This window comes from Hevea brasiliensis, chromosome 5 (assembly GCF_030052815.1).
Source record: "Hevea brasiliensis isolate MT/VB/25A 57/8 chromosome 5, ASM3005281v1, whole genome shotgun sequence".
In the NCBI taxonomy this organism is placed as follows: domain Eukaryota; kingdom Viridiplantae; phylum Streptophyta; class Magnoliopsida; order Malpighiales; family Euphorbiaceae; genus Hevea; species Hevea brasiliensis.
The window spans coordinates 61838894-61910982 of record NC_079497.1 but is presented as its reverse complement, the minus strand read 5'-3'; positions in this window follow the sequence as shown (position 1 = coordinate 61910982).

Genomic DNA, 72089 nt, shown 5'->3' with positions numbered 1-72089 from the left:
CCAAGTGTGACACCCCTTACCCGACTACAGTGTAGCCGAGCAAGTTATGCCACTCAGTGTGCCGGAGCACTCTATTTTATCTGATTTCATTACAGTCCTTGATTTATTTATTCAAAAACTTTATTGAAAATTTAGGCTATTTTTACTTTTATCAAAATCTAACTAAGTTGGAAATTTCAAAAATTTTAACGATAATCCGACAAAGTGTCAGCTGTAATTTGGACTAACAGTTTTTCTGAACCGGCCAAAGACAATTTCAATATATACTCAATTTCTCAAACTTAATAGTCTCAAAAAATTTCAAACATAATGTATCTCAATACAGTATTCAGATTTCTCAGAAATCTCATTGGATTTTCAATATTTCAATATTCACAAGTATAATCTCATTATAACTCAAATTCAATTCACATACTAAAATACTTACTTTGAATAGCTTCCATAATTCATAGGTTAATTACATGAGTTTATTTTGTACAAGATATACAAATAATTTACAATGTGCTAGGAATGAACAATATACATAACATGTATAAAATGAGCCCTATCTACATGCATTCTTTGAGGAGGTGACAATCTTGAACTCTTTTGACATACGCAAATCTGACTCCAAAAATCTCGATGACAGTCTACTGGTTTTACCTTTAGTACCTGCGCGAGGAAGCAATTCCATCGCGCTGAGCATTTCTGCTTAGTGGTGCAATAATATAACCAGAAATAATATATACAAGTAAAGAAAGAAATAAATGATAATTCAGATACTCAAGAATCAATTTAATTTGGTATGGTATTTCCAGTATCAACGATCTTATATACTAGTTTGTTCCTCTTTGGAAGTGCTTAGTTTATAACTTTTCAGTAATACTAGCGGGTATATAATTTATTCTATCTGTATTGTATTTCAAGTGCATGCGATTACGCAATTTATATTTTTGTTATGTTTCTTTTGCTAATCTCTTTTGCTTATTCATTCAATACTTAATTTAATTATACTGGATTTTCATTATACTTAACTTAACTTAGTTGCCTGAATTGAATAATACTTTAATTGACTGCCCAAGTAACCTATACTAGATGACTGGACTGGATAACGGGTCGTTGGCACTGGACACCGCGGTGCCTCGGGTTGTCATACCATGGGATGCAGAACGTCAACCACGTATGCAGTCAGTATGGCTAAAGAGCCATGATATCACATAATCGGCATAAAAGCCATGAATACGGGCATAAAAGCCATGGATACGGGCATAAAGCCATGAATACAGGCATAAAGCCTTTCCTTTCGCAGTATTGCTAAAACAATACCCTATTGGCATGCCAAACTATCCAAACCAATCTTGTTAGGTATACTAGGGCATTTGATATTTTAAAATGTTAATATATTTTGCTTTATGACTTCATTTTTTTCATGATAAATTTCAATCATAATTCATACATTCATTTGATCATTTATATGATCACAATTCACATCAATTATTCTTTTATACCATTGTACTCAAAATACTTCTCCTCTTTACAATAATGAGAACTAATGTCTCATTCATACATTAATATGGTTTATTTGTCCATTCATTATGTTATTCATATTGATCGCAATTCTAAACAATTGTTCACATGTACCATTGTATTCAAAACATTTTTCCTTTCTCATTTATACATTCAAGAATCTACTTATGTAATTACAAATTTTATATTTCAAGTTGAGTTTCTAATATTTTATGAATTCCATTTGTGATGGGCATATATGCCCTAACTATCTATTCACATCAATTAGGTGACTTATTTTTCATGTTTCAAGTAATCCATGAATATTTCATGGATTTCAAATTTATGGCCTAAATTTCTTTTTAACAATTTTGACTAGGATGCATAGTCCATATTTGTCATACAATTCTAAGCATTTAAGCTTAGAATTGGTTCTAGGTCTTCATCTTAATTCACTAATCATTTTGATTACTATTCACCATACTAGTCAACCAAAATGTTGACCTTTTTATACTTAATGGATATATTAATTCTAATTACACCAAGATCCCACATTTTGAGTTTTACATTTACTAGTATTAATTGCCAATTGCAATTTAAAGTCCCCTAGATGCATTTCTAATTTCAAATTTTGAATTTCAAGTTTTGGTGTCACTATTCACCTCATTGGTCAACAAAAATGTTGACTTTTATATAGACAATAGGTACATTGGTTTTAACACTCCCGATGTACCACATTTTGCATTTAAAACTTGTTGGAATCAATTACCAAATCCATTTCCAAGCTTATTTCAAGTTTTCATGTCACTATTCACTTCATTAGTCAACTAAAATGTTGACTTTTGCATAGAAAATATGTACATTGACTTTGGCACTTCCAACATACTACATTTTTCATTTAAAACTTGTTGGTTTTAGTCACTTTCTCAAAGTTTAGGTCATTTTGGCAAAATTGCCAATTTTCGGTTTTGGTACTCCGAAGTTGCACTGTTTCATTGGTCGATTTACTGTTGGAATTTAATAAAACTTCCTTCATAAAAAATGTTCCTTATTTTGTCTAGTTGAATTTATTTTTTTGAATCACTCCATTTGGAGTTTTGTAGCTCAAGTTATGGCCAAAATAAGTTTACTATTCACGTGCCTTTGTTCATCTTTGAGATTTTGGAGTCCGCAGATTTTTGGTCCAACTTTGGTCAGTAATTTGATCAAGTTAAGTTCATAATTTGGTCTAACTTTCTTCTTATGAAATGTTCTACCATACCTTAGGTTTCCATCGGTTCAAGAATCGCCTAAATCCGAGTTTTCTAGAGAGAGTTATAGTCCTCCAAACATTGCTGCTCAAATGAAAATCTGCAGAGTTGCGAGTTTGAGCGATGCTCGTGACTGCCATTTGGGTTAGGTTCTGGTCATAATTTGGGATAGATTTCTTCATGAAATTTGTTTGTCTATGTCTTAAATTGTTGCTATAAAAATTTCAGGTCAATTGACCAAATCTACAGTGAGTTATGGCCAAATGAACAGTTACTATTCATTTGGTCATTTCTGCAGGGGCTGTTGCAGGGTGTCCGGATTGGGGCCAAGTTTTGGTCCACTTGCTTTGGTCTTTTGGGCATGGTTTCTTCAGAAAAAATGTGTCATTATAAGCCTAGTTTCATTTCCAATTTTCCAAACACCAATTGGACCTACATAGCCAAAGTTATGGCTGTGCAAGTGGACTGAATTTTCAGTCCCTCTGCTGCACTAACAAGGCAGCCTACATTTTCACTTGGCTATACTATTTTTCAGTCCAATTCATGGTCAACATACCTAAAATGGTCACTAATTGACCCTTATAATGTTCTTTCACAATTCCATAAGCTAAATCCAAGTTTCACTTCTCAAAACCCTAATGTCCAATTTAAATTATCCATAAACCTCAATTAGCACACTAATTCAACATCCATGCATATTCATACCTTAAACATCATTTCTATCCATTCTAAATTTATTAAAACAATCAACCTCATCCTTCCTTAGGGCTGCCAAAAATTAAAGATGCCCTAACACATATAACTTACTTCAAACTCTTACAATTTCTTAACTTAAAATGATGCTTTAACAAGGATTAAAGGAGTATGAGTGAAAGGATAGCACTAACCTCACTTTAACCTCTTGTAGGGCAGATTTCTTCAAGCTAAAACTTCACTTTCCTTCTTCTTCTTGGCTGCCAAAAGCTTCCCCAAGTGATATGATCAAGGTTTAATGAAAGGGGTTAGGATTTAGTAGTGGAAACAAGAGAGAAATGAAGCTTAAAGGAGCTTTAATGGTGGAACCTCTTCTCTCTCTCTCTCTCAACGTTTTTTTAGGCTGCCCAAGGTTGAAGATGCAGATTGATTTTTCATATTTTTGGTCTCTTTTATCTCTTTTAATAAGTTTAACAAATTGTGATTGGTGGAGGAAATTTAAATGACATCATATGATGTCATAATTAGCATTTTCTTTCATTTTCTTTTCTTCTCTTCTCTACTCATTTTCAATTCAATTTCTAGTAATGTTTATTCATATTTTATGTCATATTAATTATTTACTCAACTGGACAAGTCGGCCAAAAATCACCTCGGAAGGCGAAATGACCAAAATGCCCTCCATTTGGCTTAACGGGTCAAAATTGTCTGTACCGATTGGAAAATTTATCTAAATATTTTCTTGGCATTCTAATGCCATAGGAACCTCAATGACCCTTCTCTAGAGTCCCAAAAATTATTTTATAATTTTTGCCCCGGGTCTAGGGCTCCTCGTTGCGAGAACAGCAACTTACCTCTGGTTACCCATCGCTTGGGCACCGGCTCATTTGACTTAGTTGCATTTTATTTCTAAAATTTTTTTCTAAATTTTTTTATTAATATTTGAGTTAATTTTGGTTCTTGACTTTAGTTTAAATATTTTTCCGGACGTTCTAGCTGTCCGGACCGACACCGGTCACCGGAACAGTAGACTGTATGGAGTTGCTACCGGGAGGGTGTTACAACTCTTCCCCTCTTATTTAAATTTCGTCCTCGAAATTTATCCAATGTAAATAGACAAGGAGCTATTACCTCTTTATTTCTTTACCTTTCCGTGTTATCCTACTTCACTTTCTCCTTAATCTCAATCCTATCCTCAAACAATTATGTACTCATGCTTTTTCATCTTAAATACAGTCTCCTTCTCATCTCCATTCGCTATCTCATTGTCTCTTCACTCTCTTATTCCATACCTTAACCTAAAATAAATAGGAAATACAGATCTGCAATAGTGTCACCTCGACTCTTATGAATGCAATGCATGATATGCAATCTATCTAGGTCCAGAAACGCCTAAACCGCGCTCTGATACCACTAAATGTGACACCCCTTACCCGACTACAGTGTAGCCGAGCAAGTTATGCCACTCAGTGTGCCGGAGCACTCTATTTTATTTGATTTCATTACAGTCCTTGATTTATTTATTCAAAAACTTTATTGAAAATTTAGGCTATTTTTACTTTTATCAAAATCTAACTAAGTTGGAAATTTCAAAAATTTTAACGATAATCCGACAAAGTGTCGGCTGTAATTTGGACTAACAGTTCTTCTGAACCTGCCAAAGACAATTTCAATATATACTCAATTTCTCAAACTTAATAGTCTCAAAAATTTTCAAACATAATGTATCTCAATACAGTATTCAGATTTCTCAGAAATCTCATTAGATTTTCAATATTTCAATATTCACAAGTATAATCTCATTATAACTCAAATTCAATTCACATACTAAAATACTTACTTTGAATAGCTTCCATAATTCATAGGTTAATTACATGAGTTTATTTTGTACAAGATATACAAATAATTTACAATGTGCTAGGAATGAACAATATACATAACATGTATAAAATGAGCCCTATCTACATGCATTGCTGAGGAGGTGACAATCTTGAACTCTTCTGACACTTCGCAAACTGGACTCCAAAAATCTCAATGACCATCTGGTTTTACCTTGATGCACTGCGAGGAAGCAATTCCATCGCGCTAAGCATTTCTGCTTAGTGGTGCAATAATATAACCAGACATAATATATACAAGTAAAGAAAGAAATAAATGATAATTCAAATACTCAAGAATCAATTTAATTTAGTATGGTATTTCCAGTATCAACGATCTTATATACTAGTTTGTTCCTCTTTGGAAGTGCTTAGTTTATAACTTTTCAGTAATACTAGCTGGTATATAATTTATTCTATCTGTATTGTATTTCAAGTCTGTATGGTTCTGCAATTTATATTTTTGTTATGTTTCTTTTGCTAATCTCTTTTGCTTATTCATTCAATACTTAATTTAATTGTACTGGATTTTCATTATACTTAACTTAACTTAGTCTGAATTGAATAATACTTTAATTGACTGCCCAAGTAACCTATACTAGACGACTGGACTGGATAACGGGTCGTTGGCACTGGACACCGCGGTGCCTCGGGCCGTCATACCATGGGACGCAGAACGTCAATCACGTATGCAGTCAGTATGGCTAAAGAGGCATGATATCACATAATCGGCATAAAAGCCATGAATACGGGCATAAAAGCCATGGATACGGGCATAAAGCCATGAATACAGGCATAAAGCCTTTGCTTTCGCAGTACTGCTAAAACAATACCCTATTGGCATGCCAAACTATCCAAACCAATCTTGTTAGGTATACTAGGGCATTTGATATTTTAAAATGTTAATATATTGTGCTTTATGACTTCATTTTTTTCATGATAAATTTCAATCATAATTCATACATTCATTTGATCATTTATATGATCACAATTCACATCAATTATTCTTTTATACCATTGTACTCAAAATACTTCTCTTCTTTACAATAATGAGAACTAATGTCTCATTCATACATTAATATGGTTTATTTGTCCATTCATTATGTTATTCATATTGATCGCAATTCTAAACAATTGTTCACATGTACCATTGTATTCAAAACATTTTTTCTTTCTCATTTATACATTCAAGAATCTACTTATGTAATTACAAATTTTATATTTCAAGTTGAGTTTCTAATATTTTATGAATTCCATTTGTGATGGGCATATATGCCCTAACTATCTATTCACATCAATTAGGTGACTTATTTTTCATGTTTCAAGTAATCCATGAATATTTCATGGATTTCAAATTTATGGCCTAAATTTCTTTTTAACAATTTTGACTAGGATGCATAGTCCATATTTGTCATACAATTCTAAGCATTTAAGCTTAGAATTGGTTCTAGGTCTTCATCTTAATTCACTAATCATTTTGATTACTATTCACCATACTAGTCAACCAAAATGTTGACCTTTTTATACTTAATGGATATATTAATTCTAATTACACCAAGATCCCACATTTTGAGTTTTACATTTACTAGTATTAATTGCCAATTGCAATTTAAAGTCCCCTAAATGCATTTCTAATTTCAAATTTTGAATTTCAAGTTTTGGTGTCACTATTCACCTCATTGGTCAATAAAAATGTTGACTTTTGTATAGACAATAGGTACATTGGTTTTAACACTCCCGATGTACCACATTTTGCATTTAAAACTTGTTGGAATCAATTACCAAATCTATTTCCAAGCTTATTTCAAGTTTTCATGTCACTATTCACTTCATTAGTCAACTAAAATGTTGACTTTTGCATAGAAAATATGTACATTGACTTTGGCACTTCCAAAATACTACATTTTTCATTTAAAACTTGTTGGTTTTGCTCACTTTCTCAAAGCTTAGGTCATTTTGGCAAAATTGCCAATTTTCGGTTTTGGTGCTCCGAAGTTGTACTGTTTCATTGGTCGATTTACTGTTGGAATTTGACAAAACTTCCTTCATAAAAAATGTTCCTTATTTTGTCTAGTTGAATTTCTTTTTTTGAATCACTCCATTTGGAGTTTTGTAGCTCAAGTTATGGCCAAAATAAGTTTACTGTTCACGCAATCGCTCATGCTGAGATTTTGGGTCTGGCAGATTTTTGGTCCAACTTTGGTCAGTAATTTGATCAAGTTAAGTTCATAATTTGGTCTAACTTTCTTCTTATGAAATGTTCTACCATAGCTTAGGTTTCCATCGGTTCAAGAATCGCCTAAATCCGAGTTTTCTAGAGAGAGTTATAGTCCTCCAAACATTGCTGGTCAAATGAAAATCTGCAGAGTTGCAGGTTTGAACAGTAATTGTGACTGCCATTTGGGTTAGGTTCTGGTCATAATTTGGGGTAGGTTTCTTCATGAAAGTTGTTTGTCTATGTCTTAAATTGTTGCTGTAAAAATTTCAGGTCAATTGACCAAATCTACAGTGAGTTATGGCCAAATGAACAGTTACTGTTCATTTGGTCATTTCTGCAGGGGCTGTTGCAGGGTGTCCGAATTGGGGCCAAGTTTTGGTCCACCTGCTTTGGTCTTTTGGGCATGGTTTCTTCAGCAAAAATGTGTCATTATAAGCCTAATTTCATGTCCAATTTTCCAAACACCAATTGGACCTACACAGCCAAAGTTATGGCTGTGCAAGTGGACTGAATTTTCAGTCCCTCTGCTGCACTAACAAGGCAGCCTACACATTCACTTGGCTATACTATTTTTCAGTCCAATTCATGGTCAACATACCTAAAATGGTCACTAATTGACCCTTATAATGTTCTTTCACAATTCTATAAGCTAAATCCAAGTTTCACTTCTCAAAACCCTAATGTCCAATTTAAATTATCCATAAACCTCAATTAGCACACTAATTCAACATCCATGCATATTCATACCTTAAACATCATTTCTATCCATTCTAAATTCATTAAAACAATCAACCTCTTCCTTCCTTAGGGCTGCCAAAAATTAAAGATGCCCTAACACATATAACTTACTTCAAACTCTTACAATTTCTTAACTTAAAATGATGCTTTAACAAGGATCAAAGGAGTGTGAGTGAAAGGATAGCACTAACCTCACTTTAACCTCTTGTAGGGCAGATTTCTTCAAGCTAAAACTTCACTTTCCTTCTTCTTCTTGGCTGCCAAAAGCCTTCCCAAGTGATATGGTCAAGGTTTAATGAAAGGGGTTAGGGTTTAGTAGTGGAAACAAGAGAGAAATGAAGCTTAAAGGAGCTTTAATGGTGGAACCTCTTCTCTCTCTCTCTCTCAACGTTTTTTTAGGCTGCCCAAGGTTGAAGATGCAGATTGATTTTTCATATTTTTGGTCTCTTTTATCTCTTTTAATAAGTTTAACAAATTGTGATTGGTGGAGGAAATTTAAATGACATCATATGATGTCATAATTAGCATTTTCTTTCATTTTCTTTTCTTCTCTTCTCTACTCATTTTCAATTCAATTTCTAGTAATGTTTATTCATATTTTATGTCATATTAATTATTTACTCAACTGGACAAGTCGGCCAAAAATCACCTCGGAAGGCGAAATGACCAAAATGCCCTCCATTTGGCTTAACGGGTCAAAATTGTCTGTACCGATTGGAAAATTTATCTAAATATTTTCTTGGCATTCTAATGCCATAGGAACCTCAATGACCCTTCTCTAGAGTCCCAAAAATTATTTTATAATTTTTGCCCCGGGTCTAGGGCTCCTCGTTGCGAGAACCGCAACTTACCTCTGGTTACCCATCGCTTGAGCACCGGCTCATTTGACTTAGTTGCATTTTATTTCTAAAATTTTTTTCTAAATTTTTTTATTAATATTTGAGTTAATTTTGGTTCTTGACTTTAGTTTAAATATTTTCCCGGACATTCTAGCTGTCCAGACCGACACCGGTCACTGGAACAGTAGACTGTACGGAGTTGCTACCGGGAGGGTGTTACACCAAGTCTTAAGCATGTTAAGATTTGGGGTTGTTCAGCTTATATCAAAAAGCTGAACACTGATAAATTGGAGACCAGATCAGAAAAAGGTCGATTTGTTGGATATCCAAAAGATACTTTTCCGTATTATATTTATTTGCCTACTTCACAAAAGGTTGTGATAAGTAGAGATGCCACATTTCTTGAACAACAGTTTGTTCAAGAAGGAGGCATAGGGAGGCAAATAGAGTTAGAATTGCAAATTCTGACCAACCAACAGATCAGATGGATATAGATCCATCTAGTCAACCTATACCCGTTGATGAAATATCTACAGCTGTTCCTCGTAGAACAACCAGGGGATCTCACCCACCAGTGAGATATGGTTTTCTTCATGAAGAAGAACAAGAGTTGTCTACTCATGAAGAAGTAGATCATGGAGATGATCCACTTACTTATGAAGAAGCTATATCAGATATAGACTCTTCAAAATGGATTGATGCTATGAAATTTGAGATTTATTCCATATATAAGAATCGAGTTTGGGATCTTGTTGACCCACCTGAAGGTATTGTAGCTATAGGGAACAAATGGGTTTTCAAGAAGAAAATTGGTTCTGATGGAAAGGTAGAGACCTATAAGGCAAGGCTAGTAGCGAAAGGGTTTCGCCAAAGGCAAGGAATCGACTATGAGGAGACTTTCTCGCCTGTTGCCATGCTTAAATCAATTAGGATTTTATTAGCAATATCTGCATACTATGATTATGAGATTTGGCAGATGGATGTCAAAACAGCTTTTCTCAATGGATACATTGAAGAAAACATTTTCATGGAACAACCTAGGGGTTTTGAGTCCCAAGATGGTTCCAAGGTATGCAAGCTAAAGTGATCCATTTATGGGTTGAAACAAGCTTCGAGGAGTTGGAACATCCGTTTTGATGAAGCCATTAAATCCTTTGGTTTTATCAAAAATGAGGATGAGCCATGTGTATATAAGAAGGTTAGTGACAGTGCTATCACTTTCCTTGTCTTATATGTGGATGACATACTGTTGATGGGTAATGACATAGGTATGTTGACAACTATAAAGGTATGGTTGTCAAATACATTCTCCATGAAAGACTTAGGGGAAGCAACCTATATTCTTGGGATTCGCATCTATAGAGATAGAGCGAAAAGAATAATTGGTTTATCTCAAAGTCTATACTTGGAAAAGGTTTTAAAGAGGTTTAACATGCTTGATTCCAAGAGAGGATTGTTACCAGTGAGACATGGTATCCACCTTTCTAAAGAGATGTCTCCAAAGACACCTGAAGAAAGAGATAAGATGGCCAGGATTCCATATGCTTCGGCTATTGGAAGTTTAATGTATGCAATGTTGTGTACTAGGCCGGATATCGCATATGCTGTTAGTTTGACTAGCAGGTATCAATCCAATCTAGGTTTAGAACACTAGATAGCTGTCAAGAATATCCTTAAGTACTTGAGAAGAACTAAGGATTTGTTCTTGATTTATGGAGGTGGAGACGTACAATTGGATGGTTATACTGATTCTGATTTCTAATCAGATATCGATGATAGAAAGTATACTTCTGGATATGTGTTCATTTGTAATGGTGGTACAGTCAGTTGGAAGAGTTCCAAACAGAGCACGACTACAGATTCCATTACAGAGGCTGAGTATGTTGCTGCATCAGATACTGCAAAGGAAGCTGTTTGGATAAAGAAGTTCGTGACAGAACTTACAGTAGTTCCTTCCATTGAGTCAGCAGTTCCACTACACTGTGACAATAATGGAGCAGTCATACAGGCTAAGGAACCAAGGTCTCACCAAAAATCCAAACACATAGAAAGGCGCTACCACATTATCAGAGAAATAGTTGGGCGAGGCGATACAGCCATGCAGAAAAATAACATCAGCTAAAAAATTCAGCTGATCCACTCACTAAGCTTTTGTCATAAGTTCAGTTAGACCGACATCTTGAGAAGATGGGTTTAAGATATTGTAATGAATGGCTCTAGTGCTAGTGGGAGATTGTTAGTAGTATGCCCTAGAGCATATCATTTAGTATGTATCTTGTACATATTTTTATTAATAAAAGGCATTTTCACTTTTCCGTTTACATAATATATTTATGTGTAATAGAAAAAGGACCATTGATATTTTGTTAGAAATATTATTCTTAAGTTGTTAAGAATATGAGTGACAATATTTCTAGCACAAAGAATCATAAATAGGTTCGCAATCGAGGATACTTCATAATAAGGACATGACTTATCCAGAAAGATTGTATTCATGTTTGTTCCCAAGTTATTTATATGAGATATAAATAAGATGGAGTGGTGAGTCTCATGCCATATAACAAACATGATAGGCACTTATAAAAGATAAGTAGGCCGAACCAGTGACACTTATGACAAGCACATGGAGTTTACTCTTGCCAATGTTTTGTCATAAATCATATCAGTGCATATAATCTTTAGACCTGAGATAGCACAGTTATCTTATATATAGGTAGTTTGAGTTTGATACTGCTTTCATACTTGTACTATTTATGGCTATATGGGCATGTGTTGGCTCCTACTAGTTATATATGGAGGTAGGTGTTGATCAAGATGGAATCTGTTCCTCTAAGTAAATAGAGATAAAATCCTATGTTCATTTAATTGTTCTTGATGTTTCAAGTTCCTGGCCAGGACAGATAGATTTATTCAGAAAAGAGTTTCTGATGAGAAAATCTTTTTAATCAAGAACTAGAATTAAAAGAGAACATAATATTCATAGCAAATGCAGTTTGACATAAACCATGACTCTAGCTTAAGTTGGGATTTTGTAACAGAGAGATTCTAGTGCATGGTAACATATGATTATAGGTTCATTTAAGGTAAACCTTATTACTAATTGGGTGGCCATGGCATGCTATGCTAGGTGTTAACCATGGTCTATGAGGTTCATAAAATGATTTAGAGAAATCATTTATGGTAAGAAAGAGTTCTGATGATATTAAGAGTTGATATCATATCTCATTCCCAATTAGTGATGAGCCTAGTAAGTCACACACATACACAAGTTATCACCTATTTAAATATGATTTATTTAATTAATTAAAGAGTTTAATTGATTAATTAAATAGGTTTGGTTTGCAATTAAATTGCAAAGTCCCTAGCATGACTTGAAACCAAATATAGATTATTGGATGTGTAGTATAAATTAAATTTATATTTGAAGTGTTTAAATATGAATTTAATTAATGAGAAATTAATTAATAGAGATTAATTAATTAATTCATATTTGATATAAATTAATTAGAAGAAGAAAAATAATTATTTTGGGTTAAGAACTCAAAATTAAGACACAGGGGCATTTTGGTCATTTCACAGTGTGACACGTGGCACCATGAGATGGTGACACATGGGATTACACATAAGCTTGCCAAATGTTTTTTAATCATGTAAGATGATTAAAATCAAGATTAAATATAGGTTTGACACTTGGCACAATGTGATTGGGTCACTTAAACCTAGAGCTAATCAAAGGGTGACATGTGGCAAGGGTTTAATGTATTAACCTAGCTATTTAAGTGTGGTTATGAAAAGAAAAAATAACCAGCAGCCACTCCTCTCCTTTGTCACGCCACTTTGAGGCTTTTCATCTATTCTTCTTCATCTCTCATCAATTTAAAGAGATTAGCCATCAATCTCTTGAATTAAGAACACTAGACATTGTTTCTAGTGTCCTATTTACATCTCTAATCTCTTAAAAGGCAGAACTTGAAAAAGGCTTTAGAAGTTGTTCAAGGGCTGCCATAGGTGTTCTTGGTATGGACAAGCTAGAGGGACAACATCTGGTGTCCTGAAGACGAATCTCAAAGGCGCAGACACGCTGCAGTGCATCAAGAGGTTAGTGTAATCGTTCTTGATTTAATCTAGGGTTCTAAAATTAATCTAATTAATTTTAAAATCTTAAATGGCAAATACAGATCCAAAAAACATATTAAAAGAGTTTTAATATGTTGTTTATCATTGAAATCAAATAGATAAAAATAAATCTTGCATGATGCATGTGACCCTAGGTGAAAATTTTTGAATTCAATGGTATAAACTTGTGTTTTTCATGCTTCTGTTCCTTCAATTGGTATCAGAGCCACTATATTTGCCATTTAGATTGTTGATTATATGATTTAATTGTGTGATTTGATCATGAGATGATTGATCCATTGCTGGTTGCAATGGATGTGTGGCAGCACACAAGGTGAAGCCACCATTGGTGGCGGCAACAATGGTTCTTCAAGGTGGCGCAAGGTTTGCTTTTTAATTTACAATTGTTGTATAATCTAAAAGCTCATCCTATGTCTAATTAAATTGTGTAATTAGAATTTTAATCACACAATTAAATTATGATTCAAATTAGAATTTTAAAAATTGTTTGAATGTGATTCAAATCTGAATTTTAAAAGTTGTTTGAATGTGATTCAAATCTGAATTTTTAAAGTTGTTTGAATCATATTTAAATCTGTTTTTTTAAAATTATTTGAATAAAATTCAGATCTGATTTTTTAAAAAATGTTTGAATATGATTCAAATCTGATTTTTTAAAAAATGTTTGAATGTGATTCAAATATGAATTTTTAAAGTTGTTTGAATGTGATTGAAATATGAATTTTTAAATTTATTTGAATGAGATTCAAATCTGAATTTTTAAATTTATTTGATTGTTAAATAATGATATGCATGATGGATGATCATGGGCTATAAAAGACCAATGTGATTGGATTTATTTCTTTTATGTTTCTTTGGGATTGTAAATTAATTAATTTATTTTAATTTATTTTGGGCATTTATTATTAAGTTTGTAATAATTTTTGGGTTGTAATTTCATTTATTTAAGTTCTTGTAAATTCGCCTTGGTATGCCAAGGATTACTATGTAATATTGGATTGCAAGAAGTTCAAGGAGGTCAAGAGCATTGGTGGGACCAATGGGAGGAATTCAAGATCAAGTATTGATTATGTACTCCTTCAGCAACTCTTGTAAAATGAATGAATGAATTGAACATTATAGTTTTAAATTGTGTCTGTGCACAATACTTTTTATATTCACTGCTTTTACTAGAAAATTTATTTGGAGAAATGAGTTATGAATAATTTTTTTTTATTTTGGCTTTGAGAATCTTATTTGCAAATTATTGTGTTGCCTACTTTGCAAATGGAAATTTTGAGATAAAATGTGATTTGGGAATGGTATGAAATATTGTGATTTGGAATTGTTTTGATTCACACTTGGCATGACACTGTTATTATATTCCTCCCTCTTTGACTTATCAGTCTGGGGTGAGTGTGATTATATTCCTCCCTCTTTGACTTGCCAGTCTGAGGTGAGTGTGGATGAGTACTCATTATTTAGCTAGCTTCCTCTCTCATTGATTTCGATTATTGGGGTGAGTGTGTCTTGTCATGGTGTACAACACAGCATGTGCGGAAAAATTGTGTCATGGCCTAAATTGTCTTATTGATTGGCAACACTATATTATTCAGTTATTTGACCAAATGGTGTTATTGATTGGCAAAACTGTATTATTCAGTTATTTGATCAAATGGTGTTATTGATTGGCAAAATTGTGTTATTCATTTATTTGATCAAATTTATGTTATATGAACTTTGTAAATTGTGAATTATTTGATCTGTGAATTGTCAATAAAAGATTTATATATCGCATTTCAAATTGTTATTGTGCACCACTGAGTAAATTTTACTCGTGATACTTTTTCATTGTCGCTGCAGTGCATGATCGACAGGCGCAGACTAGGCTGCTAATGCTATATTGAGAGTTCATCAGGTATATTCAGTATACCATATTTTGCATTTTGTATTGTAATGTATGTTCACTGTATGTATATAGTGTTCTTGGTTTTGAGCGGTTGTAAATTAAAATTGTACATTGAAGTTATAAAAGAAATTGTAAATTATTTTGGTTTGTAAATATTGTGTTATATTTCTTTTATCTCAGCCTTTGAAAATACTGGAAAAAATTATTATGGATTTGAGTTGACAAATGTTGAGAAACATATTGGGTTGATTAAATGTTGGAGTTTGAGATTGAGAAATATATTTAAAGTGCTTTTTATAGGTATTTGAAGAACTGTTTTATTCAAAATACAGATGGCACTCCGCCAAAATTTTTATAGAAATTACTAATAATTCAAATGTGTTAGCTGTTTCACTTCAGTTCAAAAAAAAAAATTTTAATACCTGTAAATAGTGCTCACCACTGTAAAAAGAAGTAAGAAAAGTTTTAAAATCCTTTGTAGTGTATTTAATGGGTTATCAGTAGACGAAGTTGGTAATTCATTAGGTATACTATGGGATCATGTTATGCCTTACAGAGGGGTAGGGTGTGACATGTTTTAGTGGTATCAGAACTAGTTTTTAAATTCTGTTTTCACCTATAATTGGAATATTCTTTCTTCATAGTATAACTGCTCAATGTCATTGTTTGATATACATAGTATGCACTAACGGGAGGAAATCTCCTTGTGTTATTTATTCAGGAGGTCTAAGATCCTCGAATTGACAATGGAAGAGGGTGATCGTTCAGTCGATCAATCGATAGAGGCTGAGGTACAAGGGGATGCCCCAGCCCTACACAATGTCAATGGATCAGCTGCACCAGCCCCCTCAGTACCGCAGTTTTCTATTCAGTTCGCTCAGCAGATGGCTGCAATGTTTCAACAGATGGCTAGTAACGTGCCTACTCAAGTCCCACTACAGACACCCGTGGTACAACTACAGTCTTCTGCTAAGTAGTATGATAAATTGATGACATATGGGGCTATTGAGTTCAAGGGGACAGTAGATCCTCTAGAGGCAGAACAGTGGATAGAGAGAATAAATAGGGTGTTCAAGAAACTGCACTGCACAGAGGAGCTCAGATTTAAATATTTAGTGTCTCTGCTACAGGGGGATGCATATGACGGGTGAAAACCATTCCCCATAGTCTGGTAGAACCTTCAGTACTAACATGAAATGATTTTCTATGGCAGTTCATACAAAAATATGTCCTTGATGCTTATGTGGACCAGAAGCTGCAAGAGTTCCTACGTCTAAAATAGGGGAGTAGATCGGTGGCTGAATATGAAAGGGAATTTTCCAGCCTGAGCCATTATGCAGTAAGTCTACTTTCTACCGGTAAGAGGTTTGAAACCGGCTTGAAGCCTAGTATCAGATTACAAGTGGTCGGATTCAAACATAATAACTTCTCTGAGCTTATTTATCAAGCACTAGAATTAGAAAGAATTGAATCTGAAGCGGCCCCTGAGAAAAAGAAATCAGAGAAGACAGAAAAAGAGGGAAAATCAGTAGAACAAAGTTCCAGTGGTCCTACTGGAAAGAGGAAAAACTTTGGGAAACACAACGGAAGTGGTAAGAAGTCCGGTAGAGATAGATATTCTGGACAGAAACCACCTCGATCCGATTAGCAAACTCAACAGAAACCCAGAAATGCACTGTCAGATCGACTTCGTGAAACTTGTGATAAACCACATAGTGGGGTATGTTATAGAGCCATAGGAGCATGTTTTAATTGTGGAGAGACTGGTCATTTTGCTAGGGATTGTGTAAATTCATGTCGTTCTAGATCATTTACTACACCAAAGGGATCAACCCAAGTTTCTACCCCAAAGAGTTTACCATCAGTTAGTAGAGGCAGAGGTAGAGGTAGGGGTAGTACACTTAGAAGTCAGAGTACTGTGAATCAGCCAGAACAGGGTGATGCTTCAGCTAGAGTATACGCTACACAACAGAGGGAAGAGGCTGAGACTTTTGACATCATTGCTGGTACTCTCTAAACTAGTAACTAATATATATATGTATTGTTTAACTTAGGCTCTGCATACTTTTATGTTAGTGTTAGAACTATATGTTCTGTTGTTATTCCTTTACAAGGGAATAAATTTTGATGCATTAGTGATTAGTCCTTTAAGATAAAGATTGTGATAATAAGTGAAATTAGTTTTGAAAGAGTTTATCGGCAAAAGGTATTTTCTAATACACCATAAATTGTAAAGCTAAACGGCAAGCCTACTTAATATAAGGCAAGAGGACGTAAAAGTAAGTTACAGTAATAGAATTGCTCTAGATGAGGGCAAGGATATTATTATTAGTAATTATTAATGGATATTGTAATCAGAATAAGTTTCGGATATTAGTGAATTCAAAAAGGATAAAAGGATAGGAAAGTTTAATCTATTGGAATGCATCGTAGTAACTATGCAATGTTCTTGATGTTTATACTATAAGCTGCAGATTACAGTATTGACTTGAGATTATTGTGTAGAGCTACGTACTACTCGATAGTACACCAAGATGAGAATAGTTGCCAACGGCATCTGTTTTGGTATAGTTATGCTAGGACATAATTTAATTGTTGGAAATAAGTTTGAAAATCCTACTTAGGGATTTAAAACTCAAAAGTTAGAAAATCGAAAGGCTATAGTTTAGTACAAAAGGTGTTAGTAGTATGCCCTAGAGCATATCATTTTGTGACACCCCTTACCCGTCTATAGTATATCCGAGTAAGATATGTCACATAGTGTACCGGAACACTCTATTTTATCTCAATCATTTTTATTCTTCCTTATTTTATTTTTATCATAGTTTTGAATACAATTTGTGAAATATAATTCATTTAAGTCATTTATTAAAATTATAATTTATTTGAGGTTCAGAAAATTTTATAGAAAATCCGGCAGAATACCGGCTAAAAATGGAGAAAACAGTTCTTCGGAACCTGTGAAAAACACTTTCAATAATCATTTCCAATCAATCCCAAACTCCAATATCAAAATCTCAATATGTTTTTCAACAACATTTCCATTTCTCAATCATTCATCTCATGTAATAATCATGTAAAAGTCATAAATAAATATTCACTTTTCCATTCACAAACATAATTTCCATTATTTACATGAACATCAAAATACATTACATAAGTTTCAATTACATAAAAGAAAATAAAAGTTAGTTACAAAATACCAAAATGAAACCTAGTGTCCTACCAATGCACTGAAGATGGTGAGGTGACACGGACACTATGTAGAGCTGCAGGAGGTCTCACCCAGTCTGCGGTCTACTAAGCTCTCAGCCAGTATCTCCAGAACCTACGCGTGGCAAAAGCAACGCGCTAAGCAATAATGCTTAGTGGTGCCAATAATAAAATAAAAGGAAATAACAGAAATAAATATGCATTGAATGTATCGATGTCTTACTTGATTTGTACTTGTTATATTCATTATTTCGTTAAATTTATCCACTTTCATTCTTTTGGTTGCCCAAGTAACCTATCTGGACGACTGGACTGGATAAACGGGTAAACTGGCACTGGGTATCTAGTACCTCGGGCCGTCACACTATCGGTCACATATGCATCTCCCGGTGTACAACATAACAGCTAATAAGCTGTAATGACAATAGGCACAAGGCCAAATATCAACACAATGTCAGAATGGCTAAAAGCCATGAAATCACAGAATGGCATAATGCCATGTGCAGTACTGCTAACTGAACCCTATTGGCATGCCAAACTATCCAAACCAATCTTGTTAGGTATACTAGGGCATTTGATACTTTTGAATTTTGTAATTTTTGAATTTCAAGCTTTGGTGTTACTATTCACTTCATTAGTCAACAAAAATGTTGACTTTTGCATAGAAAATAGGTACATTGGTTTTAACACTCCCAACATACCACATTTTGCATTCAAAACTTGTTGGCATTAATCACCAATACAATTTCTAAGCTTAACACTAATGGAGCAGAATTTTCAGTTTTTATACCCTAAATTTACTGTTTCATTAGTTACTGTTGCAGTGGGAATTTGAGAAAATGATAAACATGAAAGTTGTTCCTTATTTTGTCTAGTTGAATTTATTTTTTTGAATCATTCCTTTTGGAGTTTTGTAGCTCAAGTTATGGTCCAAAAACCACAACTGGCCGGATTGAAAAATTTCAGAATTGACCATATCTACAGTGCAGTGAACAGTGACTGCAACTGCCTTGTTGAATAAGTTCTAGTCATAATTTGGGGTAGGTTTCTTCATGAAAGTTGTTGGTCTATATCGTAACTTGTTGCTGTAAATATTTCAGGTCAATTGGGCCATTCTACAATGAGTTATGGCCAAATGAACAATCACTATTCATTTGGTCATTCTGCAGAATCTGGTTGCAGGACATCAGGATTGGGGCAAGTTTTTGGTCCACCTGCTTTGGTCTTTTAGGCATGGTTTCTTCACCAAAATTGTGCCATTATATGTCTAGTTTCATGTCCAATTGGCCAAACACCAATTGAATCTACACAGCCAAAGTTATGGCTATCCAAACAGGCTGGACTCACAGCCACACCTGCTGCTCTCACTAGGCAGCTACACTAATCCTAAATCCTATCACTAAACACACTTCAATTCTTGTTTACCAATACCCAAATGGTCACTAATTGACCATTAAAATGTTCCTACACCATTATAGGAGCTAAACTCCAATTTTCTCAAAACCCTAAATTTTCAATTTCCCTACTTTTCCATTAACCTACAATTCAATGTGCTAAATATTAAGTTCATATCAAGGGCAGCTTATATACTCATTTAATCCAAAAAAATCATCAAAACTCTAATAAATCCATGGCTTCCAAAAATATAAAGTGAGTACATCAAAGGTTTTCATTTGAATTTCTTATAAATTTCAAGTTAAATCAACTTTCTAGTCATGAATTTAAACTTTCTAGTCATGAATTAAAGAGAGAGGAAAGTATTGGACACTAACCTTATTAAAGCTCCCACTTGAGCTTGTCAATCTTCAAGATTTCTCCCTCTAATGGCTGTCTAAATATGATTTAGGGTGTGAGGATAAATTTTAGTGAAGTGAGGATTAGGTTTTATGGTGTAAAGGGTGAGGTTTTAGCAAGAAAAAGAGGAAGTTTTAATGGAGATAGTGAGGGAAGAGAGGCTGCCGGAAATTGAAGGAGATGAGCAGAAATTTTTTTCAATTTTTAACTCTTTTTTGTGCTTTTTAATTGATTTAAAGGTGCTTGTTAGATGTTGATTGGTGGAGCTCTTTTAAAGACATCATATGATGTCATAATTAAGTATTTTCCTTCATTTTCTTTTCTTCTTTTCTCTACTCATTTTCAATTCAATTTTTAGCAATATTTATTCAGATTTTATGTTATAATAATTATTTACTTAACTGGACAAGTCGGCCAAAAATCACCTCTGAAGGCGAAATGACCAAAATGCCCTCCGTTTGGCTTATGGACCAAAATTATGCATGGATTGAAAAATTTTTCTAAATATTTTCTTGGCATTCTAATGCCATAGGGACCTCAATGACCCTTCTCTGGAGTCCCCAAAATTATTTTATGAATTTTCCCCTAGGTTTAGGGCTCCTAGTTGCGAGAACCGCAACTTCCTATTTGTTTACCCATCGCTTGGGCACCGACTCATTTGACTTAGTTGTATTTTATTTCTAAAATTTTTACTGAATTTTTCTTATTAATATTTGAGTTAATTATGGTTCCTCACTTTAGTTTAAATATTTTTTCGGACGTTCTAGTTGTCCGAACCGACACTGGCCACCGGAACAGTAGAATGTACGGAGTTGCTACAAGGAGGGTGTTACAACTCTTCTCCTCTAATTTAAATTTCGTCCTCGAAGTTTACCTGATGCAAACAGTTGAGGGAACTGTTGCCTCATCATCTCTTCATTTTCCCATATTGCCTCTTCGGTATTGTGGTGCCTCCAAAGCACTTTCACCAGTGGAATATGCTTATTCCTCAACTCTTTCACTTCCCGAGCCAGGATCCGTATGGGTTCTTCTTCATATGTCAAATCTGGTTGTACTTCAATTTCTTCCATGGAGATGACATGTGAAGGATCTGAGCGATATCTTCTTAGCTTAGATACGTGGAACACATTGTGGATCTTGTCCAGCTCTGGTGGTAAAGCTATCCTATAGGCCACTGGACCCACACGTTCAATGACTTCATATGGGCCAATGAACCTAGGGCTTAACTTACCTTTTCTTCCAAACCTCAATACCTTTTTCCACGGTGACACCTTGAGGAACACTTTGTCGCCAATCGTATATTCTATTTCTTTTCTCTTCAACTCGGCATAGGATTTCTGTCTGTCCGAGGCAACCTTCAGATTGGCTTTGATTAGTTTTACTTTCTCCTCAGTCAGTTTCACCAGGTCTGGCCCTACCAGTTTGTCTTCGCCCAATTCAGTCCAGCACACCGGAGTTCTACATTTCCTCCCATATAGTGCTTCATACGGGGCCATTTGGATGCTAGCTTGGTAGCTATTGTTGTATGCAAATTCTGCCAGTGGAAGGTATCTATCCCAACTTCCCTCTAACTCAATGACACAACTCCTCAGCATATCCTCAAGGACCTAACATATATTTCATGTTATTATTATCATTTTAGTTCAATATTTGTATTAATTCCATTGGTTTCGATTGTTTACCTGGATTACTCTTTCTGATTGCCCATCCGTCTGAGAATGGAAAGCTGTGCTGAAGTGGAGTTGTGTACCCAAGGATTCATGCAACTTCTTCCAAAATCTCGATGTAAACCTTGGGTCTCGATCAGATATGATGGAAAGTGGAATTCCATGTAGTCTAACTATCTCACTAATATACAATTCTGCTAACTTCTCCAGTGAGTAGTCAGTCCTAAATGGCAAAAAGTGTGCTGACTTCATCAATCTATCTACTATCACCCATACTGCATCATGTTTCTTCTGGGTGAGAGGTAGACCACTTACAAAATCAATGGTGACCCGATCCCATTTCCATTCAGGTATGCGTATAGGCTGTAGCAATCCCGATGGAACTTGATGTTCTGCCTTGACTTGCTGACATGTCAAGCATTTAGTCACATAGTCAGCTATGTCCTTCTTCATACCAGGCCACCAATATTGAAGCTTCAGATCATGATACATCTTTGTACTTCCTGGGTGCATAGCATATACACTGGTGTGTGCCTCTTTTAGAATACTGGCCTTCAATTCCCCATCACCTGGTACACACAGTCTTCCTTTGTAGTACAGACACCCATCTGCTTTCACCTCATAGTCAGTTGCTTTTCCCTCTGAGATTTTGCTCATAATAGCCATTAACTTTTCATCTGCCTTTTGCCCATCTAAAATCTGCTGTAGCAGGTTTGGCCTCACTTGCAACTCAGCCAAAATAGCTCCATCTCGAACCAAAGATAGACGGGCATTCAATGATCTCAAAGCTGTGATGGACTTTCTGCTCAAAGCATCAGCAACTACATTTGCCTTCCCAGGATGGTAGTCAATTACACAATCATAGTCCTTCAGGAACTCAATCCATCGTCTCTGTCTAAGGTTGAGCTCCTTCTGGGTTGGCAAGTATTTTAGGCTTTTGTGGTCCATGTAAATGTAGCACTTTTCACCATATAAGTAATGCCTCCATATCTTCAGTGCGAAGATAATTGCTGCAAGCTCTAGATCATGGGTAGGGTAATTCTGTTCATGTGGCCTTAGCTGCCTGGAAGCATAAGCGACCACCTTCCCCTCTTGCATCAATACACACCCTAACCCATTGTGAGAGGCATCACTGTAAACCACGAAGTCCTTTCTTGACACTGGCTGTGTTAACACTGGTGCTTCTGTCAACATAGCCTTCAACTTCTCAAAACTGGTCTGACACTTGTCATTCCAGTCAAATTTGACATTCTTGTGTAACAACTTGGTCATTGGAGCAGCTATTAAGGAAAATCCCTTCACAAATCTTCTGTAATACCCAGCTAGCCCCAAGAAACTTCTGACCTCAGTTGTATTTCTAGGAGGCTTCCATTCCATCACTGCTTCTATTTTCTTGGGATCCACGCTAATCCCATCAGCTGACACTATGTGTCCAAGGAATGCAATCTCATTCAACCAGAAGTCACACTTGGACAACTTAGCATACAGCTTCTTTTCTCTCAGGGTTTGCAGAACAATCCTCAAATGCTCATGATGTTCTTCCCTGGTCTTGGAATACACCAAAATATCATCAATAAAGACCACTACGAACCGATCTAGGTATGGATGGAAGATATGGTTCATAAGGTCCATGAATGCTACTGGTGCATTTGTTAGGCCAAAGGGCATCACTAGGAACTCATGATGCCCATATCAGGTCCTGAATGCAGTCTTTGGCACATCCGCATCCTTCACCCTCAACTGATGATACCTTGATCTGAGATCAATTTTAGAAAATACTCCTGCTTCCTTCAACTGATCAAACAAATCATTAATTCAAGGCAATGGATACTTATTCTTCACTGTCACTTTATTCAACTGCCGGTAATCAATGCATAACCTCAAAGTCCTATCTTTCTTCTTTACAAACAGCACTGGAGCTCCCCATGGTGACACACTGGGGCGTATGAACCCCTTATCAAGCAACTCTTGCAACTGAGTTTTCAACTCCCTTAATTCAGTGGGTGCCATCCTATAAGAAGCAATGGAAATGGGTGCTGTACCCGGCAGTGTCTCAATAGCAAATTCAACTTCCCTTTCTGGTGGCAAACCAGGCAATTCTTCAGGAAACACATCTGGGAAGTCCTTTACTGTGGATATGTCACACAGATCTGGCTTAGCCTACCTAGTATCCACCACATGTGCTAGGTAGGCTTCACAGCCTTTTCTCATCAGTTTTCTTATAGCTATGGCTGAGATAACATTGGACAGGAAATATGTCCTTTCACCCACAACAGTGATCTCATTACCCTCAGAAGTTTTTAGAGAAATTCTCTTCAATTTGCAATCAACTATTGCCTGATGATGTGAAAACCAATCCATTCCCAAAATCACGTCAAACTCGTGGAAGGGTAACTCAATTAGATCTGTCAAGAATTCATACCCCTGAATCCTTAATGGGCAACCCTTGTACACTTTGTTCACCACTACACTGTGGCCCAATGGATTAGTGACCAGAATGTCTTGGTCACTTTCCCCTACTAATATCCCCCTTTCTATAGGTAAGTTTATGCAGATGTATGAATGAGTGGATCCTGGATCCACCAATGCATGCACAGATGTATTGTAGAGGGAGTACGTACCCCTGATGAAGTCCGGGGCATCTTGCTCCTCCTGAGCTCTCATGGCATAAGCTCTGGCAGGTGGTCTACCCTCACACCTCTCTGCTGGCTCAGATGCAGGCCTCTGTGATGGTCCCACTGCCTCAGATTTGCCAGATTTTCTACCCCTTTGTGGTGCAGGAGCAGGTCTGTCTGCTTGTGTTGGAGCAGCTGTAATAGTTCTGTGTGGACAGTTCCTCAACTGATGCTCTGTCGACCCACACCTTAAGTAGGCACTAGTCACTCTCCAATAGTCCCCCTTATGCCACTTCAGACAATGTGGACATGCAGAAAATGCTGGGGCTGGTCCCCTGAACCCCATCCCTGGAGAGCTGCCCACTGATGGTGTGGACTGACCTCTCCTAAGGGTAAACTATGGCCTGGGCCCCTGAGACTAACCCTGACCTTGTGGCTGACCTGAACTCTGTGCAGGTGGACCCTTGAACTTCTTCCCAGGTGCAGGAGATAAACTAGATTGACCCGGGCCCCTCTTCTGCTGTCTCTCTCTTCTAGTCTGCTCACTTATTCTTACTTTTTCAACTTTTATTGCAGCTTCCACTAACTTGGTGAAGTTTGTGATTCCCAAGGCAGTGATCATGATCTTTATATTGTCATTTAATCCCTCTTCAAACCTCTTACACATTTCGGCCTCATTAGGGACTATCTCCCTTCCATAGCGGCTTAATCGGACAAATTCCTTTTCATACTCAGCCACTGTCAGCTATCTCTGCCTCAGATTAATGAACTCTCTTCTTCTCTCTTCCAGGTATACACTACCCACATATTTCTTCTTAAATTCAGAGAGGAAGAAGTCCCAAGTTATTACTTCTGGTTGCACTTCACTGGACACAGTATCCCACCATTCACATGCATCATCTTGCAACAGAGATACAACAGCTTCTAGATTTTGCTCTAGAGTGCAGTGGAGTTGTTTTAAAACTCTGCCTGTTCTATTCAACCAATTTTCGGCTGCAACAGAATCATCTTCTCTCTTGCCAAAAAAGTCCACTACTCCAAAATTTCTCAATTTTTCCAGGTGTGATTTCTGCTGTGGAGGTGATGGTGGTGGTGGTGCTGGCATTACCCCAACCATTTGTTTGAAGAATTCGGCCATTTTCTAAAACATGGCCTGTGGAGGCTGAGCAGGCTCTGCTTGAGATGGCGGAGTAGATTCTCCCCTACCCCCAGTCTCAACTGCCGCAGGTGGAGCATGACTCTCCACTTCCACCTCAACTGCCCTCTGAGATATAGGGTCCATATCCTATTCAAAATAAGAAAGACAAACAGATCTGCATTAGTGTCACCTCGACTTTTACAAATGTAATGCATGGTATGGACTCAATCTAGGCCCAAAAATGCCTAAACCGTGCTCTGATACCACTAAATGTGACACCCCTTACCGTCTACAGTATATCCGAGTAAGATATGTCACACAGTGTACCGGAACACTCTATTTTATCTCAATCATTTTTATTATTCCTTATTTTATTTTTATCATAGTTTTGAATAAATTTTGTGAAATATAATTCATTTAAGTCATTTATTAAAATTATAATTTATTTGAGGTTCCGAAAATTTTATAGAAAATCCGGCAGAATACCGGCTAAAAATGGAGAAAACAGTTCTTCGGAACCTGTAAAAAACACTTCCAATAATCATTTCCAATCAATCCCAAACTCCAATATCAAAATCTCAATATATTTTTCAACAACATTTCCATTTTTCAATCATTCATCTCATGTAATAATCATGTAAAAGTCATAAATAAATATTCACTTTTCCATTCACAAACATAATTTCCATTATTTACATGAACATCAAAATACATTACATAAGTTTCAATTACATAAAAGAAAATAAAAGTTAGTTACAAAATACCAAAATGAAACCTAGTGTCCTATCAATGCACTGAAGATGGTGAGGTGACACGGACACTATGTAGAGCTGCAGGAGGTCTCACCCAGTCTGTGGTCTACTGGGCTCTGGCCGAGATCTCCGTAACCTACGTGTGGGAAAAGCAACGCGCTAAGCAATAATGCTTAGTGGTGCCAATAATAAAATAAAAGGAAATAACAGAAATAAATATGCATTGAATGTATCGATGTCTTACTTGATTTATACTTGTTATATTCATTATTTCGTTAAATTTATCCACTTCCATTCTTTTGGCTGCCCAAGTAACCTATCTGGATGACTGGACTGGATAAATGGGTAAACTGGCACTGGGTATCTAGTACCTCGGGCCGTCACACCATCGGTCACATGTGCATCTCCCGGTGTGCAACATAACAGCTAATAAGCTGTAATGACAATAGGCACAAGGCCAAATATCAATACAATGTCAGAATGGCTAAAAGCCATGAAATCACAGAATGGCATAATGCCATGTGCAGTACTGCTAACTGAACCCTATTGGCATGCCAAACTATCCAAACCAATCTTGTTAGGTATACTAGGGCATTTGATACTTTTGAATTTTGTAATTTTTGAATTTCAAGCTTTGGTGTTACTATTCACTTCATTAGTCAACAAAAATGTTGACTTTTGCATAGAAAATAGGTACATTGGTTTTAACACTCCCAACATACCATATTTTGCATTCAAAACTTGTTGGCATTAATCACCAATACAATTTCTAAGCTTAACACTAATGGAGCAGAATTTTCAGTTTTTATACCCTAATTTACTGTTCCATTAGTTACTGTTGCAGTGGGAATTTCAGAAAATGATAAACATGAAAGTTGTTCCTTATTTTGTCTAGTTGAATTTATTTTTTTGAATCACTCCATTTGGAGTTTTGTAGCTCAAGTTATGGTCCAAAAACCACAACTGGCCGGATTGAAAAATTTCAGAACTGACCATATCTACAGTGCAGTGAACAGTGACTGCAACTGCCTTGTTGAATAAGTTCTGGTCATAATTTGGGGTAGGTTTCTTCACGAAAGTTTTTGGTCTATATCTTAACTTGTTTCTGTAAAAAGTTCAGGTCAATTGGGCCATTCTACAATGAGTTATGGCCAAATGAACAATCACTGTTCATTTGGTCATTCTGTAGAATCTGGTTGCAGGACATCCGGATTAGGGCAAGTTTGTGGTCCACTTGCTTTGGTCTTTTGGGCATGGTTTCTTCACTAAAATTGTGCCATTATGTGTCTAGTTTCATGTCCAATTGGCCAAACACCAATTGAATCTACACATCCAAAGTTATGGCTGTCCAAACAGGCTGGACTCACAGCCACACCTGCTGCTCTCACTAGGCAGCTACACTAATCCTAAATCCTATCACTAAACACACTTCAATTCTTGTTTACCAATACCCAAATGGTCACTAATTGACCATTAAAATGTTCCTACACCATTATAAGAGCTAAACTCCAATTTGCTGAAAACCCTAAATTTTCAATTTCTCTACTTTTCCATTAACCTACAATTCAATGTGCTAAATATTAAGTTCATATCAAGGGCAGCTTATATACTCATTTAATCCAAAGAAATCATCAAAACTCTAATAAATCCATGGTTTCCAAAAATATAAAGTGAGTACATCAAAGGTTTTCATTTGAATTTCTTACAAATTTCAAGTTAAATCAACTTTCTAGTCATGAATTTAAACTTTCTAGTCATGAATTTAAAGAGAGAGGAAAGTATTGGACACTAACCTTATTAAAGCTCCCACTTGAGCTTGTCAATCTTCAAGATTTCTCCCTCTAATGGCTGTCTAAATATGATTTAGGGTGTGAGGATAAATTTTAGTGAAGTGAGGATTAGGTTTTATGTTGTAAAGGGTAAGGTTTTAGCAAAAAAAAGAGGAAGTTTTAATGGAGATAGTGAGGGAAGAGAGGCTGCCAGAAATTGAAGGAGATGAGCAAAAATTTTTTTTCAATTTTTAACTCTTTTTTGCGCTTTTGATTGATTTAAAGGTGTTTGTTAGATGTTGATTGGTGGAGCTCTTTTAAAGACATCATATGATGTCATAATTAAGTATTTTCCTTCATTTTCTTTTCTTCTTTTCTCTACTCATTTTCAATTCAATTTTTAGCAATATTTATTAACATTTTATGTTATAATAATTATTTACTTAACTGGACAAGTCAGCTAAAAATCACCTCTGAAGGCGAAATGACCAAAATGCCCTCCGTTTGGCTTAACAGACCAAAATTGTCTGTACCGAGTGAAAAATTTTTCTAAATATTTTCTTGGCATTCTAATGCCATAGGAACCTCAATGACCCTTCTCTGGAGTCCCCAAAATTATTTTATGAATTTTCCCCTAGGTTTAGGGCTCCTAGTTGCGATAACCACAACTTCCTACTAGTTTACCCATCGCTTGGGCACCGACTCATTTGACTTAGTTATATTTTATTTCTAAAATTTTTACTAAATTTTTCTTATTAATATTTGAGTTAATTATGGTTCCTCACTTTAGTTTAAATATTTTTCCGGATGTTCTAGCTGTCCGAACCGACACTGGCCACCGGAACAGTAGAATGTACGGAGTTGCTACAGGGAGGGTGTTACACATTTAGTATGTATCTTGTACATATTTTTATTAATAAAAGGCATTTTCACTTTTCCATTTACATAATATATTTATATGTAGTAGAAAAGGTCCATTGATATTTTGTTAGAAATATTATTCTTAAGTTGTTAAGAATATGAGTGACAGTATTTCTGGCACAAAGTATCATAAATAGGTTCACAATCGAGGATACTTCATAATAAGGACATGACTTATCCAGAAAGATTTTATTCATGTTTGTTCCCAAGTTATTTATATGAGATATAAATAAGATGGAATGGTGAGTCTCATGCCATATAACAAACATGATAGGCACTTATACATGATAAGTAGGCCGAACTAGTGACAAATGATAAGCACATGGAGTTTACTCTTGTCAATGTTTTGTCATAAATCATATCAGTGCATATAATCTTTAGACCTGAGATAGCACAGTTATCTTGTATATAGGTAGTTTGAGTTTGATACTGCTTTCATACTTGTACTGTGTATGGGTATATGGGCATGTGTTGGCTCCTACTAGTTTTATATGGAGGTAGGTGTTGATCAAGATGGAATCTGTTCCTCTAAATAAATAGAGATAATATCCTATGTTCATTTAATTGTTCTTGATGTTTCAAATTCCTGGCCTGGACAGATAGATTTATTCAGAAAAGAGTTTCTGATGAGAAAATCTTTTTAATCAAGAACTAGAATTAAAAGAGAACATAATATTCATAGCAAATGGGGTTTGACATAAACCATGACTCCAGCTTGAGTTGGGATTTTGTAATAGAGAGATTCTAGTGCATGGTAACATATGATTATAGGTTCGTCTAAGGTAAACCTTATTACTGATTGGGTGACCATGGCATGCTATGCTAGGTGTTAACCATGGTCTATGAGGTGCATAAAATGATTTAGAGAAATCATTTATGGTAAGAAAGAGATCTGATGATATTAAGAGTTGATATCATATCTCATTGTCAATTAGTGATGTGCCTAGTAAGTCACACACATACACAAGTTATCACCTATTTAAATACGATGTAATTAATTAATTAAAGAGTTTAATTGATTAATTAAATAGGTTTGGTTTGCAATTAGATTGAGCCGATATGGGAGGGAGATAGTCCCTACAGAGGCTGAGAGGTGCAGAAGGTTTGAAAAAGGGCTTAATGACAATATCAAAGTCATGATCACGACATTAGAAATCACAGATTTTGCTAAATTAGTAGATGCTGCATCAAAAGTGGAAAGGGTCCGAATCAATGAGCAAACTAGAAGGGAAAGACAGCAGAAGAGGGGTCCGGGTCAGTCCAGTACATTTTATACTCCTAGTAAGAAGAGTAAGGGTCCTCCTGCTCAGAGCTTAGAACCACCACAGGGTCAGGGTAAGTCTTAGGGGCCCAGACCACAGTTCACACCTAGGAGAGGCCAGTCCAAACCATCAGTGGGCAGCTCTCCAGGGACGGTGTTTAGGGGACCAGCCCTAGCATCTTCTGCCTGTCCGTACTGCCATAAGTGGCATAAGGGAGACTATTGGTGAGTGACCGATGCATGCTTACGGTGTAGATCTACAGAACATCAGATCAAGAATTATCCAATGAGGACTACTACAGTTGCTCCAACACAAGCTGACAGACCTGCTCCTACACCACAAAGGGGTAGGAAGCCCGGTAAATCTGAGGCAGCTGGTCCATCACTGAGGCTTGCATCCGAGTCAGTTGAGAGGTCAGAGATTATAGTATCTACCAGGGCCTATTCCATCAGAGCTCAGGAGGAGCAAGATGCCCCGGATGTCATCAGGGGTACGTTTTCCCTCTACAACACTTCTGTGCATGCATTGGTGGATCCAGGATTCACTCGTTCCTACATTTACATCAAACTACCCATAGAGAGGGGAGTTCCAGTAGAGGAGAGTGATCAAGACATTCTAGTCACAAATCCACTAGGCCACAGTGTGGTAGTGAATAAGGTGTATAAAGGTTACTCGTTGAGGATTCAAGGGTATGAATTCTCGGCAGACCTAATTGAATTGCCCTTCCACAAGTTTGATGTGATTTTGGGAATGGACTGGTTATTACGTCATCAGGTAATGGTTGATTGCAAATTAAAGAGGATTTCTCTGAAAACTTCTGAGGGTAATGAGATTACTGTTGTGGGTGAAAGGACAGATTTCCTGTCCAATGTTATCTCAACCACAGTTGCAAGAAGATTGATGAGAAAAGGCTGTGAAGCTTACCTAGCACACGTGGTTGATACTAGGCAGGCTAAGCCAAACCTGTGTGATATACCTTTAGTAAGAGACTTCCCAGATGTATTTCCTGAAGAGTTGCCTGGTTTACCACCAGAAAGGGAAGTCGAGTTTGCTATTGAGGTAATGCTGGGTACAACACCAATTTCTATTGCTCCTTATAGGATGGCACCAACTGAATTGAAGGAGTTGAAAATTCAGTTCAAGGAGTTACTCGATAAGGGGTTCATACGCCCCAATGTGTTGCCATGGGGAGCTCCAGTGCTGTTTGTGAAGAAGAAGGATGGTACCTTGAGATTGTGTATTGATTATCGGCAGTTGAACAAGGTAACTGTGAAGAGTAAATATCCATTGCCCAGAATTAACGATCTGTTTGATCAGTTGAAAGGAGCCGGTGTATTTTCAAAAATTGATCTCAGATCAGGGTATCATCAGTTGAGGGTAAAGGATGCAGATGTGTCAAAAACTGCATTCAGAACCCGGTATGGGCATTATGAATTTCTAGTGATGCCGTTTGGGTTAACAAATGCACTAGCAGCATTTATGGACCTTATGAACCGTATCTCTCATCCATATCTAGATTGGTTTGTAGTGGTCTTTATTGATGATATTTTGGTGTATTCCAAGACCAGGGAAGAACATGATGAACATTTGAGGATTGTTCTGAAAACCCTGTGAGAAAAGAAGCTGTATGCTAAGCTGTCCAAATGTGACTTCTGGATGAGTGAAATCTCCTTTCTTGGACACATAGTATTAGTTGAGGGGATTAGAGTGGATCCCAAAAAGATAGAAGCAGTGATGGAATGGAAGCCTCCCAGAAATACAACTGAGGTCAGAAGTTTCTTGGGGCTAGCTGGGTATTACAAAAGAGGATTTTGTTAGTGGATTTTGTTAGTGGTCTACCTCTCACCTATGGATTTTGTTAGTGGTCTACCTCTCACCTAGAGGAAGCACGATGCAGTATGGGTGATAGTGGATAGATTGTGAAGTCAAGACATTTTCTGCCGATTAGGGGACTACTCCTTTGGAGAAGCTAAGCGATTGTATATTAGTGAGATAGTTAGACTGCAAGGAATCCCACTTTCCATCATATCTGACCGAGACCCAAGGTTTACATCGAGATTCTGGAAAAAGTTGCAAGAAGCCTTGGGCACACAACTCCGTTTTAGCACCGCTTTTCATCCTCAGACGGATGGACAGTCAGAACGAGTAATCCAGGTAAACCTAGAAACTAATTGAATTTTCATGATTAATAAATTGAAATGATAGTAACAATGTGAATTATGTGATAGATCCTGGAGGATATGCTACGGAGTTGTGTCATTGAGTTTGAGGGGAGCTGGGATAGATACCTCCCACTGGCAGAATTCGCATATAACAATAGCTACCAAGCTAGCATTCAAATGGCTCCGTATGAAGCATTGTATGGGAGGAAATGTAGAACCACAGTGTGTTGGACTGAATTGGGAGAAGATAAGCTGGTAGGACTAGAACTGGTGAAACAGACTGAGGAAAAAGTGAAGATAATCAAAGCTAACTTGAAGGTTGCTTCAGACAGACAGAAATCTTATACCGACTTGAAGATAAAAGAGATAGAGTATGCAGTTGGCGATAAAGTGTTTCTCAAAGTCTCACTATGGAAGAAAGTACTGAGGTTTGGAAGAAAGGGTAAGTTAAGCCCTAATTTCATTGGCCCATGTGAAGTCATTGAACGTGTGGGACCAGTGGCCTATCGGCTAGCTTTACCACCAGAACTAGATAAAATCCATAATGTATTCCATATTTCTATGCTGAGAAGATATCGCTCAGACCCTTCATATGTCATTTCCATGGAAGGGAATGAAATCCAACCGGACTTGACATATACAAAAGAACCTCTATAGATCCTAGCTCGGGAAGTGAAGGAACTGAGAAATAAACAAATTCCACTGGTGAAAGTGCTTTGGAGGCACCACAACACTGAAGAGGCTACTTAGGAAAGTGAAGAGACAATGAGGCAATAGTTCCCTCAACTATTTGCATCAGGTAAATTTCAAGGACGAAATTTTTATTAGAGGGGAAGAGTTGTAACATCCTCGCTTTAGCTAGTCCATACAGTCTACTGTTCCGGTGACAAATGTCAATCCGGGCAGCTAGAATGTTTGAAACTATAAATAGACTAGACTGAGGAGTTATAAAGAAACTAAATAATGCTCATAACAATCAAGGAAAAATTTTAGAAACGAAATACACTAAGGATAAATGAGCCGAAACACTAGGGGTGAGTAACCCAAAAGTGAAGTGACGGTAAAGGCCGTTACCAACCCTAGACCCGAGGGAAAAATTATAAAAGAATTATTGGGACTCCAAAGAAGGTTCATTGAGGTTCTTATGGTATTAGAATTCCAAGGAAATGATTAGAAAAAAATTTTCTATCAGTACACACAATTTTGGCTCGTTAAGCCAAACGGAGGGCATTTTGGTCATTTCGTCTTCAGAGATGATTTTTGGCCAACTTTTCTAGTTAAATAAATAATTTATATGAAATAAATTATGAATAAATATTGTTAAAATTTTAATTGAAATTAAGTAAACAAGAAAAGAAAAGAAAAAGGGATTTATTACCTCATGCTTATGTAAGTATGAGGTAATTAAAAAGGATGGCCAATCAAATTAAAGGAAGGCAATTAAAAATACATTAAAGGATAAAGAAAAGGAGAAAAATTCTAGAATTTGCAGTAGCCACTTCTTCTTCCTCCCTTGCCGTCCCATGTCTCTCCCTTCACTCCACCATTTTTGAATTTACAAGCTCCCTTTCCTTAGTCCTCTCTCAACAAAACTTTAACCTAGCAACATAAAAATTTGTTCTTACATCCTAGTGAAGCTTTTGGGAACAAAAAGAAGTAAAGTGGAAGAGTTCTTACAAGCTTGAAGGATGACTCCACTAGAGGTTTGTGACCTAACCTTGGTTTTCACTTTAAATTCATGTTTAAGGACTATTAATGAGTGCAAATTACAAAGAAAATTTGTTAAATACCATTTGTATGCCATCCCATAATTTTGGCAGCCTTGGTTGGGGTAAGATTATGATGATTTTTATGGAGCTAACATGCTAGTATGGCTGCCCTTAATACGCATCTCTTAAGTGGAGTGATGAAATACAATGATAATGCATGGTTTGTGATGTTTGAGTTAGGGTTTGGGATGAAAAATGAGACTTTGATCATGTGATGATGAAAGTAGGTTTTAATGGTCAATTGGTGACCATTTCATTCAATTTAAATAAAAAATAAAGTGGGTTGTGTAGTGGGATTTAAGTTTGGTGTGGCTGCCCTTGGTGACCTGCAGGACTGGGGATGAGTCCAGTAGGTTTGGGCAGCAATAACTACAATTGCAGAGGTTCAGTTGGTGCAAGGCCAATTGGACATGAAACTAGACACATAATGGCACAACTTTGGTGAAGAAACCATGCCCAGAAAACCAAAACAAGATGACCAATAGATTACCCTAATTCGGCTGACCTGCATTCTGCCTGGCAAAATGACCAAATGAACAGTGTTTAGTCATTTGGCCTAACTCAGTGTAGAAAGGTTTAATTGACCTAAAAATTTACCAGCACCAAGCTTAGATATAGACCAACAACTTTCATGAAGAAACCTAACCAAAATTATGATCATAGCATATTCAAAAAGTGACCTGAAGTCACTGCTCCTTATACTGTAGATTTGGTCAGTCCAAAAATTCTAGAAAAATTTCAATCCGGCCATTTGTGGTTTTTGGGCCATAACTTGAGTTACAAAACTCCAAATGGAGTGATTCAAAAAAAGAAATGTAACTAGACAAAATAAAAAACAACTTTCATGTTGATCATTTTGCCAAATTCCTACTACAAAAATGACTAATGGAACAGTAAACACAAAACATGAAAACTGAAAATTCTGTCCAATTAACATTAAGCTTAGAAATGGTATTGGCAACCAATACCAACAATTTTAGAATGCAAAATGTGGTATGTTGGGAGTATTAAAACCAATGTACCTATTGTCCATGTAAAAGTCAACATTTTCTTGACTAATGAATGGAATTGTAACAATAAAACTTAAATTTCAAAAGTTGTGAAACTTAAAAGTATAAAATGCCCTAGTACACCTAGCAAGATTGGTTTGGATAGGTTGGCATGCCAATAGGGTTCTGTTAGTAGTACTGCATATGGCTTCATACCATTCCGTTTTCATGGCTTCCCATGCCATTCTGTGACATAATAGCCTTTGGCTATGTTATTTGAGTTGTTACACTCGGCTTTTATCCCTGATAATTATTACAGCTTATTAGCTGTTCTGTTATACACCGGGAGACACAATGTGACCGATGGTGTGATGGTCTGAGGTGCTTAGTACCCAGTGCCAGTTTACCCGTTTATCCAGTCCAGTCAACTAATATGGGTTACTCGGGCAATGATAATAAATTTTACCAAATTTTAATCAAATAATTCTACAATAAATATCAGAAATTCAGTCTACCAAAAATGTAAACATACATTCTACATACTTATTTTATTTTATTTTATTTTATATTGTCACCACTAAGCAGAATTGCTTAGCGGGTTACTTTTGCCACGCACAGGTACTGGAGAACTAGCTGGGGAGCCCAGCAGACATTAGACCGGATGAACTTTCAGAGCTGCATCCTGAGTCCAAAGTCACCTCACATCTGCAGTGCACTTGGTAGGACATTAGGACTTTGGGTGGTATTTTGTATTTTGCATTTTATTAGTTTTGGATTGTAACTATAAACTCTTGAAATTATTTGATAATGTAAATATATGAAATTTCATGTTATTGAAATTTTCTATACAATGTATGTGGAAAAATGAAATGGTGAGAAATATTTATAAATGTGCTTCAAGTGATGAAGTGAACAGAAAAATTTTGAAAATAGTATTGAGATTTTGAGATTGATTTGAAATGTGTGTAATGGAGTTCTGGATTTGGAAATTATATTGGAAGTGTTTTTTAAACAGGTTCAGAAGAACTGTTTTTCCAATTTACAGCCTGCACTCTGCCAGATTTTCTATAAAAATTGCAGAAAAATTCAGATTTATCATAAATTGTAAATAAATGAATAAAAAGGGATAAATTATAATGGAAATATGAATTGGTGCTCCGACACACTGAATGGCATATCTTGCTCGGCTACACTGTAGACGGGCAAGGGGTGTCACGTTTAGTGGTATCAGAGCATCGGTTTAGGAGTTTCTAGGCCTAGATAGAGTGCATACCATTGCATTGCATTTGTAAGTGTTGAGGTGACACTAATGCAGATCTGTTTTTTTTTTTCTTATTTTGAATACGATATGGATCCTACTTCTCAAAGAGTAGTTGATGAAGAGGTGGAGAGTTGTGCTCCACCAAGGGCTGAATCTGGGGGCAGGGGAGAATCTGCTCCACCGACAACTGGGGCACCTGCCTAACCTCAATTTGTGCTATTTCAGCAAATGATCGAATTCTACTGGCAAATGATGAGGGCAATTCCACCACCACAACCATAGCTACAACCTGCACCAGCACCACAAAAGTCCCATCTGGAGAAACTGTGAAAACATGGGGCTATGGATTTCTTTGGGAAGATGGAGGATGATCCCATGACAGCAGAAAACTGGTTGGATAGAACCATCAGTCTTTGAAAGCGACTTAATCGCACCCAGCGAGAACACGGAGGGTGTTGTGTCCCTACTTCAGGATGATGCATATCAGTGGTGGGACACAGTAACCAGTGAGGTTTAACCAGAATGGATCACTTGGGAATTCTTCCTCACAGAGTTCAAGAAGAAATATGTTAGCAAGGTGTATTTAGAAGAGCGAAGAAGAGAATTTATCAGTCTGAGACAGAGGCAATTGTCAGTGGTAGAGTATGAGCGTGAGTTTGTCAGACTAAGCCGATATGGGAGGGAGATAGTCCCTATAGAGGCAGAGAGGTGCAGAAGGTTTGAAGAAGGGCTTAATGACAATATCAAAGTCATGATCACAGCATTGGAAATCACATATTTTGCTAAAGTAGTAGATGTTGCATCAACAGTGGAAAGGGTCCGAATCAATGAGCAAACTAGAAGGGAAAGACAGTAGAAGAGGGGTCCGGGTCAGTCCAGTACATTTTTTGCTCCCTGTAAGAAGAGTAGGGGTCCTCCTGCTCAGAGTTCAGGACCACCACAGGGACAGGGTCAGTCTCAGGGGCCCAGACCATAGTTCACACCTAGGAGAGGCCAGTCCACACCATCAGTGGGCAGCTCTCTAGGGACGGTGTTTAGGGGACAAGCCCCAGCATCTTCTGCCTATCCGTACTGCCAGGAGTGGCATAAGGGAGACTATTGGCAAGTTACCGGTGCATGCTTACGGTGTGGATCTACAGAACATCAAATCAAGAATTGTCCGAAGAAGACTACTACAGTTGCTCCAACACAAGCTGACAGACCTGCTCCTACAACACAAAGGGGTAGGAAACCCAGTAAATTTGAGGCAGCTGGTCCATCACTGAGGCTTGCATCCGAGTCAGCTGAGAGGTCAGAGATTAGAGTACCTGCCAGGGCCTATGCCATCAAAGCTCAGGAGGAGCAAGATGCCCTGGATGTCATCAGGGGTACATTTTCCCTCTACAACACTTCTGTGCATACATTAGTGGATCCAGGATCTACTCATTCCTATATTTGCATCAAACTACCCATAGAGAGGGGAGTTCCAGTAGAGGAGAGTGATCAAGACATTCTGGTCACAAATCCACTAGGGCACAGTGTGGTAGTGAATAAGATGTATAAAGGTTACTCGTTGAGGATTCAGGGGTATGAATTCTCGGCAGACCTAATTGAATTGCCCTTCCACAAGTTTGATGTGATTTTGGGAATGGACTGGTTGTTACGTCATCAGGTAATGGTTGATAGCAAATTGAAGAGGATTTCTCTAAAAACTTTTGAGGGTAATGAGATTACTATTGCGGGTGAAAGGACAGATTTCTTGTCCAATGTTATCTCAGCCACAGTTGCAAGAAGATTGATGAGAAAAGGCTATGAAGCTTACCAAGCGCACGTGGTTGATACTAGGCAGGCTAAGCCAAACCTGTGTGATATACCCACAGTAAGAGACTTCCCAGATGTATTTCCTGAAGAGTTGCCTGGTTTACCACCAAAAAGGGAAATCGAGTTTGCTATTGAGGTAATGATGGGTACAGCACCAATTTCTATTACTCCTTATAGGATGGCACCCACTGAATTGAAGGAGTTGAAACCTCAGTTGCTGGAGTTACTCGATAAGGGGTTCATACGCCCCAGTGTGTCACCATGGGGAGCTCCAGTGCTGATTGTGATGAAGAAGGATGAAACCTTGAGATTGTGTATCGATTATCGGTAGCTAAACAAGGTAACTGTGAAGAATAAATATCCGTTGCCCAGAATTGACGATCTGTTTGATCAGTTGAAGGGAGCCGGTGTATTTTTAAAATTGATCTCAGATCAGGGTATCATCAGTTGAGGGTAAAGGATGCAGATGTGTCAAAAACTGCATTTAGAACTCGGTATGGGCATTATGAATTTCTAGTGATGCCATTTGGGTTAACAAATGCACCAGCAGCATTTATGGACCTTATGAACCATATCTTTCATCCATATCTAGATTGGTTTGTAGTGGTCTTTATTGATGATATTTTGGTGTATTCCAAGACTAGGGAAGAACATGATGAACATTTGAGGATTGTTCTGCAAATCCTGCGAGAAAAGAAGCTGTATGCTAAGCTGTCCAAGTGTGACTTCTGGATGAGTTAAATCTCCTTTCTTTGACACATAGTATCAGCTGAGGGGACTAGAGTGGATCCCAAAAAGATAGAAGCAGTGATGGAATGGATGCCTCCCAGAAATACAACTGTGGTCAAAAGTTTCTTGGGGCTAGCTGGGTATTACAGAAGATTTGTGAAGGGGTTCTCTTTTATAGCTGCTCCAATGACCAAGTAGTTGCACAAGAATGTGAAATTTAGCTGGAACGACAAGCGCCAAGCCAGTTTCGAGAGGCTGAAGGCTATGTTGACAGAAGCACCAGCGTTAACACAGCCAGTGTCAGGAAAAGACTTTGTGGTATACAGTGATGCCTCGCATAATGGGCTAGGGTGTGTATTGATGCAAGAGGGGAAAGTGGTCACCTATGCTTCCAGGAAGTTAAGGCCACATGAACAAAACTACCCTACTCATGACCTGGAGTTAGCAGCAATTATCTTCGCAATGAAGAAATGGAGGCATTACTTATATGGTGAAAAATGTTACATCTATACAGACCACAAGAGTCTAAAATATTTGCCAACCTAGAAGGAGCTCAATCTTAGACAGAGGCGATGGGTTGGGTACTTAAAGGACTATGATTGTGTGATAGATTATCATCCTGAGAAGGCAAATGTAGTTGCTGATTCTTTGAGCAAGAAGTCCATCACGGCTTTAAGATCACTAAATGCCTGTCTGTCCTTAGCCCAATATGGAGCTATTTTGGCTGAGTTGCAAGTGAGGCCAAACCTGCTACAGCAGATACAAGATGGGCAGAGGGCAGATGAAAAATTAATGGCTATTGTAGGTAAAATTTCAGAGGGCAAGGAAACTGATTATGAGGTGAAAGCAGATGGGTGTCTGTACTACAGAGGAAGAGTGTGTGTACCAGATGATGGGAAATTGAAGACTAGTATTCTGAAAGAAGCACACACTAGTGTTTATGTTATGCACTCGAGAAGCACAAAAATGTATAATGATTTAAAGCCTCATTATTGGTGGCCTGGTATAAAGAGGGATATAGCTGACTATGTGACTAAGTGTTTGACATGTCAGCAAGTTAAAGCAGAACATCAAGTTCCATCAGGATTGCTACAGCCTATAAGCATACCTAAATGGAAATGGGACCAGGTCACTATGGATTTTGTTAGTGGTCTACCTCTCACCCAGAAGAAGCACGATGCAGTATGGGTGATAGTGGATAGATTGACGAAGTCAACACATTTTCTGCCAGTTAGGACTGACTACTCACTGGAGAAGCTAGAAGAATTGTATATCAGTGAGATAGTTAGACTGCATGGAATCCCACTTTCCATCATATCTGACCGAGACCCAAGGTTTACATAGAGATTCTGGAAAAAGTTATAAGAAGCCTTGGGCACACAACTCCGTTTTAGCACCGCTTTTCATCCTCAGATGGATAGACAGTCAAAACGAGTAATCCAGGTAAACCTAGAGGCTAATTGAATTTTCACGATTAATATATTGAAATGATATTAATAATGTGAATTATGTGATAGATCCTAGAGGATATGCTAAGGAGTTGTGTCATTGAGTTTCAGGGGAGTTGGGATAGATACCTCCCACTGGTAGAATTCGCACATAACAATAGCTACCAAGCTAGCATTAAAATGGCTCCGTATGAAGCACTTTATAGGAGGAAATGTAGAACCCCAGTGTTTTGGACTGAATTGGGCGAAGATAAGCTAGTAGGACCAGACTTGGTGAAACAGACTGAGGAAAAAGTGAAAATAATCAAAGCTAACTTGAAGGTTGCTTCAGACAGACAGAAATCTTATGCCGACTTGAAGAGAAAAGAGATAGCGTATGCAGTTGGCGATAAAGTGTTTTTCAAAGTCTCACCATAGAAGAAAGTACTATGGTTTGGAAGAAAGGGTAAGTTAAGCCCTAATTTCATTGGCCCATGTGAAGTCATTGAACGTGTGGGACCAGTGGCCTATCGGCTAGCTTTACCACCAGAACTAGATAAAATCCATAATGTATTCCATATTTCTATGCTGAGAAGATATCGCTCAGACCCTTCATATGTCATTTCCATGGAAGGGAATGAAATCCAACCGGACTTGACATATACAAAAGAACCTCTATAGATCCTAGCTCGGGAAGTGAAGGAACTGAGAAATAAACAAATTCCACTGGTGAAAGTGCTTTGGAGGCACCACAACACTGAAGAGGCTACTTAGGAAAGTGAAGAGACAATGAGGCAATAGTTCCCTCAACTATTTGCATCAGGTAAATTTCAAGGACGAAATTTTTATTAGAGGGGAAGAGTTGTAACATCCTCGCTTTAGCTAGTCCATACAGTCTACTGTTCCGGTGACAAATGTCAATCCGGGCAGCTAGAATGTTTGAAACTATAAATAGACTAGACTGAGGAGTTATAAAGAAACTAAATAATGCTCTTAACAATCAAGGAAAATTTTTAGAAACGAAATACACTAAGGTTAAATGAGCCAAAACACCAAGGATGAGTAACTCGAAAGGGAAGTGACAGTAAAGGCTGTTAGCAACCCTAGACCCGGGGAAAAAATTATAAAATAATTATTAGGACTCCAAAGAAGGGTCATTGAGGTTCTTATGGCATTAGAATGCCAAGCAAATGCTTAGAAAAAATTTTCTATCAGTACACACAATTTTAGCTCGTTAAGCCAAACGGACGGCATTTTGGTCATTTCGTTTTCAGAGATGATTATTGGCCAACTTGTCCAGTTAAATAAATAATTTATATGACCTAAAATATGAATAAATATTGCTAAAATTTAATTGAAATTGAGTAAACAAGAAAAGAAAAGAAAATGGGATTTATTACCTCATGCTTATGTAAGAATGAGGTAATTAAAAAGGATGGCCAATCAAATTAAAGGAAGGAAATTAAAAATACATTAAAGGATAAAGAAAAGGAGGAAAATTCTAGAACTTGCAGTAGCCACTTCTTCTTCCTCCCTTGTCGTCCCATGTCTCTCCCTTCACTCCACCATTTTTGAATTTACAAGCTCCCTTTCCTTAGTCCTCTCTCCACAAAACTTTAACCTAGCAACATAAAAATTTATTGTTACATCCTAGTAAAGCTTTAGGGAACAAAAAGAAGTAAAGTGGAATAGTTCTTAGAAGCTTGAAGGGTGACTCCATTAGAGGTTTGTGACCTAACCTTGGTTTTCACTTTAAATTCATGTTTAAGGACTATGAATGAGTGCAAATTACAAAGAAAATTTGTTAAATACTATTTGTATGCCATCCCATAATTTTGGTAGCCTTGGTTGGGGTAAGATTGTGATGATTTTTATGGAGCTAACATGCTAGTGTGGCTGCCCTTAATATGCATCTCTTAAGTGGAGTGATGAAATGCAATGATAATGCATGGTTTGTGATGTTTGAGTTAGGGTTTGGGATGAAAAATGAGACTTTGATCATGTGATGATGAAATTAGGTTTTAATGGTCAATTAGTGACCATTTGGTTCTATTTAAATAAAAAATGAAGTGGGTTGTGTAGTGGAATTTAAGTTTAGTGTGGCTGCCCTTGGTGACCTGCAGGATTGGGCTTGAGTCCAGCAGGTTTGGGCAGCAATAACTGGAATTGTAGAGGTTCAATTGGTGCAAGGCCAATTGTACATGAAACTAGACACATAATGGCACAACTTTGGTGAAGAAACCATACCCAGAAAACCAAACCAAGATGACCAAAAGATTGCTCTAATCCGGGTGACCTGCATTCTGCCTTGGCAAAATGACCAAATAAACAGTGTTTAGTCATTTGGCCATAACTCAGTGTAGAAGGGTCCAATTGACCTAAAATTTTACCAGAAATAATATGAGATACATACCAACAACTTTCATAAAGAAACCTAACCCAAATTATGACCATAACATATTCAAAAAGTGACCTGAAGTCACTGCTCCTAATACTGTAGATTTGGTCAGTCCAGAAATTCTAGAAAATTTTCAATCCGGCCAGTTGTGGTTTTTGGGCCATAACTTGAGCTACAAAACTTCAAATGGAGTGATTCAAAAAAAGAAATGTAACTAAACAAAATAAGGAACAACTTTCATGTTGATCATTTTGCCAAACGCCCACTGCAAAATCACTAATGGAACAGTAAACACAAAGCTTGAAAACTGAAAATTCTGTCCAATTAACATTAAGCTTAGAAATGGTACTGGCAACCAATACCAACTATTTTAGAATTCAAAATGTGGTATGTTGGGAGTATTAAAACCAATGTACCTATTTTCCATGTAAAAGTCAACATTTTTGTTGACTAATGAATGGAATAGTAACACTAAAACTTGAATTTCAAAAAATGTGAAACTTAAAAGTGTAAAATGCCCTAGTACACCTAGCAAGATTGGTTTGGATAGGTTGGCATGCTAATAGGGTTTTGTTAGCAGTACTGCATATGGCTTCATGCCATTTTGTGTTTCGTGGCTTCCCATGCCATTCTGTGACATAATAGCCTTTGGCTATATTATTTGAGTTGTTACACTCGGGTTTTATCCCTGATAATTATTACAGCTTATTAGCTGTTCTGTTGTAGACCAGGAGACACAATGTGACCGATGGTGTGATGGTCCGAGGTACTTAGTACCCAGTGTCAGTTTACCCGTTTATCCAATACAGTCAACCGATATGGGTTACTTGGGCAATGATAATAAATTTTATCAAATTTTAATCGAATAATACTGCAATAAATATCATAAATTAAGTCTACCAAAAATGTAAACATACATTCTGCATACTTATTTTATTTTATTTTATATTGTCACCACTAGGCAGAATTGTTTAGCGCGTCCCTTTTGCCACACGCAGGTACTGGAGAACTAGCTGGGGAGCCCAGCAGACATCAGACCGGGTGAACTTTCAGAGCTGCATCCTGAGTCTAGAGTCACCTCACATCTGTAGTGCACTTGGTAGGACATTAGGACTTTGGGTGGTATTTTGTATTTTGCATTTTTATTAGTTTTGGATTGTAACTATAAACTCTTGAAATTATTTGATAATGTAAATATATGAAATTTCATGTTATTGAAAATTTTTGTACAATGTATGTGGAAAAATGAAATGGTGAGAAATATTTATAAATGTGCTTCAAGTGATGAAGTGAACAGAAAAATTCTGAAAATAGTATTGAGATTTTGAGATTGATTTAAAATGTGTGTAATGGAGTTCTAGATTTGGAAATTATATTGGAAGTGTCTTTTAAACAGGTTCAAAAGAACTGTTTTTCCAATTTATAGCTGGCACTCTGCCGGATTTTCTTTAAAAATTGAGGAAAAATTCAGATTTATCAAAAATTATAAATAAATGAATAAAAAGGGATAAATTATAATGGAAATATGAATTGGTGCTCCAACACACTGAGTGGCATATCTTGCTCGGCTACACTGTAGACAGGTAAGGGGTGTCACATGAATCCTTTGAAAAGTTCAAAGAATTTAAATCTGAAGTAGAAAATTAAATAGAAAAAAGTATTAAAGCACTTCAATCAGATTTTGGAGGTGAATACTTGAATACTAAATTTGAAGAATGCTTGAAAGATCATGGCATTGTTTCCCAGCTGACTCCTCCAGGAACACCACAGCTAAATGATGTATCTGAAAGGAGAAATCGTACCCTTATTAGATATGGTACGTAGTATGATGAGCTATACTGATATGCCAATCTCTTTATGGAGATTTACATTAGAATCAGCTTTGCATATTCTGAATAGGATTCCATCAAAATCAATATCTTCCACACCTTATGAGATATGGCATGGAAGAAAACCAAGTCTTAAGCATGTTAAGATTTGAGGTTGTCCAGCTTATGTCAAAAAGCTGAACACTGATAAATTAGAAACCAGATTAGAAAAAGGTTGATTTGTTGGATATCCAAAAGAGAGTTTTGGATATTATTTTTATTTGCCCACATCACAAAAGGTTGTGGTAAGTAGAGATGTCACATTTCTTGAACAACAGTTTGTTCAAGAAGGAGGCAATGGAAAGCAAATAGAGTTAGAATTGGAGAATTTTGACCAACCAACAGATCAGATGGATATAGATCCATCTAGTAAACCTACACCTATTGATGAAACATCTACAGCTATTCCTCGCAAATCAACCAGGTTATCTCACCCACCTGTGAGATATGTCTTTCTTCATGAAGAAGAATAAGAGTTGTTTACTCATGAAGAAGTAGATCATGAAGATGATCCACTTACCTACGAAGAATCTATATCCGATATAGACTCTTCAAAATGGATTGATGCTACGAAATCCGAATTGATTCCATGAATAAGAATCAAGTTTGGGATCTTATTGACCCAACTGAAGGTATTGTACCTATAGGGAATAAATGGGTTTTCAAGAAGAAAATTGATTATGATGGAAAGGTAGAGGCATATAAAGCAAGGCTAGTAGTGAAAGGGTTTCGCCTGTCACACCCTACCCCTCCGTAAAGCATAACATGATCCCGTAGTATACCTAATGAATTACCAAACGTCGCCTACTGATAATTCATTAAATACACTACAAGGTATTTTAAAACCTTTTCTTATTTCTTTTTACAGTGGTGATCACTTTTGACAGGTATGTAAAAAGTTTTAACTGCAGTGAAACAAAATAACAAATCTGAGTGTCAATAGTTTCCGTAAAAATTTTGGCAGAGTGTCATCTGTATTTTAAATAAAACAGTTCTTCAAAAACCTGTAAAAAGTACTTCAAATATATAATTCCTCAATCCCAAACTTCAATAATTTGTTCAACACAATAAATTTCTCAACATTATCAACTCAGTTCAACAATTAATTTTCCAGTGTTTCCAAAAAAATGAGATAAAAGAAATATGTCACAATATTTTTACAAGCTAAAATAATTTACAATTTTAGTTTACAACTGCTCAAGACTAAGTACAATATATACATACAGTGCACAAACATTACAACAGAAACTACACAATATGCTATACTCGATATACCTGGTAAAATTTTAAAATGTGGTACAAGTAGCCTACTCTGCTGCTCTGTCCTTCTGTCTACCTGTGACAGCAATGAAAAAGCTATCGCTGAGTAAAATTTACTCAGTGGTGCACAATAACAATTTAAAATGCAGTATGTAAAACTTTTGTTGACAATTTACAATCCAAACAATTTACAACTTTTCAAAGCTCATATAACACAAATTTGATTAAACAATTGAATAACACAGCATTGCCAATTGATAACACAATTTAGGTCATGAAACAAACTTTTCCGAACATGCCGTGTTACATCTATACATACCACAAGAGTCTAAAATATTTGCCAACCCAGAAGGAGCTCAATCTTAGACAGAGGCGATGGATTGAGTTCTTAAAGGACTATGATTGTGTGATAGATTATCATCCTGGGAAGGAAAATGTAGTTGCTGATTCTTTGAGCAGGAAGTCCATCACGGCTTTAAGATCACTAAATACCTGTCTATCCTTAGCCCAAGATGGAGCTATTTTGGCTGAGTTGCAAGTGAGGCCAAACCTGCTAAAGCAGATACAAGATGGGCAGAGGGCATATGAAAAATTAATGGCCATTATAGGTAAAATTTCAGAAGGAAAGGAAATTGATTATGAGGTGAAAGCAGATGGGTGTCTGTACTACAGAGGAAGAGTGTGTATACCAAATGATGGGGAATTGAAGACTAGTATTCTGAAAGAAACACACATTAGTGTTTATGCTATGCACTCGAGAAGCACAAAAATGTATAATGATTTAAAGCCTCATTATTGGTGGCCTGCTATGAAGAGGGATATAGCTGACTATGTGACTAAGTGTTTGACATGTCAGCAAGTTAAAGCAGAACATCACGTTCCATCAGGATTGCTACAGCCTATAAGCATACCTGAATGGAAATGGGACCGGGTCACTATGGATTTTGTTAGTGGTCTACCTCTCACCCAGAAGAAGCACGATGCAGTATGGGTGATAGTGGATAGATTGACGAAGTCAGCACATTTTCTGCCAGTTAGGACTAACTACCCACTGGAGAAGCTAGAAGAATTATATATCAGTGAGATAGTTAAACTGCATGGAATCTCACTTTCCATCATATCTGACCGAGACCCAAGGTTTACATAGAGATTCTGGAAAAAGTTCTAAGAGGCCTTGGGCACACAACTCCATTTTAGCACCGCTTTTCATCCTCAGATGGATAGACAGTCAAAACGAGTAATCCAGGTAAACCTAGAAGCTAATTGAATTTTCACGATTAATATATTGAAATGATTGTAACAATGTGAGTTATGTGATAGATCCTGAAGGATATGCTAAGGAGTTGTGTCATTGAGTTTGAGGGGAGTAGGGATAAATACCTCCCACTGGCAGAATTCGCACATAACAATAGCTACCAAGCTAGCATTCAAATGGCTCCGTATGAAGCACTTTATAGGAGGAAATGTAGAACCCCAGTGTGTTGGACTGAATTGGGTGAAGATAAGCTGGTAGGACCAGACCTGGCGAAACAGACTGAGGAAAAAGTGAAGATAATCAAAGCTAACTTGAAGGTTGCTTCAGACAGACAGAAATCTTATGCCGACTTGAAGAGAAAAGAGATAGCATATGCAGTTAGCGATAAAGTGTTTCTCAAAGTCTCACCATGGAAGAAAGTACCGTGGTTTGGAAGAAAGGATAAGTTAAGCCCTAGGTTCATTAGCCCATATGAAGTCAATGAACGTGTGGGACCAGTGGCCTATCGGCTAGCTTTACCACCAGAACTAGATAAAATCCATAATGTATTCCATGTTTCTATGCTGAGAAGATATCGCTCAGACCCTTCACATGTCATTTCCATGGAAGAGATTGAAATCCAACCAGACTTGACATATACAGAAGAACTTATACAGATCCTAGCTCGGGAAGTGAAGGAACTGAGAAATAAACAAATTCCATTGGCGAAAGTGCTTTAGAGGCACCACAACATTTAAGAGGCAACTTGGGAAAGTGAAGAGACAATGAGGCAACAGTTCCCTCAACTGTTTGCATCAAGTAAATTTCGAGGACAAAATTTTTATTAGAGGGGAAGAGTTGTAACATCCTCACTTTAGCTAGTCCGTACAGTCAACTGTTCCGGTGACCAATGTCAGTCCCGGCAGCTAGAATGTTTGAAATTATAAATAGACTAGAGTGAGGAGTTATAAAGAAACTAAATAATGCTCATAACAATCAAGGAAAATTTTTAGAAACGAAATACACTAAGGTTAAATGAGCCAAAACACCAGGGATGACTAACCCGAAAGGGAAGTGACAGTAAAGGCTGTTAGCAACCCTAGACCCAGGGAAAAATTATAAAATAATTATTGGGACTCCAAATAAGGGTCATTGAGGTTCTTATGGCATTAGAATGCCAAGGAAATGCTTAGAAAAAATTTTCTATTAGTACACACAATTTTGGCTCGTTAAGCCAAACGGAGGGCATTTTGGTCATTTCGTCTTCAGAGATGATTTTTGGCCAACTTGTCCAGCTAAATAAATAATTTATATGACATAAAATATGAATAAATATTGTTAAAATTTAATTGAAATTGAGTAAACAAGAAAAGAAAAGAAAATGGGATTTATTACCTCATGCTTATGTAAGCATGAGGTAATTAAAAAGGATTTCCAATCAAATTATAGGAAGGCAATTTAAAATACATTAAAGGATAAAGAAAAGGAGAAAAATTCTAGAATTTGCAGCAGCTACTTCTTCTTCCTCCCTTGCCGTCCCATGTCTCTCCCTTCACTCCACCTTTTTTGAATTTACAAGCTCCCTTTCCTTAGTCCTCTCTCCACAAAACTTTAACCTAGCAACATAAAAATTTGTTATTACATCCTAGTGAAGCTTTAGGGAAAAAAAAGAAGTAAAGTGGAAGAGTTCTTAGAAGCTTGAAGGGTGACTTCATTAGAGGTTTGTGACCTAACCTTGGTTTTCACTTTAAATTCATGTTTAAGGACTATGAATGAGTGCAAATTACAAAGAAAATTTGTTAAATACCATTTGTATGCCATCCCATAATTTTTGCAGCCTTGGTTGGGGTAAGATTGTGATGATTTTTATGGAGCTAACATGATAGTATGGCTGCCCTTAATATGCATCTCTTAAGTGGAGTGATGAAATGCAATGATAATGCATGGTTTGTGATGTTTGAGTTAGGGTTTGGGATGAAAAATGAGACTTTGATCATGTGATGATGAAATTAGGTTTTAATGATCAATTAGTTACCATTTGGCTCTGTTTAAATAAAAAATTAAGTGGGTTGTGTAGTGGGATTTAAGTTTGGTGTGGCTGCCCTTGGTGACCTGCAGGATTAGGCATGAGTCCAGTAGGTTTGGGCAGCAATAACTAGAATTGTAGAGGTTCAATTGGTGCAAGGCCAATTGGGCATGAAACTACACACATAATGGCACAACTTTGGTGAAGAAACCATACCCAGAAAACCAAACCAAGATGACCAAAAGATTGCTCTAATCCGGGTGACCTGCATTCTGCCTGGGCAAAATGACCAAATAAACAGTGTTTAGTCATTTGGCCATAAATCAGTGTAGAAGGGTCCAATTGACCTGAAATTTTACCAGAAATAATATGAGATATATACCAACAACTTTCATGAAGAAACCTAACCCAAATTATGAAAGAACGGAAGCGTGAAAAACACAAGATTATACCATTGAATTCAAAAATTTTCACCTAGGGTCACAAGCACCATGCAAGATTTATTTTTATCTATTTGATTTCAATGATAAACAATATATTAAAACTCTTTTAATATGTTTTTGGATCTGTATTTGCCATTTAAGATTTTAAAATTAATCAGATTAATTTTAGAACCCTAGATTAAATCAAGAACGATTACACTAACCTCTTGATGTGCTGCAGCGTGTCTGCGCCTTTGAGATTCGTCTTCAGGACACCAGATGTTGTCCCTCTAGCTTGTCCACACCAAGAACACCTATGGCAGCCCTTGAACAGCTTCTAAAGCCTTTTCTATTAATTAGAAATTCAAGTTCTGCCTTTTAAGAGATTAGAGATGCAAACAGGACACTAGAAACAATTTCTAGTATTTTTAATTCAAGAGATTGATGGCTAATCTCTTTGAATTGATCAGAGATGAAGAGAAATAGCTGGAGAGGCTCAAAGTGGCGTGACATATGAGAGGAGAGGCTGCTGGTTGTGTTTTCTTTCATAACCCCACTTAAATAGCTAGGTTAACACATTAAACCCTAGCCACATGTCACCTTTTGATTAGCTCTAGGTTTAAGTGACTCAATCACATTGTGCCAAGTGTCAAACCTATATTTAATCTTGATTTTAATCATCTTACATGATTAAAAATATTTGGCAAGCTTATGTGTTATGCCATGTGTCACCATCTCATGGTGCCACGTGTCACACTGCAAAATGACCAAAATGCCCCCGTGTCTTAATTTTGAGTTCTTAACCCAAAATAATTATTTTCTTCTTCTAATTAATTTATATCAAATATAAATTAATTAATTAATCTCTATTAATTAATTTCTCATCAATTAAATTTATATTTAAACACTTTAAATATAAATTTAATTTATACTACACATCCAATAATCTAGATTTGGTTTCAAGTCATGCTAGGGACTTTGCAATTTTATTGCAAACCAAATCTATTTAATTAATCAATTAAACTCTTTAATTAATTAATTAAATCATATTTAAATAGGTGATAACTTGTGTATGTGTGTGACTTACTAGGCTCATCACTAATTGGCAATGAGACATGATATCAACTCTTAATATCATCGAACTCTTTCTTACCATAAATGATTTCTCTAAATCATTTTATGAACCTCATAGACCATGGTTAACACCTAGCATAGCATGCCATGGCCACCCAATTAGTAATAAGATTTACCTTAAATGAACCTATAATCATATGTTATCATGCACTAGAATCTCTCTGTACAAAATCCCAACTCAAGCCGAGTCATGGTTTATGTCAAACTCCATTTGCTATGAATATTATGTTCTCTTTTAATTCCAGTTCTTGATTAAAAGATTTTTCTCATCGAAACTCTTTTCTCAATAAATCTATCTGTCTGCCAGAACTTGAAAAAATCAAGAACAATTAAATGAACATAGGATTTTATCTCTATTTACTTAGAGGAACAGATTCCTTCTTGATCAACACCTACCTCCATATATAACTAGCAGGAGCCAAAACATGCCCATATACCCATACATAGTACCAGTAGGAAAGCGAGATCAAACTCAAACTACCTATATACAAGATAACTGTGCTATCTCGTGTCTAAAGATTATATGCATCGATATGATTTATGACAAAACATTGACAAGAGTAAACTCCATGTGCTTGTCATAAGTGTCACTGGTTTGGCCTACTTATCATTTATAAGTGCCTATCATGTTTGTTATATGGCATGAGACTCACCATTCCATCTTATTTACATCTCATATAAATAACTTGGGAACAAACATGAATACAATCTTTCTGGATAAGTCATGTCCTTATTATGAAGTATCCTCGATTGTGAACCTATTTATGATACTTTGTGCTAGAAATATTGTCACTCATATTCTTAACAACTTAAGAATAATATTTCTAACAAAATATCAATGGACCTTTTCTATTACACATAAATATATTATGTAAATGGAAAAGTGGAAATGCCTTTTATTATTAAAAATATGTACAAGATACATACTAAATAATATGCTCTAGGGCATACTACTAACAATCTCCCACTAGCACTAGAGCCATTCATTACAATATCTTAGACCTATCTTCTCAAGATGTCGGTCTAACTGAGTCTGTGACATAGGCTTAGTGAATGGATCACCGGATTTTCAGCCGATGCTATTTTCTGCATGGCTACATCGCCGCCCAACTATTTCTCTAATAATGTGGTAACGCCTTTCTATGTGTTTGGATTTACGGTGAGACCTTGGTTCCTTAGCTCAGATGATCGCTCCATTGTTGTCACAAAGGTAATGGAACTGCCGACTCAATGGAAGGAATTACCGTAAGTTCTCACACGAACTTCTTTATCCAAACAACTTCCTTTGCGAGATCCGATGTAGCAATATACTCACCTCGTGAGTGGAATCTGCAATGTGCTCGCTTGGAACTCTTCCAACGATCGCACCTCCATTACAAATGAACACATATCCAGAGGTAGACTTTCTATCATCGATATCCGATTGGAAATCGTAATCGATAACCATCCAATTGCAAGTCTCCACCTCCATAAATCAAGAATAAATCCTTAGTTCTTCTTAAGTACTTAAGAATATTCTTGACAGCTATCCAGTGTTCCAAACCTGGATTGGATTGATACCTGCTAGTCAAACTAACAGCATATGCGATATCCGCCTAGCACACAACATTGCATACATTAAACTTCCAATAGCCAAGCATATGGAATCCGCCATCTTATCTCTTTCTTCGTGTCTTTGGAGACATCTCTTTAGAAAGGTGGATACCATTTCTCATGGTAACAATCCTCTCTTGGAATCAAGCATGTTAAACCTCTTTAACACCTTTTCCAAGTATAGACTTTGGGATAAACCAATTATTCTTTTGCTCTATCTCTATAGATGCGAATCCCAAGAATATAGGTTGCCTCCCCTAAGTCTTTCATGGAGAATGTATTTGACAACCATACCTTTATAGTCAACATACCTGTATCATTACCCATCAACAGTATGTCATCCACATATAAGACAAGGAAAGTGATAGCACTGTCACTAACCTTCTTATATACACATGGCTCATCCTCATTTTTGATAAAACCAAAAGATTTAATGGCTTCATCAAAACGGATGTTCCAACTCCTCGAAGCTTGTTTCAACCCATAACTGGATCGCTTTAGCTTGCATACCTTGGAACCATCTTGGGATTCAAATCCCTTAGGTTGTTCCATGAAAATGTTTTCTTCAATGTATCCATTGAGAAAAGCTATTTTGACATCCATCTGCCAAATCTCATAATCATAGTATGCACTATTGCTAATAAAATCCTAATTGATTTAAGCATGGCAACAAAGTGAGAAAGTCTCCTCATAGTCTATTCCTTGCCTTTGGCGAAACCCTTCGCTACTAGCCTTGCCTTATAGGTCTCTACCTTTCCATCAGAACCAATTTTCTTCTTGAAAACCCATTTGTTCCCTATAGGTACAATACCTTCAGGTGGGTCAACAAGATCCCAAACTTGATTCTTATACATGGAATCAATCTCGGATTTCATAGCATCAATCCATTTTGAAGAGTCTATATCTGATATAGCTTCTTCATAGGTAAGTGGATCATCTCCATGATCTACTTCTTCATGAGTAGACAACTCTTGTTCTTCTACATGAAGAAAACCATATCTCACCAGTGGGTGAGATACCACAGTTGTTCTACGAGGAACAGTGTAGATGTTTCATCAATGGGTATAGGTTGACTAGATGGATCTATATCCATCGATGCATTGGTTGGTCGAATTCTCCAATTCTAACTCTATTTGCCTTCCTTTGCCTCCTTCTTGAACAAACTGTTGTTCAAGAAATGTGGCATCTCTACTTATCACAACCTTTTGTGAAGTAGGCAAATAAAAATAATATCCAAAACTATCTTTTGGATATCCAACAAATCGACCTTTTACGATCTGGTCTCCAATTTATCGTTGTTCACTTTTTGATATAAATTTGGACAACCCCAAATCTTAACATGCTTAAGACTTGGTTTTCTTCCATGCCATATCTCATAAGGTGTGGAAGAAAGCGATTTTGATGGAATCCTATTCGAATATATAAAGTGATTCTAATGCAAATCCCCAAAGGAGATTGGCATATCGGTATAGCTCATCATACTACGTACCATATCCAATAGGTACGATTTCTCCTTCGGATACACCATTCATTTGTGGCGTTCTGGAGGAGTCGGTGAGAAACAATGCCATGCTCTCTCAAGTATTCATCAAATTCGATTACTCAAATATTCACCTCCACGATCGATCGAAGAGCTTTAATATTTTTCTGTTTGATTTTCTACTTCAGACTTAAATTCTTTGAACTTTTCAAAGGATTCATGTTTGTATTTCATCAAATACAAATACCCAAACCTTGATTTATCATCAGTAAAGGTAATAAAATAATGAAAGCCCCCTCTATCCATTTCTTTAAACGGACCACATACATCACTATGTATTAGTTCCAAAATATTTTCAGCTCTTAGCCCTTGTCCAACAAAGGGTGATCTAGTCATTTTGCCTTGAAGGCAAGATTCACAAGTTGGAGTAGGCTCAGAGCCCAATGAGGATAGAATCCCCATTTTCTCCAATTTTGCAATCCTATCTTCTGCAACATGACATAACCTTAAGTGCCAAATATATTTTGAACTTGAGTTGGTTTTCACCATGGCATTGTATTCTTTTAGATCACTTGCATTCATTTTGTGTTTGTCATTATTATCCAAATAATAAAGACCATCATTCATATAACCCGAACCAACATATTTATTTCCAAAATAAATATTGCAAACATCATCTGTTAACTGAAATTCATAGCCATTTCTAGTCAAACTAGATATAGAAATGATTTTATTAAAAGCATCAGGTACATATAAAATATTATCCAAACACAAAACATGTCCAAACATGTAAAAAGATTTAGATCCTATGGCTAAAACTTCAACAGTTGAGCCATTGCCAATCCGACTCTAATATCTTGAGAATGCAAGTCGCCATCGCTTGCTAGTTCCTGCATATCATTAGAAATGTGAGAACTGCACCAGATCTAAAACCCAAGTGTAGATGAACTATAAGTATCATCGAATCTAAATAACAAGATATGGACATACCTTCCGAAGGTGTATCCTTCTTGTCCTTCAGAGAAGCAAGATACTCAGGCGGTTCCTTTTCCAAAGGCCCATCCTTTGGCAAGGGAAACACTTTCCTTTGCCTTCATCGCCTTTAGTCTTCCTTTCTGCTTAGCTATTTTCTTGGAAGGACCAGAATCTGAGGTTTCTTTTTCTTATTGCCTTTCTTCTTGTTGGACCTTCCAGAAGAAGATGCAACCAAAGCTACCTCTTTTCCTTTATTGCACAGCATATTCTTTTGGGCAATAACCAGATGTTGAGTAATTCACTAAGGTGCATTCCTATTTAGTCATATGGAAATTTGTCACAAAATTCCCAAAAGACTCGTGAAGGGATCAAGGATCAAATCCGTTTGTAGTTGGAAATCCATGTTGAAGTCAAGATGTTCCAAGCTGCTCAATCAGCCAATCATCTTGTGGACATGATCCCCAACATTCGCCCTCGCATCCTCATACGGAATAACTGTCTAGATATCTCATACCTAGCATTCTTCTTTGTGCTCACCATACAACTCTTGTAGGTGAAGGAGGATCTCACTAGCACTCTGCATGTTCTCATGTTGCTTCTGTAACTCATTACTCATGGAAGCAAGCATGTAACACTTAGCTCTCATATCATGCTCCTTCCACTTGTCCAAAGTATCATGTTCCTCTTGTGTGGCCTCTGGAGGTAAGGGACCAGAACATTTGAATCTAGAACATATCCTATATGTTCAAGGTTCAGACAAGTTTCAAATTTCTTAGCCAATCGCATGATTAGGTCCTCACAACTGTTGTGATCAAGTATGCTTGCAAGGATATTGGATGGTGGTGGTTGTTTTGTGCTCATTTTTATCGTAAAATTAATCAGAAAATAACCAGATTAATTAATAAATGTATCATGTAATTAACCAAAATGATTATGGTCTTTTAATCAAATTGGTCCTCCCACTAACTTAGCGAATCCTACACTTCCAAAGTAGAAAACGGAAATCCTAGTTGGATGGATTTCTAGTGGGTGATTGAATTCTTATAATTCTATTGATCATCCTCAGGTACATCCATTATTGGAATTACAATAAACTATAAGTGAGCAACTCCTTGCCCATCACATCTCATGTGAGGTTCAATCCTTTTACTAGCCCCTAATGCTCAAAATCTCAGGTACATCCAATATTGACTTATCTTGCATTAGTTAAGTTGATCCCATTGAGCCAGTAATTATGCAAATAATTTTAATGTCCTCAGGTACATCCAATATTGGCCACCAAATCATTTACATATTTACAACATCTCATGCTTAACAATTATTCTTAAGAAAATCTCTTAAATTAATTGCATCTCATGCAACTATTTAAAATTTCTTAAAATAATTGCCCCAATGGAGGGCTTATGTTATAATTACTTTAATTATAGCATTTCCAACTTAATCATTTGTTTGGAAGATTTTATAGCCAACCTAATTACTATTAAGGTCTCACTTTGCACATTATCCATTTAGCATGCATATATCATATAATTACATACATTCCCATACATCTCATGCATTCATGGATAAGCAGTAAATATGGTATGATCATGGACTTTCTAAGGGATTCAATTGAGCCACCAAGAATTGAATCAGGCATTCCTAGGTGCATTTCATTCATTCATTTTACAAGAGTTGCTGAAGGAGTACATAATCAACACTTGATATTGAATTCCTCCCACTGGTCCCACCAATGCTCTTGACCTCCTTGAACTTCTTGCAATCCAATATTACATAGTAATCCTTGGCATACCAAGGCGAATTTACAAGAACTTAAATAAATGAAATTACAACCCAAAAATATTACAAACTTAATAATACATGCCCAAAATAAATTAAAATAAATTAATTAATTTACAATCCCAAAGAAACATAAAAGAAATAAATCCAATCACATTGGTCTTTTATAGTCCATGATCATCCATCATGCATATCACTATTTAACAATTAAATAAAACATACATTCTTAAATTAAATTGAATATCTCATATTCAACTTAAAATTCCAGATTTGAATATGATTCAAATAAATTAAAAAATTCAGATTTGAATCTCATTCAAACAAATTTAAAAATTCAGATTTGAATCACATTCAAACAACTTCAAAAATTCAGATTTGAATCACATTCAAACATTTTTTTAAAAAATCAGATTTGAATTTTATTGAATCAATTTTAAAAAATCAGATTTAAATATGATTCAAACAACTTTAAAAATTCAGATTTGAATCTCATTCAAACAACTTTTAAAATTCAGATTTGAATCACATTCAAACATTTTTTAAAATTCTGATTTGAATCATAATTTAATTGTGTGATTAAAACAACTAATTAAACACTTTAATTAGTCAAAGAATAGGCCTTAGATCATACAACAATTGCATAATTAAAAGCCAAACCTTGAATCACCCATGGAACCATTGTTGCCGCCACCAATGGTGGCTTCTCCATGTGTGACGCCACATCTCATGATCCAACCAGCAATGAATCTCTTGATCTCATGATCAAACACACAATTAAATTATATAATCAACAATCTAAATGGCAAATATAGTGGCTCTGATACCAATTGAAAGAACGGAAGCGTGAAAAACACAAGATTATACCATTGAATTCAAAAATTTTCACCTAGGGTCACAAGCACAATGCAAGATTTATTTTTATCTATTTGATTTCAATGATAAACAACATATTAAAACTCTTTTAATATGTTTTTTGGATCTGTATTTGCCTTTTAAGATTTTAAAATTAATCAGATTAATTTTAGAACCCTAGATTAAATCAAGAACGATTACACTAACCTCTTGATGTGCTGCAGCGTGTTTTCTGCTTTGAGATTTTTGTTCAGGACACCAGATGTTGTCCCTCTAGCTTGTCCACACCAAGAACACCTATGGCAGCCCTTGAACAGCTTCTAAAGCCTTTTCTATTAATTAGAAATTCAAGTTCTGCCTTTTAAGAGATTAGAGATGCAAACAGGACACTAGAAACAATTTCTAGTGTTTTTAATTCAAGAGATTGATGGCTAATCTCTTTGAATTGATGAGAGATGAAGAGAAATAGCTGGAGAGGCTCAAAGTGGCGTGACATATGAGAGGAGAGGCTGCTGGTTGTGTTTTCTTTTCATAACCCCACTTAAATAGCTAGGTTAACACATTAAACCCTAGCCACATGTCACCTTTTGATTAGCTCTAGGTTTAAGTGACTCAATCACATTGTGCCAAGTGTCAAACCTATATTTAATCTTGATTTTAATCATCTTACATGATTAAAAATATTTGGCAAGCTTATGTGTTATGCCATGTGTCACCATCTCATGGTGCCACGTGTCACACTGCAAAATGACCAAAATGCCCCTGTGTCTTAATTTTGAGTTCTTAACCCAAAATAATTATTTTCTTCTTCTAATTAATTTATATCAAATATAAATTAATTAATTAATCTCTATTAATTAATTTCTCATCAATTAAATTCATATTTAAACACTTTAAATATAAATTTAATTTATACTACACATCCAATAATCTAGATTTGGTTTCAAGTCATGCTAGGGACTTTACAATTTTATTGCAAACCAAATCTATTTAATTAATCAATTAAACTCTTTAATTAATTAATTAAATCATATTTAAATAGGTGATAACTTGTGTATGTGTGTGACTTACTAGGCTCATCACTAATTGGCAATGAGACATGATATCAACTCTTAATATCATCAGAACTCTTTCTTACCATAAATGATTTCTCTAAATCATTTTATGAACCTCATAGACCATGGTTAACACCTAGCATAGCATGCCATGGCCACCCAATTAGTAATAAGATTTACCTTAAATGAACCTATAATCATATGTTACCATGCACTAGAATCTCTCTGTTACAAAATCCCAACTCAAGCTGGAGTCATGGTTTATGTCAAACTCCATTTGCTATGAATATTATGTTCTCTTTTAATTCCAGTTCTTGATTAAAAGATTTTTCTCATCAGAAACTCTTTTCTGAATAAATCTATCTGTCCTGGCCATGAACTTGAAAACATCAAGAACAATTAAATGAACATAGGATTTTATCTCTATTTACTTAGAGGAACAGATTCCTTCTTGATCAACACCTACCTCCATATATAACTAGCAGGAGCCAACACATGCCCATATACCCATACATAGTACAAGTATGAAAGCAGTATCAAACTCAAAATACCTATATACAAGATAACTGTGATATCTCATGTCTAAAGATTATATGCACTGATATGATTTATGACAAAACATTGACAAGAGTAAACTCCATGTGCTTGTCATAAGTGTCACTGGTTCGGCCTACTTATCATTTATAAGTGCCTATCATGTTTGTTATATGGCATGAGACTCACCATTCTATCTTATTTACATCTCATATAAATAACTTGGGAACAAACATGAATACAATCTTTCTGGATAAGTCATGTCCTTATTATGAAGTATCCTCGATTGTGAACCTATTTATGATACTTCGTGCTAGAAATATTGTCACTCATATTCTTAACAACTTAAGAATAATATTTCTAACAAAATATCAATGGACCTTTTCTATTACACATAAATATATTATGTAAACGGAAAAGTGGAAATGCCTTTTATTATTAAAAATATGTACAAGATACATACTAAATGATATGCTCTAGGGCATACTACTAACAAATTATGACCATAACATATTCAAAAAGTGACATGAAGTCACTGCTCCTAATACTGTAGATTTGGTCAGTCCAGAAATTCTAGAAAAATTTCAATCCGGCCAGTTGTTGTTTTTGGGCCATAACTTGAGCTACAAAGCTCCAAATGGAGTGATTCAAAAAACGAAATATAACTAAACAAAATAAGGAACAACTTTCATGTTGATCGTTTTGCCAAACTCCCACTACAAAAATGACTAATGAAATAGTAAACACAAAGCTTGAAAACTGAAAATTTTATCCAATTAACATTAAGCTTAGAAATGGTACTGGCAACCAATACCAACAATTTTAGAATGCAAAATGTGGTGTGTTGGGAGTATTAAAACCAATGTACCTATTGTCCATGTAAAAGTCAACATTTTGTTGACTAATGAGTGGAATAGTAACACTAAAACTAGAATTTCAAAAATTGTGAAACTTAAAAGTGTAAAATGCCCTAGTACACCTAGCAAGATTGGTTTGGATAGGTTGGCATGCTAATAGGGTTTTGTTAGCAGTACTGCATATGGCTTCATGCCATTCTGTATTTCATGGCTTCCCATGCCATTCTGTGACATAATAGCCTTTGGCTATATTATTTGAGTTGTTACACTCGGGTTTTATCCCTGATAATTATTACAGCTTATTAGTTGTTCTATTGCACACCGGGAGACACAATGTGACCGATGGTCTGATGGTCCAAGTTACTTAGTACCCAGTGCCAGTTTACCCGTTTATCCAATCCATTCAACTGATATGGGTTACTCGGGCAATGATAATAAATTTTACCAAATTTTAATCGAATAATACTGCAATAAATGTCAGAAATTAAGTCTACCAAAAATGTAAACATACATTCTGCATACTTGTTTTATTTTATTTTATTTTATTTTATATTGTCACCAGTAGGCAGAATTGTTTAGCGCGTCCCTTTTGCCACGCGCAAGTACTGGAGACCTAGCTGGGGAGCCCAGCAGACATCAGACTTGGTGAACTTTCAGAGCTGCATCCTGAGTCCAGAGTCACTTCACATCTGTAGTGCACTTGGGAGGACATTAGGACTTTGGGTGGTATTTTGTATTTTGCATTTTTATTAGTTTTGGATTGTAACTATAAACTCTTGAAATTATTTGATAATGTAAATATATGAAATTTCATGTTATTGAAAATTTTTGTACAATGTATGTGGAAAAATGAAATGGTGAGAAATATTTATAAATGTGCTTCAAGTGATGAAGTGAACAGAAAATTTCTGAAAATAGTATTGAGATTTTGAGATTGATTTAAAATGTGTGTAATGGAGTTCTGGATTTGGAAATTATATTGGAAGTGTCTTTTAAATAGGTTAAAAAGAACTGTTTTTCCAATTTACAGTTGGCACTCTGCCGGATTTTCTATAAAAATTGAGGAAAAATTCAGATTTTTCAAAAATTGTAAATAAATGAATAAAAAGGGATAAATTATAATGGAAATATGAATTGGTGCTCTGACACACTGAGTCACATATCTTGCTTGGCTACACTGTAGACGGGTAAGGGGTGTCACATGAATCCTTTGAAAAGTTCAAAGAATTTAAATCTGAAGTAGAAAATTAAACAGAAAAAAGTATTAAAGCACTTCAATCAGATCGTGGAGGTGAATACTTGAATACTAAATCTGATGAATGCTTGAAGGAGCATGGCATTGTTTCCCAGCTGACTCCTCCAGGAACACCACAGCTAAATGATGTATCTGAAAGGAGAAATCGTACCCTTATTAGATATGGTACGTAGTATGATGAGCTATACTGATATGCCAATCTCTTTATGGAGATTTACATTAGAATCAGCTTTGCATATTCTGAATAGGATTCCATCAAAATCAATATCTTCCACACCTTATGAGATATGGCATGGAAGAAAACCAAGTCTTAAGCATGTTAAGATTTGAGGTTGTCCAGCTTATATCAAAAAGCTGAACACTGATAAATTAGAAACCAGATTAGAAAAAGGTTGATTTGTTGGATATCCAAAAGAGAGTTTTGGATATTATTTTTATTTGCCCACATCACAAAAGGTTGTGGTAAGTAGAGATGCCACATTTCTTAAGTAACAGTTTGTTCAAGAAGGAGGCAATGGAAGGCAAATAGAGTTAGAATTGAAGAATTCTGATCAACTAATAGATCAGATGGATATAGATCCATCTAGTAAACCTACACCTATTGATGAAACATCTAGGCAAATCAACCAGGATATCTCACCCACCTGTGAGATATGTCTTTCTTCATGAAGAAGAACAAGAGTTGTTTACTCATAAAGAAGTAGATCATGGAGATGATCCACTTACCTACAAGAATCTATATCAGATATAGACTCTTCAAAATGGATTGATGCTACGAAATCCGAATTGATTCCATGTATAAGAATCAAGTTTGGGATCTTGTTGACCCACCTGAAGGTATTGTACCTATAGGGAATAAATGGGTTTTCAAGAAGAAAATTGATTATGATGGAAAGGTAGAGGCATATAAAGCAAGGCTAGTAGTGAAAGGGTTTCGCCTGCCACACCCTACCCCTCCGTAAGGCATAACATGATCCCGTAGTATACCTAATGAATTACCAAACTTCGCCTACTGATAATTCATTAAATACACTACAAGGGATTTTAAAACCTTTTCTTATTTCTTTTTACAGTGGTGATCACTTTTGATAGGTATATAAAAATTTTTAACTGAAGTGAAACAAAATAACAAATCTGAGTGTCATTAGTTTCTGTAAAAATTTTGGCAGAGTGTCATCTGTATTTTATATAAAACAGTTCTTCAAAACCTTTAAAAAGTACTTCAAATATATATTTCCTCAATCCCAAACTTCAATAATTTGTTCAACACAATAAATTTCTCAATATTATCAACTCAGTTCAACAATCAATTTTCCAGTGTTTCCAAAAAAATGAGATAAAAGAAATATGTCACAATATTTTTACAAGCTAAAATAATTTAGAATTTTAGTTTACAACTGCTTAAGACTAAGTACAATATATACATACAGTGCACATACATTACAGCAGAAACTACACAATATGCTATACTCGATATACCTGGTGAAATTTCAAAATGTGGTACAAGCAGCCTACTCTGCTACTCTGTCCGTCTGTCGAACTGCGATAGCAATGAAAAAGCTATCGCTGAGTAAAATTTACTCAGTGGTGCACAATAACAATTTAAAATGCAGTATGTAAAACTTTTGTTGACAATTTACAATCCAAACAATTTACAACTTTTCAAAGCTCATATAACACAAATTTGATTAAATAATTGAATAACACAGCGTTGCCAATCGATAACACAATTTAGGTCATGACACAAACTTTTCCGAACATGCCGTGTGTACATCACGACAAGGCACGCTCACCCCACCAATCGAAATCAATGAGGGAGGAAGCTAGCTAGATAATGAGTACTCATTCACACTCACCTCAGACTGGCAAGTCAATGAGGGAGGAATATAATCACACTCACCCCATAAATGGAGGAGGAACATAGTAATATTATCATGCCAAGTGTGAATCAAAACAATTCCAAATCACAATATTGAAATATTTCGTACAAACCACAAATCATATTTTATCTCAAAATTTCCATTTGCAAAGTAGGCAACACAATAATTTTCAATTAAGATTCCCAAAGCCAAAATAATCAAAAATTATTAATAACTCATTTCTCCAAATAAATTTTCTAGTAAAAGAAGTGAATATAAAAAATATTATGCACAATCCTTTGATATATGCCTCTTGGCCCTGACTCAGTATTTCTTATGCTCCTTAACATCCTTTTCAACTGAAACACACAATTTAAAGTGTTTCAGTACTCAATGAATTTGTTTCTAACAATAAAATCTAATATTTAAATTTTCTTGGTACTATTCCCTTCAATTCATTTCATTTGTCAACCTATAATGTTGACCCTTGATGCACTCTAAGTGAGTCAATTCTAATGTTTCCAATATGTCACATTTTATAGCCTTTTAGTGTTGCTATATGTTACCAAATTTATTTTCAAGTGTATTGTATTTTATTGCAATTTACCGGACTTCGGTGTACTATTTTGACCTAGCTGGACGACTTAGTTCCCTCGGTTTTCGGGTTCCGGTCCAAGCTAAAAACTTGTATGTCTTTATCTTATTGCACGCGGGGCAAAATTTCAGGTCATTTTGAGTTGTGTAGACCAAGTTATGGTCAATTTACTCATGCTGGACAGAATGCACCAAAATGGTAGGCTTAGGTCATTTTTAGGTCACTTTTGGTTCGGCCAGTTTTGGTAACTGAACTTATGCAAGCTATTTGGCTTGGTTCTAGCCATTTCTGGGCTTTGGTGTCTTCATAAGAATTGCATATATATGTCTAAACTATTTATGGTAAAAATTTCAGGTCAATTGGACCTGTTTTGAGTAAGTTATGGTCAAAAAACTAACTACTACTAAAATGGTCAATTTTCAGGCTTTCAAGTCACTAATACGGATTTGATCATTTTTCAAGTCATCTTCTAAGTAGAATTTAGGTAAGCTTCCTTCATAAAAGTTGGCACATTTTGTGCCTAGTTTCACCTCCAATTGGTCTCATACCAATTGGAGTCACACACTTAAGGTTCTAAGCGAAAACACACACTGCCCTATTACACATTCTTCAACACTTACCAATTACACATTCAATACTTACCAATTACACATTCAATACTTACCAAGTTTACCTTTCATGCCAATTCTGATTTGGTACCATAACATCTACACACTTTACATCACATTTTGGTTATTTTGGGCAGCTTGTAACCACTTTCAGTATACACATTATAACTCAGAATTTTCAAAGTCCAATTACAATAATTTAACCACATGAACATACCTCATTCACATGTCCAAATCCAAACAATTATTCACATACACATGCTGCCACCATAAGCAACATAATTCAACAATATTTCATGAGCTTAAACACTTCAATCTTCTTCATGAGGCTGCCACAAGTTTACACATACCCATCAACTTCTAATTTCACTTTTCAAGCTTACAAATCAAACCTTACACATGGAATTCAACTTCAATACAATTAAGCATTTAAATCATCATCCAAACAACCATTTACATGCAAGGACAAGCTGTTCATGGTGAGGTTTCATGGCTGCCTAAATAACTCAACTCCAATAATTCATCAACAACAAAAATTCTTCCATAAATTAACTACCCACAGCATCCACTCAAAGTTTAATGAAGCAAGATTGAAAAATACACACTTACCTCTTTAGGACTTCATCAAAACTCCACCAAAATTTATCTTTCTTGCTCCTAGTATGCTACCCAAGGCATAATGGTCAAGTTTAATGAAGGGAGCTAGTGTAAAGGATGGCTAAATCAATGGTGAACTTGAGCTTAATGGTGGACAGCCATAGAGGTTTCCATGGGAGAAGGATTCGGCAATGAAGAAGAAGGATGAGGAAGAAGGCTGTTTTGTGGAGGTGGCTGTCCAAAGCTTGGATAGATGTCAATTATCACAAGTTAGTGGAGCACTAATGAAGATTATAATGGTTATTTATTCCAAGTTTCCAATTTTTGCAATTTGGCCACCACACTTTCACTATTTACATAATGCATCTCCTTTTAATTTTTCATGACATTTTCCAAGTGTAATATCATTTATTTTTAATGGACATTTGGGTCAAAAGGCAACTCGGGATGTCAAATGACCACAATGCCCCTATTCGGATTGCATTCCCGATTTTTTGGTAATACCGAGTTTTGTCATTTTCTCGATTTCTCGTTTTTCTTTGTATTAATTAATTAATTTTTCTTTGATATTTCTAATGACATTTATACTTCAATAGATGTTTATTTAAGTCTAAAAAAAATTTTCCAGAGTTCCCTACGGTCCAGGGCTAGTCAACGGTCCACGTCGCAACTTCCCAGTGCGGTCACCCATCGCTAAGGTTTTTGGCTTGTTTAACTTGGTTACATTTCATTGCTATTATTTTTCCTTTATTTTTCTTGTATTTTCTTTTCTTGTATTTCATTATTTTATGTCTCCTCACTAACTTTTAAATATAGTTCTAGGCATCCTAGCTGTCCGGAATGACACTAGTCACCAGAGCAGTAGAACGCACTGCCGAGCATAGGGGTGCTACAATTCTCCCCCCTTAAAAAATTTTGTCCGTGGAATTTTACCCAATAGCCATCTTACAATAGTCATACATTTATTTTCTCCTTTCTATATGATCGTATAATCTTCTTTCCTTTGAATTTGTATAAGACTTTTAATAATCTAATACAACATTTAATTTGTTTGTATAACACCAATCTTCTCTTGCTATTGTTCTGTCTAATATTCCAGTTCATGTTTCCTTATTGAATGACCCTTGAGGTCATGTTAGAATTATTTATCTAGCCATTGGTCCTCTGACCATTCTAGTTAATAATCTTACTCACATTCGTAACATTACTTTGTTATATCTGAACCAATTGTTCAAATTTTTACTTTCACAACTCTTTTTATCTATTAATATTCTATAACTTACTTCCTTTTGTACTAAACTATAGCCTTTCGATATTTTAACTTTTGAGTTTTAACTCCCTAAGCAGGATTTTCAAACTTATTTCTAATAATAAAATTCTGTCCTAGCATAACTATACCAAAACAGATGCCGTTAGCAACTATTCTCATCTTGGTGTGCTATCGAGTAGTATGTAGCTCTACACAATAATCTCAAGTCGGTACTGTAATCTACAGCTTACGGTATAAACATCAAGAACATTGCATAGTTACTATGATACATCCCAATAGATCAAACTTTCCTATCTTTTATCCTTTTCGAATTCACTAATATCCAAAACTTATTCTGATTACAATATCCGCTGACAATTACTAAATGTAACATCTTTGCCCTCATCTAGAGCAATTCCATTACTGTAACTTACTTTTGCATAACTAAATTTTTTTTTTATACACGAGGGACAGCAAGAAGGTGAACAATGCTGGCACTAACATAAAAGTATGCAGACCCCAGGTCAAACAATATATATATATATATATATATATATATATATATATATATATATATATATATCTTAGTTACTAATTGAGAAAGTACCAGCAACAATGTCAAAAGTCTCAGCCTCTTCCCTCTGCCGTATAGCGTATACTCTAGCTGAAGCATCACTCTATTCTGGCTGATTCACAATACTCTGACTTCTAGGTGTACTACCCCTACCTCTACCTCTGCCTCTACTAACTGATGGTGAACTCTTTGGGGTATAAACTTGAGTTGATCCCTCTGGTGTAGTAAATGATCCAGAACGGCATAGATTTATATAATCCCTAGCAAAATGACCAGTCTCTCCACAATTAAAAAATGCTCCTATGGCTCTATAACATACCCCACTATGTGGTTTGCCACAAGTTTCACAAAGTCAATTCGACAGCGCATTTCTAGGTCTTTACTGAGTTTGCTGATCCGATCGAGGTGGTTTCTGTCCAGAAGATCTATCTCTACCCGATTCGCGTGAGCTAGATCCTCCAAAGTGCTTCCTCTTTCCCAACCCACTATCAGGAACTTGATTAGTAGTCCTTCTAGTTTTCTCTTTTTCTGCTACAGCCTTTTTAACTATATCTTCATGCTCAATTCTTTTCAGTTCCAGTGCTTGCGATATTAGCTCTGAGAAGTTCTTGTGTCGAAACCCCACAAGTTGCATTCTTAGACTAGGCCTTAACCCGGACTCAAAACGTTTACATCTGTCTCTAGGAGTAGTAAGCAGGCTTGTCACACCCTACCCCTCTGTAAGGCATAACATGATCCTGTAGTATACCTAATGAATTACCAACTTCGTCTACTGATAACCCATTAAATACACTATAAGGGATTTTAAAACTTTTCTTACTTTTTTTTACAGTGGTGAGCACTATTTACAGGTATTAAAAACTTTTTTGAACTGAAGTGAAACAGCTAACATTTTTGAATTATTAGTAATTTCTATAAAAATTTTGGCGGAGTGCCATCTGTATTTTGAATAAAACAGTTCTTCAAAAACCTGTAAAAAGCACTTCAAATATATTTCTCAATCTCAACTCCAACATTTAATCAACACAATATGTTTCTCAACTCAAATCCACAATAATTTTTCAATATTTCAAAAGGTTGAGATAAAAGAAATATAGTACAAATCTTACAAGCCAAAATAATTCACAATTTATTTTACAACTTCAATGAACAATTTTAATTTACAATTGCTCAAAACCAAGAACACTATATACATACAGTGAACATACATTACAATACAAAATGTAAAATATGGTATACTCAATATACCCGATGATCTCTCACTGAAGCACTAGCAGCCTAGTCTGCTGCCCTATCAGTCTGTCTACCTGCGACAGCAATGAAAAGTTATTGCTGAGCCATTGTCTCAGTGGTGCACAACATTAATCAAATACAACTTTAAATCACAATTTATAAGTCATACAAATAGTGGATACTTAAAACCATAGTTAAATTCAAAGACAGTGAATGTCAATAAGAATTTAAACTCCATTTCACAATATCACAATGAATCTCAATAAAATCAAAACACGGTTAAATTCAAAAGACAATGAATGTCAATAAGAATTTAAACTCCATTTCACAATCTCACAATACATATCAATAAATCACACACAGCTTAATCATGTTCCAAAGTTCAATTCGTCCTAAAAGCCGATGGCTAATGAGGAATTCAATTCGTCCCAAAAGTCGATGGCTAATGAGGAATAACATAGCTAGCTAGCAAAAATATGAGTACTCATTCGATTCATCCTCAACAGGCACACACCTCAACACTTCAGCCAGAGAGGGAATTCAATTCGTCCCACTAGACAAGCTAGCGAGGAATTCAATCAATATACATGATAGCTGTGGTCTCAAACCATTTACAATGCTTTTCAATCAATAAGTATCCATCAAATATCAATCAAACAAATTTTCACAGTTTCAAACCATTTACAATGCTTTTCAAGTAATAAGTATCCATTCAAACACATTTCCACAATTTAAAACAATAATATACAAATAGTCATAATTTATTTCAATTGAAAAATTCAAAAGAAATAACTGTTGTGCACAAACCTCTGATAACTGTCTCTTGGCTCTGACTCAGTGTTTCCTTCCCTTTCCCTGAGTCTTTGCTAACTGAGAAACACAATTTGAAGTGTTTCAGTGCTCATTTAAACTGTCTCTAAGGATAAAGCTTAATAATTAATTTATTAAATTCTATTATTTCCTTAATTAACCTAAGATGTCGACCCTCGATGCATTCTAGGTGAATTTGTTAGTAGTATGCCCTAGAGCATATCATTTAGTATGTATCTTGTAGATATTTTATTAATAAAAGGCATTTCCACTTTTCCGTTTACATAATATATTTATGTGTAATAGAAAAGGTCCATTGATATTTTGTTAGAAATATTATTCTTAAGTTGTTAAGAATATGAGTGACAATATTTCTAGCACAAAGTATCATAAATAGGTTCACAATCGAGGATACTTCATAATAAGGACATGACTTATCCAGAAAGATTGTATTCATGTTTGTTCCCAAGTTATTTATATGAGATATAAATAAGATGGAATGGTGAGTCTCATGCCATATAACAAACATGATAGGCACTTATAAATGATAAGTAGGCCGAACCAGTGACGCTTATGACAAGCACATGGAGTTTACTCTTGTCAATGTTTTGTCATAAATCATATCGAGGCATATAATCTTTAGACACGAGATAGCACAGTTATCTTGTATATAGGTAGTTTGAGTTTGATCGCTTTCATACTTGTACTATGTATGGGTATATGGGCATCTGTTGGCTCCTACTAGTTATATATGGAGGTAGGTGTTGATCAAGATGGAATCTGTTCCTCTAAGTAAATAGAGATAAAATCCTATGTTCATTTAATTGTTCTTGATGTTTCAAGTTCCTGGCCAAGACAGATAGATTTATTCGTAAAAGAGTTTCGATGAGAAAATCTTTTAATCAAGAACTGAATTAAAAGAGAACATAATATTCATAGCAAATGGAGTTTGACATAAACCATGACTCAAATTGAGTTGGGATTTTGTAACAGAGAGATTCTAGTGCATGGTAACATATGATTATAGGTTCATTTAAGGTAAATCTTATTACTAATTGGGTGGCCATGGCATGCTATGCTAGGTGTTAACCATGGTCTATGAGGTTCATAAAATGATTTAGAGAAATCATTTATGGTAAGAAAGAGTTCTGATGATATTAAGAGTTGATATCATGTCTCATTGCCAATTAGTGATGAGCCTAGTAAGTCACACACATACACAAGTTATCACCTATTTAAATATGATTTAATTAATTAATTAAAGAGTTTAATTGATTAATTAAATAGATTTGGTTTGCAATTAAATTGCAAAGTCCCTAGCATGACTTGAAACCAAATCTAGATTATTGGATGTATAATATAAGTTAAATTTATATTTAAAGTGTTTAAATATGAATTTAATTGATGAGAAATTAATTAATAGATATTAATTAATTAATTTATATTTGATATAAATTAATTAGAAGAAGAAAATAATTATTTTGGGTTAAGAACTCAAAATTAAGACACAGGGGCATTTTGGTCATTTCACAGTGTGACACGTGGCACCATGAGATGGTGACACATGGCATAACACATAAGCTTGCCAAATGTTTTTTTTTTTTAATCATGTAAGATGATTAAAATCAAGATTAGATATAGGTTTGACACTTGGCACAATGTGATTGGGTCACTTAAACCTAGAGCTAATCAAAACGTGACATGTGGCTAGGGTTTAATGTGTTAACCTAGCTATTTAAGTGTGGTTATGAAAAGAAAACATAACCAGCAGCCTCTCCTCTCATATGTCACGCCACTTTGAGCCTCTCCAGCTATTTCTCTTCATCTCTCATCAATTCAAAGAGATTAGCCATCAATCTCTTGAATTAAGAACACTAGAAATTGTTTCTAGTGTCCTGTTTACATCTCTAATCTCTTAAAAGGCAGAACTTGAATTTCTAATTGATAGAAAAGGCTTTAGAAGCTATTCAAGGGCTGCCATAGGTGTTCTTGGTGTGGACAAGCTAGAGGGACAACATCTGGTGTCCTGAAGACGAATCTCAAAGGCGCAGACACACCGCAAAGACATCAAGAGGTTAGTGTAATCATTCTTGATTTAATCTAGGTTCTAAACTTAATTTGATTAAATTTAAAATCTTAAATGGCACATACAGATCCAAAAACATATTACAAGTGTTTTAATATGTTGTTTATCATTGAAATCCAATAGATAAAAATAAATCGTGCCTGATGCCTGTGACCAGAGGTGAACATTTTTTAATTCAATGGTATAAACTTGTGTTTTTCACGCCTGCTCTTTCAATTGGTATCGAGCCACTATATTTGCAATTTAGATTGTTGATTATATAATTTAATTGTGTGTTTGATCATGAGATCAAGAGATTAATTGCTGGTTGGATCAAGATGTGTGGCGTCACACATGGTGAAGCCACCATTGGTGGCGGCAACAATGGTTCCATGGGTGATTCAAGGTTTGGCTTTTAATTCTGCAATTGTTGTATGATCTAAGGCCTATTCTTTTGACTAATTAAAGTGTTTAATTAGTTGTTTTAATCACACAATTAAATTATGATTCAAATCAGAATTTTAAAAATTGTTTGAATGTGATTCAAATATGAATTTTAAAAGTTGTTTGAATGTGATTCAAATCTGAATTTTTAAAGTTGTTTGAATCATATTTAAATCTGATTTTTTAAAATTGATTCAATAAAATTCAGATCTGATTTTTAAAAAAATATTTGAATGTGATTCAAATCTGATTTTTTAAAAAATATTTGAATGTGATTCAAATCTGAATTTTTGAAGTTGTTTGAATGTGATTCAAATCTGAATTTTTAAATTTGTTTGAATGAGATTCAAATCTGAATTTTTAAATTTATTTGAATCATATTCAAATCTGATTTTTAAGTTGAATATGAGATATTCAATTTAATTTAAGTATGTATGTTTTATTTAATTGTTAAATAGTGATATGCATGATGGATGATCATGGACTATAAAAGACCAATGTGATTGGATTTATTTCTTTTATGTTTCTTTGGGATTGTAAATTAATTAATTTATTTTAATTTATTTTGGGCATGTATTATTAAGTTTGTAATAATATTTTGGGTTGTAATTTCATTTATTTAAGTTCTTGTAAATTCACCTTGGTATGCCAAGGATTACTATGTAATATTGGATTGCAAGAAGTTCAAGGAGGTCAAGAGCATTGGTGGGACCAAAGGGGAGGAATTCAAGATCAAGTATTGATTATGTACTCCTTCAGCAACTCTTGTAAAATGAATGAATGAAATGCACCTAGGAATGCCCCGATTCAATTCTTGGTGGCTCGAATTGAATCCCTTAGAAAGTCCATGATCATACCATATTTACTGCTTATCCATGAATGCATGAGATGTATGGGAATGTATGCAATTATATGATATATGCATGCTAAATGGATAATG